The sequence below is a fragment of the Ruditapes philippinarum genome, unplaced genomic scaffold, assembly GCF_026571515.1.
Source record: "Ruditapes philippinarum isolate M1 unplaced genomic scaffold, ASM2657151v2 ctg171_1_1_1_1, whole genome shotgun sequence".
Lineage (NCBI taxonomy): Eukaryota > Metazoa > Mollusca > Bivalvia > Venerida > Veneridae > Ruditapes > Ruditapes philippinarum.
This window is the reverse complement of record NW_026860846.1, coordinates 177054-249142: the sequence shown is the minus strand read 5'-3', so window position 1 is coordinate 249142 and position 72089 is coordinate 177054. Positions and strand designations below refer to the sequence as shown.

The 72089-nt window shown below is 32.5% G+C and overlaps 4 protein-coding genes across 4 annotated transcripts in view; 2 read left to right on the top strand and 2 right to left on the bottom strand.

The window, feature by feature from the left end:
- The window catches only part of LOC132713554 (alpha-2A adrenergic receptor-like), a 9942-nt gene extending 5462 nt beyond the window's left edge, over positions 1–4480 (bottom strand). Inside the window, exon 1 of the mRNA XM_060696193.1 lies at positions 4038–4480. Coding sequence (XP_060552176.1) covers positions 4038–4480 — 443 coding nt within the window. The remainder of the gene's footprint in view (positions 1–4037) is intronic.
- Positions 4481–18886: 14406 nt separating this feature from the next.
- On the bottom strand, positions 18887–21038 carry LOC132713558 (uncharacterized). Its single transcript, XM_060696196.1, has 4 exons — positions 20839–21038; positions 20562–20658; positions 20048–20260; positions 18887–19508 (listed from the first exon to the last, which is right to left on the bottom strand). The coding sequence occupies exons 1-4, from the start codon at positions 21034–21036 to the stop codon at positions 19282–19284; spliced, it is 735 nt and encodes a 244-aa protein (XP_060552179.1). The 5' UTR covers positions 21037–21038; the 3' UTR covers positions 18887–19281.
- A 6017-nt stretch (positions 21039–27055) lies between these two features.
- Positions 27056–45653, top strand: LOC132713557 (interferon-induced protein 44-like). The gene is made up of 5 exons (XM_060696195.1): positions 27056–27113; positions 27800–27976; positions 28507–28647; positions 28903–29077; positions 43229–45653. The coding sequence occupies exons 2-5, from the start codon at positions 27809–27811 to the stop codon at positions 43537–43539; spliced, it is 795 nt and encodes a 264-aa protein (XP_060552178.1). The 5' UTR covers positions 27056–27113; positions 27800–27808; the 3' UTR covers positions 43540–45653.
- An 11494-nt stretch (positions 45654–57147) lies between these two features.
- LOC132713553 (disintegrin and metalloproteinase domain-containing protein 10-like) lies at positions 57148–71004 on the top strand. The gene is made up of 15 exons (XM_060696192.1): positions 57148–57556; positions 57856–57982; positions 58390–58508; positions 58785–59206; positions 60101–60203; positions 60471–60730; positions 61207–61338; positions 61542–61719; positions 62183–62348; positions 62757–62885; positions 63217–63343; positions 68219–68343; positions 68955–69057; positions 69594–69728; positions 70703–71004. The coding sequence occupies exons 1-15, from the start codon at positions 57439–57441 to the stop codon at positions 70820–70822; spliced, it is 2364 nt and encodes a 787-aa protein (XP_060552175.1). The 5' UTR covers positions 57148–57438; the 3' UTR covers positions 70823–71004.
- The last annotated feature ends 1085 nt before the right edge of the window (positions 71005–72089 follow it).

The following is a 72089-nucleotide window of genomic DNA, read 5'->3' as shown; positions in this document are numbered from 1 at the left end:
ATGTAAAAGTGACATTTATTAACATGTTAATGTGACTTTTAATGACATGTTAAAGTGACATTTATTAACATGTTAATGTGACTTTTATCAACATGTGAATGTGACATGTTGAGTGTAACATTTATCAACATGTCAATGTCACATTTATCAACATTTTAATATGACATTTATCATGTATGTCAATGTCAAATTATCAACATGTCAATGTGACAAATATCAACATGTCAATGTAAAATTTATCAACATTTCAATGTGACATTTATTAGCATGACAATGTCTCATTAACAACATTTCAATGTGACATTTATCAACATGGCAATGTCTCATTATTAGCATTTCAATGTGACATTTATCGACATGTCAATGTTAACATGTTAATACAAAAAAACTGTGGTATTCATGCAGTTGTCTGTTTCAATTGAATATTACACAATGGCTGAATATACATGCATACATTTGTTTGTTTATACGGAATTAACAGATTGCCTTCTACATTTCTACCTTATTCTTGCAGAAAATGTATTTTAGACATAAAATAAGTATGGGCTTTCAAAATGTTAAAATCTTAAGTAAAATTATGAAGTATTAGTTTTGTCTGATTTTTATAATTGAGTCTTTGTTCCGACGTCATCAGCTCACAATATCATGCGCTTCTATATAATAAATAATGAAATGCATGCAAATAATTTCCTTTAAGAAGAATATGGCTTTAAAAAATTAGTTCAGCTCTTTGATTTGCCTATGAAAAGTAATCTGCTGATGATTTTTAATTCAAAATGTCTTAATTTTTTTCATGTTTAAGAGTTGAAGACGTTGATGGTAGCTTAAATTTAATAAAATTCATGAACAAAATTGCAGGATTGCCGTATTAGATACATTCTATAAAGTTGTCTCTTTTTTTCTACATGTTTTATTAGAAGTTAAAGTGACACAAGCAAGTAAGCGACATTGCAATCTTTATCAACCTCTAAACCTTTATCATGAATGATTATTTTTTACAAATATCGTCAAACAACATCCTTGAAGGTATTTGTTTTTAAGAACAAAAGATGCATAAATTCTGTTTAAGCAAATCAAACCTGAATTGTATTACGTTTTGAAATTACCGTAAATTAAGCATTTAAATTTGTATGATTTTATAAACGATTTCATGAAAATATATGTAAATGATTTTTCATTTATATCCAACAGTTATCATCGTGAAAATATTTCCATTGATATAATTCCGAGTTTGATAATGTTAATGAAAATAAAACAGAAATCCGTAACTATGGTAGCTGATTTGGTACGCTTTTGTGCGTCGCGTTGGCGCTAGCCACAACACGACAAAACGCCAAACGGCGCACTGTCGTATTGTCGTCCTGTCTCTAGCGCGGTACACCAAACGGCGCGTTGTCGTGCGGCGTGTTGTCGCGATGTGACATTGTCGCTCGGTTCAAATTGAAGGATTGGCTTATAAGCCAAGCGGCAGGACGACATCGCGCCTCACGACAACACGCCGTTTGGCGTGCCGTGCTATAGACAAGACGACAACGCGACAACGCGCCGTTTGGCGCTTTGTCGTGTCGTCGCTAACGACAGGACGACAAGACGAAAGTCCGACAACGCGCCGTTTGGCGCTTTGTGTTGTTGTCGCTAGCGCCAACTAGACGACGCACAAAAGCGTACCAAATCAGCCAACATACATAACTCATACACTCAATATATAGCATCGTATACAGTACAGAAAAGAAAATTGACAATTATAGATTGTCCAAAGAATGTCTCATATCATAACAAAGGGAATCAAATTATCTTTGTAATATTTCATAAATTTCTTCCTAATGTCAATAAATAACGAACGTACCGAGAAGAATATAATGGAAAGTCGCATTTCATAATAGTCTTACATTCGCTTAATGGTCAAGTAATGTTAAAAAAAGCTGTCGTTTTGTATTTTTGAAAAGCTTTTTATTTCTGTCCTGTTACAATTTCCAAAAAAGTTAATCATTGACCATATACCTGAGACATCTTTTGCTTCTCTTACAGTTTGGCAATTGTTGCCATTACAATGCTTTAGTATTTTTGTTTGGAAGTCATAATACTACTTTGTTTACACTTCGCTACCTTTACCACAAATAATTTCTCATTCAACGCTACTTTCGTCAGATATTGGGCATTTCAAATGCTATACGTCCGTTAGTTCAACATAATAAAACACAAGTTTGCCCTTTTCTACAGACATACAAATTGTCTGCAATACTTTAATTAGTTTATTCCGTATTATTACAACAGTAATGGTTTTAGTCTAAAGGCCAAAAAGGGGGAAATTATTGCTTGTTTCAGCCATTGGCTGTTAATATTTTCATGTCGACTTACGGTAAATTTACGAGCCATTCGCCATTGGGCAGGTGAATGCACGAACTAATCACTTTCTCTTTCCAGCTTTAACAATTAGTCCTTGAAATATATTATGAGTTCACAGCTGTCAAACCTATATTGGACGAGGCTAATTCCGAGACTGATAGGTGAGTCCAGTAGAATCAGTATTGTTTTCAACGATGTTAAATGGCCTCTTTATTTAACATTTTTGACATTGGAACAGAGTTTTAATACTTTAAATACAAGAAGGAATTGATAAAATTATTTTACCTTGAAAATTAAAATGAGGCTAGATGGAGAACGATATGCATTTGATATAGATATTTTGGACTCTAAAACTGAAAACGAGGCTAAAAAGGGTGTGATATGCATTAAATATGGATGTTTTGTACTCTAGAAATGAAAACGAAACTGAATTGACAAGATTGGATCCGATAATGACTTCTCTTTGAACATCACGTGGTTCAAACGCTGAAAGTTCATTGGTTATATTTTATAAGGTGTGAAATAAATGTTATTATTGAAAATAACAAAATAATATGATGACTATTGAAAATAGGTAGGTGTTTTGTTTTGTTTTTTTAAATTTGAGTGTAGACAGACGAAGAAATAGAGTGGTACATTTTATTTATTTCATCATGAAAATAGAGACTAATGGATTCCCTAAAGAATGTCCAAAATGGCAAAATTGAAAATGAGTTTTACTGAGACTGTTCATGGACGGTGCCCACGCCCCATAGCCCCGGCTGAAGGAGAATTTAACATTTAAACATGAAAAGGATGAACTTTTGAATTAAGAAACATCCACATTTGTTTATACGAACTAAACAAAATAGAATTTTGAAATGGGAAACCTGTATATCACAGACAAGACGTCAAAAGACAAAATTAAAAGGCAAGCCACATATCTTAAAGATGATTATACAATATTCAATACTAAGTTTATTAATGAAACTTCAGTGAATAAGTGAATATTACAATCTATATGGGGTGAAATGAACCGACCGCCTCATAAGAAGTTTTGGTGCAGTGCCACAAACCATCGCCAAGGAATATGCGAAAATTGTCCAGTAGTGAATAAATCTACCAAAATATTATGAAAAAAATTGGGTCACATCCATGTGACAACGTTCCCAGATTGTAAATAACAGTCAGTTAATAATAACTTAAGGGTACATTTTTTTGCGATTTTGGCTTATAAAGCTATTTCATTTATTGGGTATTTAAATTTGTGTTCCTTTTGAAATCTAATAAATGCAATATCATATCATGTCTCTCAACTGTACTTATTGAAAATTTGAGCATGATCGTACCAAACTTGGCGAATAGATGAGAACATTTATACATGCACACTAATAAGATTTGTTCAGTGTATTTCTGGAGTATTAGAACACGAAATAATATCTAGCAGCTGTTAAAACAAGTTAACCTCGACCGAGTATCTTTTTCACGATCATTTATTTTTCTTTACTTTTTGTTTTACACCTGATTAAATAAAGCAAAATTGTATTCTGATTGCTAATTAATCTGAATCAAATTAGATTAAGAACGGCTCCTTGTCTCATTTCCACAACATTAATTAACTTATGGTAAAAAATCAACAAAATGGTTTCTTAATTCACAAATCGTGGTTAACGAGAATATTCTATAAACTTGGAATCATGTTTGATACTTACCATATTAAACCAATAACGAACGCTGTTTTATTTTTATTATTGTGCATTCTGTAATGAATGGCCCATGTTACGCACCAAAACCTGTCAACTGAAATTGCAACAAGTGTAAATACTGAGGCAAATGTCATTGCAAAGTCAAAATAAATCCAGACCCCGCACATGATTGTCCCGAATGGCCAGTATCCCAACAGCGTATCTAACGTGTAAAACGTCATCGCCGTAATAGCAACGCTAAAATCCGTCACAGCCAAATTCAAAATAAACATATTAAACGGTTGCATCAGATGTTTCTCCATTACAAACGCCAAAAGTACCAAAAGGTTTCCGAAAATTATAAGAATGTCAAGAATCGCAAGAGTTATTGCCAATAAAATATTTGGGACGCTTGCGTCAAATGGCGGAGGTAGCCATTCGGATGTTTCGGTGCTATTTTCAAATTCCATCTTTTCAGTCGTCGCTGTAGCAAAACGCTTCGAAAAGAGTCGAATTATTAAATTAATCTTGACTATGTACAAAGCTCTAAATGTTTCCTTCCGCGCAGATTTTATCTATATTCTCTTAACAAATCAAAAAAGAGTTAATATCAAATACCTAATAACTGATTTGTGTTGATGTTTTTTCCACAACGTTACGCATAAAATAAAATACTTTGAAAGACGTTTTTAAATATTGTCTAAGATACTTAAAACTCAAATTAACATAACATTATTGTTCCATTATCTTTCAATATTTATTCAAGATTTATCATGCCAGTTCTTTAATAGATAATTATACCGATGTCACTTCAGGCAAGGTATTTGTGGAATGACAGAGATTTGTAAGCTGTGTTCGTCATCCTTATTGGAGACACCGTAACGCCTAGTGAAAAATATCGATTATAGAAATGTAGCAATAAACTATGAGAGAAAAGATCATCATACTGAGAAAGCAATATTTACAGAACGTCCCAGCCTCGAACACGCGCACACACGCACGCACGCGCACACACACACACACACACAACACACACACACAAACAAAATAGTGCCACAAAGGCCAAATCGTAGGGCGCAAAAACAGGAATGGGGCAACAGTGGGGGTGGAGAGGGCATTTAAACTAAATTTCGCTTTCCGTGAATAAGTGAATAAGCATAACCTTTATAATTGTCCGATATTGCAATGATACGTCATCTAGATAATCTTGGAGAATAAAACTCGTTAACTAAATAGCCTGTTGGTCCGCTACTGGTTCTTCTAATGCGACCATTGCAGTCCAACACCACGATCAGTCTACACTCATTGCTATTCAGCCTCTACATATTTTGAAACTTTCCCGGAAATTATGAATGGCTAAATGTCCATACTGAAAGATGCGCCACTGGTGAAAAAATATTGCACCTGGTGTTCACTCAGTGAAATATATTTCAATCTTACATGCAAAACAAACAAATATCCTCTATATAATGCCAATTTTCATGGGGTCAAAATTAAGTTGCTCTTTTTTAGGTTTCGAATAGAATATACCTTTTTATTTCCGGAACAGGGATATATTGCTACATGGTAAACTAAAATTGACATACAACGTATGAATCAAAACCTTTAATTTTTTGTATATTGGTTCGAGTTTTAAATCCAAATAAGGCTAGCATTGTTGTTTGTTTGCTGCAGTTTCAATCGGTTTTCATCCGTAGTTTATTCTTCGTCCATCTTATATATTGAATATAGACCAAATTATAGGCCTTATTTTGACAAAGAAATTTGAAGTTAAGAAGTTTCATGAAACATGGTTTTTCAAAAACAATAAATCATACAGCTTTGAAACTTCACACACTTTTTCAGACTGGATATCTTAGCATACGTTCTAAGAAAAACTCTGACTTGCATTTTTATCAAATTATGCTCATTTTTCGACTTTGAATTTGTGGTTAAGAATTTTCATGAAAAATGGTTTCTCAAAAACCTTTAAAACTTAAAACACATATTAATTGTTGACATCTAAGGTCAATGACCAAGTTCCGTATGAGTGGCACACAATTTGACATACCTATGCCCATTTTTTGGAGTTAAAAATGTTTTGACAGAAGGTTTATGCAATATGGTCCCATAAACCAGTTATGATATAATATAGAAACTATACTCGCTTGTCAGTATCAATAACATAGGACACCTGCCAAGTACAAAGTACGTGTAATTTGTATATACACTTTTGTATACAGTTATATATTGGGGGATTTTTAAATTTCATTTTGTATATACAGTTTGTATATTTATGTATTTCATTTCAATTGAGATAAAACATACTTTTAATGTTTTCAATTTTTATTCTAGTAAAGCTACCTGTAGAGCGTACTGTCAAATGATTTCAACTACAAACCAATTGCAAGACCATCAGCAATATATATTTGTCAAATTTTCAGAGCCAGTTTAGAAGACTAAGAGGTTTATTTGCAAAACAGCGTTAAATAGTACAGTTTAGCAAATACAAAATGTCCAAACACTGGTTAATTGGTTATCTTCGTTATTGTCTATGAAAATATTAAGACATTTTGGGAATACGAGTGTTCACCTTTTCACACTTGTTTCAGGCTTAAAGGTTGAGGCGCTCAATTATTTTCATTTTTTAACCCCACCACTTATTGTGGAGGCTTTATTGGAAACACGCAATGTAACGTCCCGATCTCTAATATGGTCGGTAGACAGTCCTTGGTGAGACAGAGAACATTGTGCAAAAATCATAAATTCATAATTCTGGCTTTCATAATTTTCAGTATTTGCCCATCGTAAATTTTCATACTTATATGAAGGGTATCGACATCAAACTTTGCATGTTCATATAGCTTGGCGAGGCAGAGTACAAAAGGAAAGAAACATACTTCTTGCTATTACAAATTTTAGTAAGTCCCCTTTGTTTTTTTTTGTTTGTTTGTTTTGCTTTGAATTTATTTCATACTTAGATTTTGTTAAGCTTTTATCTCAAAAACTGTTGAAGGCATCAACTTAAATTCACTGGCAGATACATCTTACCGAGACAGAGTGCATTGTGTTGTTATCAAAACTTTTGATTATGACATTAAATCGTTCTCCTTAGTTAAACATTTCATTTTTCGACATGCTGTGGGTTGGACGTATGCTCATTACGAAATACTATGAGATTTCCATAACATATAAAATAGGTCATTCTTCGAAAAACAAAAAACTTTTGGACGTTGTTTAATATATACATTATACAATGTATACAATTTCATAACTAGGAAATCTTTGGCTAGAGACTGTTTTTTTTTTTACTTTTGAACATTTAGAAATAAAGAAATAACGCCCTGACAACGATTTTAAATATCTTGACTTCAATAATAATACAGACACTCTAGCGTTGCTAGTTTACCTAATTTATCTTATGTTTTCAACACTCATGGTTTTCTTAGATTTTCATCAGAAACGTATCAACAATGTGTTGTTTTGTAGAAATATTGCATGTTTTCATGTCTTCTGTTACGTAAATACTAGTACTTGAAGCTTTTGTTGATGGCAGTATTTATTCTTAGCTGTTCCTCAGTGTTAGCTTTTAAGTAAGGCATATGTGCTGTTTTAGAAAAAAGAATACTTATCTCTGTATTTCTTATCTCTTTTGTTTTTAAATCTAATCAAAGCAGTTTTTGTTTTACATATCTGATACATTTGTTTTCTTATAAGACAACAATTTTGTTATACGAAATAAAGCACGGTTGTAAATTTTAAAAATGTTTGTTGTTATCTGTTTTAACGCATTTATTCAAAAAATATTATTGATAGCTCTGCCAACCTGTCAAGGTCTAGGCCGTGAGGTAAAAATCTTTGGTCTCTCAGTAGAGGTATATTTAATTAGTCTGTTGAGGGAGTTCGCTGGTTCCACACAGTTTACGTCTATAGTGATTGCTATTCTATTTCTACTTTGCTCATTTAAATCTTTTACATATAATTTTAATGGAACACTATCTCTACATAGATAAAGGAATTCTCTGTAACATTTAAATACTGTTTATTCCGGTAGTAAATTGCAAGTTTATTTTGGTTATAACAAAGTTACAATAACAAAATAATAAATTGTCAACAAATGAGCGCGATGTATTTTTATCATTCTGCACCAGATTCAATATGATAATGTAAATATGTACAAGTTTGAAGTAGAAATCATCAAAAGAGTTTTCAAGTCCTATTTATGTTAAAACCATTTTCTAAATTATATCTCCTTAAATTTAATTTAATGTATTATAATCCCTAACGCGTGTACCACAAGGAAAAAAGCGTACCAGTGAACCGCGACTAAATTCAACAAATAGTTAAATAATCTATTTCAAGATTTAAAAATGTTCACGTGTAATAAAGCTTAAATATATCTAAAAAAAAATAGCCCAAAACTGTTTAATCTGAATAAATAAATCGTTATTTATCAAGAATAGTTTAATTACTTTATCACGTAATGCTGCAGACGGCACTTATAAATGTCCCGAATTAAAACTTCTATACACATGATTTCACATAAACAATTGTTGTGATTCTTCACGTGCAAAATATCAACTATTATACAAACATATGAATGCAATAAATCTAATGCAAAATGAGGCTAGTGGCTAAATGTACAAACATTTTATGACTTCACTATCGGCTGATGTGCTTTTTTGGGTTTGGCGATTGTATCACAAATTTGTTTATTTTGCCTTAATCTAAAGTCAAGTAAAAGTAATGTTTATACCAAGACAAAGAGGAAGCCTGGGAGTAACATTTATTACTTATTAATAATAACTAATATTTATTAATTACATTTTAAAAGTTATAACTTATTAATAAGTATTTATTACTCAATTTTTAATATTTTATAGTTGCGTAATTATTTCCACATGTGTGCTGGGCAGGCATTGCTCCCTCCTGGGTGCCCGTTAGTGTCTTTATTAATACCAAAAGGTGCATTAGTAAAACTGGAAAAACATTTAAAATTCCAACAACGGCAACTTTATTTTAAATTAAACATGACCGTGGTATTGAAATATTGTTTAACGACATGAAGCTTTTAAAACATCAATAACTTTTAATTCAGGTAATGTAGGTCAATGTTTGTTAGGTTTCACGTCTTACCAAAAACTGTCATAGACATATGGCGACTTTCCAGTTTTACTAGTTAGAATGTGCTCCGTATCCCTCCTTAAAGTATATGTGTTCCGTATCATTTGAACCTGATAAACTAATGCTAAAACAGCAGTGCATTAATGTAAACATCAGCAAGAGTAAATCATGAAAAAAATCATATATTTATCTATAAAACAGTGAGAAAAAAAACAGACCCAAGTTTTCTCGTATAAATCAATAAAATATATAAAGAAAAAACACCGTACCATTTAACTTTTTGAAAATATGCTAACCATCACTGCATTCACTAGATATATTGGACTTAGTATTAGCATTCTCTTTTTTTTACGAAACAAGCAGTGTAACACCGCAAAACGTCCGTACCGCAAAACGTACGTATATGGACGTTTTGCGGCGCATATCGTCCACATTTTTCTGACGTACATTTTGCGGCAAAAAGGCATGGTCCTGCCGCATAACGTCCATATTTTAAAGTTTATATAACTGTCGTTATTGTGTGTTAATTTTAGCTCACCTGAGTATGCGCCTATCTGCATGTCTGTCCGTCCAAATTTAGCTAGTTACCACTCTAGCATCCACATACCCTAAGCAATATGTCCAGAGTTATCTCCCTTGAATTACAATATCTGTTATATTTCACATTGTTACCACTCCAACGCTTTCTTTTCTTCTTCAATCTTGACAATTTTCAACAGAATATCTATGACCATAAAATCTCAACAAAGTTAGATTATAGGCTAACTCTAACAAAAAAATAAAAAAATAAAATAAAAAAAATAAATAAAAACCCATTATATTTCACCATGTTAGTGCTTTCGTTTCTTCTCTATTCTTAATTTTTTATACAGAATATGTATAACAATAAGGTCTCGATCAAGTTCATTTATGAGCTAAAATGACTGAATATGTCAAGTCATTGATGAGCTAAAACGACTGAATATGTCAAGAGTTATTTGCCTTTGAATAATAAAAATAAAGACTTATTTTGAAGTCAAATTATTGAATTGTGATAAAACTGCCATTTCTTTGTTATCAATGACCAGATGTCATTCATACATTTATGACAGGACGGACATCTTGAATAGTTAAACTATGATATTGCCCTTGAAATGACCTTGACCTCAAGGTCACTATTGAATTTTGCTTAAATTACCATATCTTTGTCATTTACAGATATTTGAATATTGATGACCATTTCAGACGTAGAATTGAGTACTGATATCAGTTACCCTAATTCTGACATGAAATGTACTTGCTTTTTATTTGTAATATTCAATGCTATCTACCCTTGTCATGTGGAGCCTTTATAGGCAGGTGGGAGATATAAGGCCACCATGACCTTTTTGCTTTGTTCAATTATAAAATTACATTGTTCAATTATAAAATTACATTATGGCATTCAAACAAAACGATAAATGCACTCTTGCTCAAATATGACTAGGCGGCTAAAGCACCTCCCCAATCATAACAATAGCTCTCTCAATCAGATATGACAAGGCGGCTAAAATCTCCCTCACTCGACAAAAGCTCTCTCTCTCAAATATGACTAGGCGGCTAAAAGCACCCCATCCCCGACCCCGACCCCCGCGATAAAAGCCCTCTTGCTCAATTATGACAAGGCGACTTAAAGGCCCCATCTCCATGACAATATAGCTCTCTCGCTCAAATATGACTACGCTGTCAAAAGCCCCCTTCCATCCCCCGTAAAAATGAACGGTAGAACCAAACCTCCATAGTCAACAAGAACACGAAAAATCATTCCCACTTCTTGATGCAATTATATGAAAAGCTATTGTCAAAAGCAAAGATTAATTTTAATATTTTCGTCATTAACTCAGTCCAATCCCCGGTTCGTCCGTCCGTATAGCCGTCCTTTTCTGTATGTCTATAAGATTACATTTATTTCAATATCATCGTTTTTATATCTCTGTTGCTGCTGCTTGGAACAATTCCATAAAAAAATCTATTCGAAAAACATCCTCGGCTTAAGCATATTTCTTTTTTTTAAATAAAAAAAGTCAGAACTATATAGGATCACAAAAATATTGCACATTAATGTTAATTTCGTCATATCTTTACCTGCAACAATATGAAAGAGACAGAACCAAAAAAGTAGCGTTTATAATGAATATATTTAAATACAGAAAATATGGACTATATGCGACGCAAAGACACACTCTCGCCCCAAAACGTACCAAGTACGACATGCACCGCAAAACGTCCACATGTGTACGATATGCGACGTTTTGCGGTGTTACAAAGCAGACGACTAACTAGAAGTGGCTTGTTGTGATAAATGAGTGTGTATCATTTCCCTCGGTCTCGGCTATGAACAAAATGTTCTCGAATGTTCTCTAAAACCATTCAGAGGTTTTCAGAATTTTGATTTACCGTGGGTAGCTTATACACTGTGCTTTATCTGATCAACGTTTCGCACAAGGATGCCTATGGCATTTCTACGCCATTAGGCATCCTTGTGCGAAACGTTGCGGTTTCGTTGCTATTGGCCAATCAAGCGACCCCTTACAAAATATCGAACAGCTGATTTAAAATGGCATAGAAAGGAATCGGAGGATCGTGAAAGGGTTTGAAACTCGAATTTCGCGTGTATTAGATGCTATTGGCGGTTGTGATAGGCCCCATTTAATGTATTTAGTAATATTATTTAGTAAATTCAAGTGATTTTGACCCGTACTCGGCTGACAAACATGCATTAGTCTATGTTTAAGTACCGAATTGTTGTGCCGCAATTCTGTCTACCAAGGATTTTTAGCACGAATTCGCTCGTTTCCTGATAGACATTTCATGAACGGGAAGGGCTAGAAACTTAGGGTCGGTCTCATTTGGAAGCTTAATACAAACGTGAAATAGTGATAAAAGTTTTTTTTTAATTGTCTGGCCAATTGTTTTCACATCGGCCCGGGAAATGAATCCCTTGCTCGTAGACTCAAATCTGGAGTTTCCGGCCTTCTTTTAACTTATAGTATATTTTTAAAGGGGGTCATTATTTACATTTTTTGTTTGTTTTTTGTTTGGACACTTTTAAGATGAACACAGGTTTTTTATCAATCTGGTCATATTTTTTCTTCCCAGGTCCGATACTCGTGTCTGTGGTCATTAAGTGTGTTTAAAATTATTTAAATCTTATCAAAAGTTCTATATTATTAAAATATGAATTAAAGGTGTAATTTTTACAGTTAAGTTGCAAATCTGGGTATACAAAAATTATTTTAAATGCCATCAAGACAAATCTATCTCAACGCTTAAAATTATCTGTTTGAGGTTACATATGCCTAACCGCCCTCTGTCAATGCCGCAACTGGAATCATCCATAAAAATGCGCGAGGCATTTTTGTTAAGCGTTTAGTCATATATTTCGTAAATTGTTGTGGACGTAATAAAAGTTTTTTTCGTCAGGAATCCATTTTAAAGAGTTATAACATTGTGATGTTGACAATATAATTGATGGGCCGTTCTTGAATTATGGATTTGGAACATGCTGAATTATGATGTGTTTCATTTACATATTTCATTTGCTAACCCAGATACAACGAGAATAAAATGTATAACCATATATGACATATGTCTAAATTCTTTTATTTTCGTCGGCTTTAGATAAAAATTGACGAGTCTGAGGCATTAAACTTCGTAATGAAATAACTTAAATATTTCGAATGGAAATTGAAAGACTAGATTTGAGAACAAAAATGTTAAAAACAATATTAATTGTCTACAAGATTGACGTAATACGCATTAAAAATATATTAAGGAAGCTAAATGATCGTGCGATACTACATTTTAGCTGTGGATACGATAACTTTTCGTTACACTAAACATTTAAGGTATGTTATGATGGCCCGTTTTTAGAAATGAGGAACCTTTAAATAATCTGCAATAATATTCTAATGAAAAATGTTTTCCTATTTTTTGTTGGTAAGAAACAAATAGTACCATTCAGCTAACAATCCACATAAGCAAAATTATGGTTTCTACTTAAAATTTATGAAATCTGTATAAAAATGTCACCCCACCCCACCCATTTTACCACGTGTCTGACCATTTTCCTACTTAGGGAGCCTAATTTAAAAAATCCTTAAAATTTACCTAAATGAGTACCTGTTTTCAAAGTTTCTCTAAATTTTTAAAGAAGTATATTGGTTGATCTTGTAAAATATGAAATACTTTTACCCTCTAGTTTTGATTTAATTACACTTTGAAAATATCAGGTACCATATTTATTACTAGATTTAGCATAATTTAGCCAATAAATACCAATATAAATTAAAAAATCAAAATTAAACACCTTTTTTATTTCCAAATGGGACATGAGAGATACATAAATAATGTTAAAAGAAAAAAAAGAAAAAAAAAAGTTGAACCCACGGCCCTCATTTTCAATGTAGATAACAGTAGTTCTAGCCTATTTGAATACTGTTCAAAGCGGAGGTAATGCATAAGGATGGTAATACCTTAAGCTGTTGTGTTTGTAATAAAGTCATACAGATCATTTTATAGCATATTTTCCTTGATTATATCTCACGTTAAGTAATAGTGAAACAAAATGAAATAATAACGAAGAAAAAACTAAACTTGTTACAAAAGGAAATAAAACCCATCTTTTTTACAAGAGAAACACCTGGCTGTGTTTTGTTTAGCTTTTGAACTTTTAAAACAGTGTACAAGTTAAACTTTGTGCTATTTCTCTTACATTCAATAAATGATGTTATTTTCATTACTATAGATAAAGAAAATAGAAGTACAATTAGCTTAAAAATCCCATAGATCCTTAGTTATAGCACATAGCTACACTCCTAATAAGCAGAGGTACGCCCCTGCCTATTATGCAGTTCCTTTTAGACATACATTTAATTTTGATTTATATAATGTTTAATTATAATTTAATTAAAATGTCCTAAAGTTTGTTTATAACAACAATTATGGTGTTGTGAAATGACACAAAAAAGTTATTGTAGAATTCACTTTAAGTTGATATCAAAGTTCATGCTTAGTTCCCTTTAAGAATCACATCATTTTCCAGATATATATCAAATATCATTATATTTTAAAACTTAATGTGAAGAAAGGTCCTATTGATGTTACTTTATATATATTTCGATCATTGAATTTAAATGTTCATATACATTCGATGGATCTGGTTGAAAAAGGAGCCATAAAATGTCCTACCCATTCTGTGTCCTCGTACCATTGACAGACACAGAACGGACCCGTCTAAACACTATGACAGGCAAAAGACCCTCTCATTGCCACATAACGCCTCGGCAAAGAAAGGACCTGTGAAACAGGCGTAAAATTTACTGTATAAATTTATTGTATGCTGACATTTTTTCGATACTTGTTCACCTTCTCCATGATTGGCCAAAAAACACCTTTCGATGATGTTGCACGGGAAGTTCTGTCAAATCATTCAAGTTAATGACCCCATTGAATTTTAAATAAATGTCTTTATTATTGGTAAAATGTTCTTCAATGATTTTCTTCCTTTGAACTGACCCTTTTCAAGTTGAAATACATCGCATTTCTTTAAGATTTTCTTCTTTAAATTTTGGCCCTGCTATGTTTTCATTTGCTAGGACTCTTTGTATAATTGGGAAATTCATATTTATAATATCTTCCGCATGTTCAGTTTCTGTTAATGTACCAAGTATTCTCCCTATACGTTTTACTCTTTCGATTTCCTAATATTGTCTTAAGGTTATTCCATTTCCCAAAGCATTAATGACGAATGTCACAGGAAGTACCTAGTTTATTACTTACAATTATTTCTTTTATATGCAGTGGATACTTCTTGAAATGCGCTGTAGGTTCTATCATAAAATCCGAACCAAGTCTGTCATCTTTAAAACATTCAACACAGACATCTACAACAGCTTCAGTTTGGCCTGGTAATCTCACATCATCCGCAACCACAACTTGATAAAAGCTCTTTTTTCTTTTCCTACTTGAAAATCGGTACATCTACTTCATTTAAGACTAATTTGTTATTAGGCAATAGAATATTTGCAGGCTCCCCGTTACTTCCCCCTCAGAATGTCATACCCAAGCAAAGCATCGTCCTTGATCTCTGCAACTAAGACCTACTCAAGTAACTTCATTGAGCCAAGAGTTAACTCAAACTCTGCTTTACCAATACCTCTAATAAGTGCACCTCCAGCACTAACTATATTTACAGAGTGATCTAACACTGGGCATTTGGCCTCTGGAATTTTATTATACACCCTCTTGGAGATGACCGTCATAGACGCACCGGTATCTGCTGTAAATACCACAACCTTCAAATAAATTCCCTGCGAAAGACCTTTCTTTCCCCTGGTGCTAACCTTATTTGTTTGTTGTGGCTGTTTTTTTGAATTGAAGATTTTTCACGTGCTCAGACGACTGGCCCTCACTGATCACTTGGACCTCTCTTTGGCCTAAAGGGCAGGTCCTTCTTTGTTTAAAGGTGCTGTACTTCGATCTCTGCTGTTCTATTATGACTGCCTATATTATTACCCTCAAGTCTTTTATTTGGGCATTCCATGACATAATGACCCAACTTGTGGCAGTTGTAACATTCGGCATCTTTCTTACTATAAGATTGCTTGTTACTCTGCTGCATTCTTTCTAACTTGTCCATTCTATTTAGCAGCTCCTGTAAAAGCTCATTGGTCAACCTTTCTCCCGATGTACCTTGCTTGCTCTTGTCTGTCTTCATTTGGTTGAACTGCTCTGCGAGTTTGAAAGCGTCCACCTCGTTCCTTTGGTATACCTTTTATCTGCATGTAGTTCACTGCAAAATACACAGCTTCATCAATACTGCTTGGCTCTGTGTTGAATTCAATTTCAAATTTTATATCTTCATCTGCAAGGCCATCTAGAAATTTATGTACAAAGTCTTTGTCTCGTGCTCTTTTACTTCGATAGCTATGTGCCTTATCATATAGCCGTTACAAGTCTGCACCGTAGTCTGCCTGGTTTCTGTGTTCTTCTACTGAACTGCGCAGCATAGTAGCGTGGTGTTTCTATAGTATTACAATATTACTGAATGTTGCGTGCTAAGCTTATATAGAGTCACACAGCAGAAAGAAAATTACATGATAGGATTTTTAAAATCTTTTTTATTTCATTAGAGAGAATTATGAAAGAAGCATCTTCAACAAAAAATTGGTGTAGACCCACGACCTCGTTTACGAGTTCTCTGGAAATGAATTTGAAAAAAGGACAGGAAATTCATTACCGACCTCGAGTTATCTGAACTTGGAATTGAACCGTCTTCTTACTTCAAGGTAGGATATCCAGTGTCAGTAAGGCCGTATCATTTCATGTAGCTACCTTTCGAAATATTGTGTGCAAAATTTATTTATTTATTGCATTCATCTTCTACTTATAGTACAAGAAATTTAATATAAAGTTAATGATAAATTTAGCGCTCCTGAAAAGTAGGTTTTATAAATTGAATCTCATTTGTTATTTCCCTTTTTTAGTAGTACATGAAATTATAATTTGTTACATCTTGAATTACATTTACACACAGCATATCAAGTATACTATTAGTGATTGAATTTGTCAATATAAAGAAGATTTCAGGCATAAGACTTTGATAATTTTTCTTTTTGATAATTATTCTTAATTTATTAAACTATATAAGTTTAATAATAACATGTTGATATATTGGTTGTTTTGAAATAATTATAACTTTAGTATAGTATATAAGGTTACATTTCATTGACATTATTGGTAATGCACGGAGGTTAAATATCAACACTTTTTGCTTCAATATCAACTCTTTAGGGGCATGACTGGTGACATTATCCGGGGTCCGTACTCGACAGCGAAAGCTGCATTTTGTGCCCGTACGGGCGGATGGACCATCATTAAATATAGACTATAGATAGATAGATTGCATCATTGGTAACAACACAAACTTCGATCTGCAGTTTGAACATGAGGTGTATTGTTGTTTTTTTTATGATTGGTTTTAAAGCAATTAAGCAAAAAAGTGTATTGATCTCCCAATAAATCAATAGGTTTATATGTATCACCAATGTCAAATAGCTTTTATATCTTTGACTCGCATAGTGAATTTGCTCATACCTGCTTAAATTCAGGTAACAGTCTTCTATCAGTTTTGAAAGAAACCATTTTTTTTTAATTTGACATGGAAAAAAATGTATGTTATATAACTATTTTATAATATTAGTCCCTTTTGTTACCATTGACAGACTGATATTTTTATCATCTTATGTTACTGACAATAGAAGTGACAAAAACAGAACACAGTGCAGTCATGTCACATAACATTTACAAGTCTTGTAAGTCTTGTTTGTATTCAATGGAATTACTTTCTTTACCAGGTAGGCATCAGTGAAAGCATTTTTGCAAATTGAATATCTGGCCCCTCTTTTTAATTATGGACAGTGCATAAGATAAGTATAATTATGCAAAAAATGGTTTACAAAACATTTGGAAAAACTCTACAATAGTACCTAATCTGAATATAACATGATCTGTGCGTAGGAATAATTTGGTAAGGTATCTGTAATGGGCGGAGCTTCTCAATTGCTGCATTGCAGCAACATTTGAACTTGTATATTACAGGGTTTTGTTGGGTTTATCAAGAATAAAAGTCAATGATATAGAAAAGTGGGCTCCGCTAAATAGTGTATTTAAACGATACATAGAATGATATATATGTTCTATAAATGAAAGTGTTCTGCCACGGAGTGATTGGACGACAATGTTTCCTGGGCCAGCCCTTTGAGCCATATAATTTTTTTGGGGTTGTTTGCAACAAAATTGGGGCCCTGGGTTGGATTTTACGGTTGATTCTTGATGAACTCGTATTTTTAGGACAATATCAACAGTTATGTACAAGTTGCCAAATACTACGTACTTAAAGTAAGAAAAAACAAGATTCTTAGACGAGCGCTATGTACGTTTTTATCATCATACAGAAAAGTCTCCAAACTTTTGCATAGAGAAAACCGCAACGACATTGAGATTGGTAAAGCTTTATGCAAAAAGAACAAATAAACAACATACTCATTTCCATTTCTTGACTTTTTGTAAACAATTATTCAAAAGGTAGCGACATAAAATAATAACTAACATTGATTATCAATTTTATGGCCTTTTTCTAAACCAATACATTAAAATTCAAGTCTAGATAATTACTCATTGCAATATGTACTTTTGAGGTTATGAATTTATTGCAGAAATACTCCGTTTATTTACTTTGTTTAATGCATTGCCAACAACTTAAAGTTATGTTAGAATTTCGATCAATTAATGTGCATACACGGTAAGAAAGATGCATTTTTCGCTATTTGTCTCAATTAACAAGCTTCAATCGGATGGTTCAGCATATTCTGTAAATGAAGAAATATGGCTGTAAACTTTTACCTCATCAAAGGTAAATAACATAATTGATGGAAGGTGGTCGAGCAAATGAATCACTGTTAAAAGCAGGTAGCTTTTTTAAATACTATTTCTTGGAACGTCAATTTCTATAAATCTATTCAGCACTAGTTAACAAAAGTCACCAAGCCAAATCGAACGAGATGCAAATTGGTCCCCGTATTTACTTTTTGATAACATTGTCATACAAACCCCCAAAAAGAAACATTTTCACATCCAGTAATGCCCATGCAAAAAATGTGCAAATTGGTTCCAATGTTTAGTTTTGGACGACCTTTATGATTGAAGTATTTAATCACTTTGCACTTCAATTGAACGTATAAATCTTTAATGAAATACATTAATGACAACGAAACAAAAAATAATATAAAATACTATATTCTAGTTATAATTTCAAGTATACTTGAATACATCATATCAGCTTTGTACAGATATAGTAAAATTTGCATTTGTATATTTAAAGGTCATTTCTAATATGGAAAAGGCAAATAGTTCTTATTTTAAGATATATATTGAGGACGAGTTACTGCTTAATAAGACGACCGTTGTCCAACATATGCATAAAGACGGCGGTTTATCATTCAAATGCATAATTCTTTTGTCTTATATTTATACTAATATTTAATGTAAACTTAATTCAGGACTTGGTAAATCTATCAATCCATTTCTTACCATCTCTAACTGTTAACGCCCCTTACATTAAAGCTCCACCATAATAAACAAATGACAATTAAATATGTATATCACTATTAAGAAACTTCGTCATCGTCGCTATAGCCTCATTATTCATCTTGCAATCATAGAATTTCAAATCATTTGTGTATGCAGTGTCTATAATCCACACCATCCTGAACTTTACGTTATCGCTGAGTATAGCCTGCGATGATGTTGTCGGTAACGCGTGCTCCTCTTTATTATGTATGATTACAACTGCAAGGCGAGCGAAGGAATCAAGTTCTGAAAAAGAAAAATAAGCAACATTTGAGCCGCGTCACGACAAAACCAACATAATGGGTTTGCGACCAGCATGGATCCAGACCAGCCTGTGCAACCGCGCAGTCTGATCAGGATCCATGCTGTTCGCTTACAGACCCTATAACAAGAAGAGAAACTGATAGCGAACATCATGGATCCTGATCAGATTGTCGTGACGCGGCTCATTTAATTATATTAATTTCGAGGCAAAAAGAACAGTAAGATTTTGAATATTAAAAGGGCGTTAAGCATAATTAATGGGCAGATATGAATGAAATCTACGGAATGTAAGCCAAAATTATAAGCCAAAGTTATCACAAAGACAAAGAGTTTTCACGCATACAATCTTTCACTTTGATCTGTGAACATGTAATTAAAATATAAACCTCTCGAAGTTCTTAAAACAATTCATTTAAACAAGAAACACCCGAAACATATTTCACCTATCCTTAAAACAGATCATTAGAAACAACCAGAGAACAATATGGACACCATCTCGAATAATATTAAATCTTATTTACCTCCAAATTGTTCCAGTGCATAATCTATATCTGGTAGCAATCTAGATATTTTCTGACACAGTATTATAAGCGGTTTATTGATGTCAATATTTGACACTTTCTTTATCACATCAGGTATAAATCTTTTGTTTAGCCTTTCTTTAAATGCATATACAAAGTCAGCTGTGTACATGTCTCGTTCGTATACTTGAACTTGTATGGCTGAAGACTCAGCTGTGATAAGAAAGTAAGTCATTACGCTAGCACTTACATTAAAGAATATCTCAGATAAAATCAAAAACGTTAACCAAATAATGTTATTTAAATTAAACATTTGCAACATCATTTAAGTAAAGAAATATTAATGCTTGGTTGGGATTAAAGTGACATTGACACAATTTAGGTTTAACAGGGACTTTCCTCTTTCTTGAGAAAGACCTTGCATGTTCTAAAGAGCGAATCTGAGTTAAGCCATGTATATTCTAATAAGGTGGAATAATTGCAAGAGCCAGTAGAACGAAAACGCATTACTTACCTTCCCTTTTCTCTGATACAGTACATGCATACTGTGATAACTTCTGAACGACCTCTTCTGTTTTACTCTCAAGCATCTGTATACTTTTTATTATATCCTATCACAAATATATATTCATTTGTATATGAAAGATGAAATGCAAAAAGAAATTAAATCGGGTGGTTTAAAACATTGGAAGCAAGAGGTAGTCTTTTATAATTTGAGTGTTAAACTTATTAAATCCTGTGATACTTACAAACTTATTTCGTTAGAAAATGTAAGTAATACAAAACAATACCTGAATGTTGTCCTGAACAATTTTCACTTCCTGCAGTTGGTCTGATTGAGAAGAATCGAAATTTGACGATGCTTCAAGTTGCTTACTGGTCGGCTTTAATGATTTGCTTCTAAAAGGAAGCCAATTCAAAAATCGTTTAGTATAACTTTCATTGCTGAGGCTTTTTTGCTTTAGTTGTGAGATGAAATTGTTGTTCATTTCTGAGTGTCTCTAGAATAAAATATAATAAAATAAAACTTTAATGTTATACTCCATTATAAAATGATATTTTTATGTTTAATGTATGTTTAATTACTTTTAAAGGTATAATACATACATTCTTTAGACCTCAAAATAGTAAAGGATTTCCACTGTGGTCAAAAGGCCTAATGATCACTGCGGTATACCGTAAACCCGGATATTGCTCGATATAATGAGGACTTTCATCCCATTTCGCGACTTTGGACGGGGGATAAAGGTAAGTTCAGTGACGATATTTAGTCATTTTGAATTGGTTTCATATAATTTTTATAGAAAAAACAAATACTTCGATAATTTCTCTAGTTACTGAAAACACATAAATGTTGAGAAATAGCTTTTAAATGTAATTAGGAGGAAAAATTCGTCTCTTCGCTCACGTGATAAATGAGCTCGGATCAGTTGAATTTGATGTTTTTGTGCATATACTTCCTAAAAAGAAAAAAATGACAGCGCATTTTGAGAATAAATACACATGTCAGTGTACCGAGTATTGCGTTGGAGTTGCTTGCCGGTGTCACGAGTATTGCTTTTTAGTGTAACGAGTATTGGTTATTAATATCGAGTAAATGCGAGGAGTAAACACATTCAATCTTAAATATTTCTTATTGTGTATACTTATTGACACTATATGTGCAGAATATGCAGAGTGGAGAACCGAGGTATTTTAATGGAAACAGCTTTTCAGAATATTGCATATCGTACTATAAATAGTAACAAAATTGCATTGAAAGTGCATTAATGCTGCCTCAAGACTGTCAATATTAGACGGTATTGTGCAAGTTTTCCAATATCTGATATCAACCCACTTCCTATTATGTCAAAAATCCATATAAAGGTGACTTTCGGTCATTTTGCACCTGCATTCTAGCAACGGCAGACCGTCTATATATAGATAGTATGCAGTTTCAACATGAGGTGTATTGGTTTTTATTTGTTTGGGTCGTCAGACCAAACAAATAATGGTAGCGAAATTTCAGAGTCTAATGTTGTTAATTGCAAACGCCGAAAGTAGTCCACTTTTTTGAAGCGGTTACTTCCCTTTATATGTACACTAACACCGAAAAATTCAGGGGAGATCACTGCGTAAAGATGGTCAAAGACAGGCGAATTAATTTTCAAGCAAAATAATTCCCGAATGGTCGAAGATTTCTAATATTGTTTTATTGTATTTTCTGATCGAAATTAAGTAAATACAAAGCGGACATTCAACCTCTGACACAGAAGTTTACAACAAACCTAACAACAAGTAGTTCTCAAAACAGCTTAAAACTAGCGATTTAAAAGAAAGAAATATTTTTATTTTGTTACAAGTATCCAACAAATAACAACGCATTCAAAGTTTAAAAATAGCTTTGGCTAATAGAATTGTCAATAAATGCACAATCACAAATTACGCGGATGAATATGATTTTATCAATGAAAATACTATTTTTAGCGCTGTCGATTACCGAATACTACACAAAACCGGAGTAGTGGAATATATAGATTCTACATGTCGGACTGTTTGGGGCGAGAAGATTTTCGCTAAATTATTTACTTCAATTTTTAAACAACAGGTTTATCCTGAACAAAATACCTCGAAATTAATAAGGATAACAAACCCGAAATGCAATGGAAGTTCTAAATCTAGAATGACCTGATGTTATTCAGACATTATTTGTATAACTTCTCCGTGGTGCAGGGGTAACGCGCTCGCTTCAGGAGTGAGAGGTCTGGAGTTCAAATCCAAGTCGAGGAAACTTTTTTTTAAAAAATTCTTTTTTTAAGTGTCTTTGTTAAGGAAGTAGCCATGATATGCAAGGATAAAGTGTGACTGTCGTAAAAAAATAAACATAAATGATTTTTTGATTGCATCTCTAGTTATGCAGAATTCCGTATGTATCAAACTCTGGTGCCTTGCAAAATGAATTATAATACATATAAATAAACTTATACAGGAAAATGCTTACAGATATACAGTACGATTAAGATTGCAAAGATCAGAAAATACCACAGAACTTGCATCCCTTTGATTCTTTATAAATATACATGCTTATAGTAAGCTCCGGGATTATTTACATCTGTGTTAAACAACAGTTAAAGTCGTTACAAGCCCTAATTTAGAATAATATGGTTTTCTTCAGGCCGTTCACATATAAATTCACCGTGGCTGAAGGGTTTTCGCGCTCGCCTATGAAGCGAGAGGTCTGGAGTTCAAATCCTAGTAAAGGCAAACCATTTTTTTTTTCAAATTGTTTAAGTCAAATAAACATTGGATTGCATATCAGTGTTGCAATAAGTCTTATAGCCAATTTACTACAATTAAAACGCTGGAAAGCATTGGTGGCACTATACATATAATCTCACAACCTGCACCTTTCGTACATTCTGAGACCCAAACAAATTCAGCGCCTTCTGTGCTTTGATTTATGAATGGTTTTATTCCCAATAAATCAATTAAGCGCACAACTAGTATAAACAACTGCGATGTAGAATGATTGAATCAATAATAATAAAGTCATTTATAACTTCAATTAAAGCTTGCCGGGTAAAGAGATTAAAACAAATGAAAGCAATGGACACTATGAAGACTTTTTTGAGAATATATTGAGACCCAATTTGTTGTTAATTTATTTATTTCTATTGAAATCTTACTTTTCATGATGATTCAATAAACAGGTAGACAAATACTTTTCTAAAATAAATGTTAATTTCATGATTTTCTGTAGTAAAACCCTCTAATATAAACATAATTGAAGTTAGAAACATATATAGAACATTACTAAAATTATAACAATATACAATTTACTGGAATATATGGCATAAAATATACAGAAAAAAACACTGTGTTTTTCATACAAAGGCTTTTTATAAATTTTAAACAGCAAAAAAAATCCTATATCTTGATACACATGATTATTTCAAATCTTGATAACAAGTTAACAATTGATCAAAGAGCCTTAACGAAAAGATTCCAATGAATTTTCTCTATGGGAATAAAGATGTTCTAATAGAAAAACTTTAAAAAAAGTCACCAAATAATCAGTTCTTGTACAAATTTCAAAAGAATCCAATAACTTTTGCAAATTCTCATCTAGCAATTTGTGTTAATTTTGTTCTATGGAGATTGAATCTATTGAACAATTATTATGTCAATCTTGAACAACATCCAAACATTTTTCTCTCTAAAGGTTATGAAATACCTCTAAGCTTAAGACATGTGTGTTCGGTATACTGGTTAACATAATTCTGTAAATTTCATTTTAATTCTGTTTAAATATTTCATATTTAAAAAGAAACAGAGCAAAAAATACCTCATTTTGATAATGTTAATTTAAAACCTACATACCTGTAGAGCCTCCAAAATGTCCTCATTGTTCTTATTCATTTGTGCAAAACAACTATTTTGTCTGTTAATAAAAGAACAAAGCTTTTCAAATTTTCTGAAAATGAACGTTGTAATTTATGATACAGTTCAAATATTTTTATTAATGATAAGAGATGCGAAAACGTGCAGACAAATATATTCAAACGTAATATCCTTTTATGTGCATGAGAACAGTTACATATTTGAAATGCACTTGAATGGTTCTGTTTTTATACAAAAACAAAATCCAATGAGGCTAGATAAATAAAAAAAACAATCGATATATAATCCCACCATCTGCCTTTTCATTTAAGGAAAAAAAATCATGTTTTGTACTGATGAAGGCATATAGCCAAAACGAATGTAATAAATACTTACTGAATGTACGTGTTTGTGACGCTTGTTTGTATATTTTGTCTTTTAAGGGTAATTCAGAATTTATGTGGTATTTAAGGACATGCATGGCAAAAACTAATCTTTAATAGAAATTACTTATCGTCATGCCGTGTTTCTAATTATATCTTATTTTACACATGCGTATTACAGTTACCGGAAATGCCGACTTGGGCGATACATTATCATAAAGCAAAGAGTCTAAAAACGAAATATGGGGAACTATTTGGGGTTATGGCAAGGTATGTTACATTTCTAATCATTTTTTTAAATAGTGAAACTAGTTTCTATGAATGAATAGACTGAAGTACTTTATTATTAGCAGAGGAACAATAAAAAAACAATCTTTCTTAGATTGATAACGTTTTACTGAGGAAAATTAGGTTTGTCAGTATTTTTTCCATGGCTGTATAAGAACATTAAACATTTCAGCAATTGGAAATACATGTAGTAAAAGATTGACAATTACATGTATATAAATTGTGTTATTATACGACTAAAGCCCATATGGCTGATTTTACTTAGGACAGTCGGAAGTTACTTAGATTGCTTCGGATATCGGAAGCTTAATATGTTTACTCAGATATAATCAATTAAAATTATATTTTGAAAAATAGACAACGTGCAGACAAATGCCAAAACACGAGTAAATCAAGGTGCACACGTGTCTCGCCATAAAGGAAATTATGAAAGCGTAAAAGCACGTTGGCTTGGAAAATAGTGGGAACCATTCATCCCACATTAAAAACATCAAATACAAACCATGGACAAAAAAATAATCTGGCCAAGTACTAATGCTGATAATTGTTTTTTATCTTTAATTTTTAATAATCATTTTTATAGCTAATCAATTTTATTTTTTACTTCGCAATTGTTGTTTGTTTTTTTTTTGGAAAATTAATATTTAAACTGTTATTTGTTTATTTATTTATTTATCATTTTACTGTTCTGAAATATGTTATTATAATTATATAATTTTTTATTATTATTATCATCAGTTTGCTTGTATGTTTTTAAACTAAACTTTAAGATGGAAATAAACTCAAAAACATAACCTTTGAGAAGACACCTGACATATAAAGGGAGATAACTAGTATAAAATATTAACATAATGACATGCCAGGGTTGCCTCCCTTCTAATAAACTGCAGATTTCGTATATAATGATTATTACATACTAATTTATGAAAAAAATTGGTTTGTACACAAAGAAATTCACAATGTGCATCAAACAGTAGAAAAAACATAATGTTGGAAAATATAAAAGCAAGAGAAATAACCATCAAAGTCGTTTGGTTGGTTTGGTTGTTTGTTTTTGTTTTATTCACAGAGACATTCACAAAAATCAAAGCACAGAAGGCGCTGAATTTGTTTGGATCTCAGAATGTCAGAAAGGTGAAGGTTGTGAGATTATAAACCAATTTGTTCTTGTATAGTGCCACCAATGCTTTCCAGCGTTTTAATTGTAGTTAATTGGCTAAAAGACTAATTGCAACACTGATATTTAATCCAATGTTTATTTGACTTAAACAATGTGTAAAAAAAATTAGTTGCCTTAACTGGGATTTGAACTCCAGACCTCTCGCTTCTTAAGCGAGCGCGCAAACCCCTGAGCCACGGTGAATTTATATGTTAACGGCCTGAAGAAAACCATATTATTCTAAATTAGGGTTTGTAACGACACTAACTGTTGTTTAACACCTGTGTAAATATTCATGGCGCTTACTATAAGCATGTATATCTATAAAAAAAAAACAATATTAGAAATCTTCGACCATTCGCGAATTATTTTGCTTGGAAATTAATGCGCCTGTCATTTGACCATCTTTACGCAGTGATCTCCCCTGAATTTTTCGGCGTTAGTGTACATATAAAGGGAAGTAACCGCTTCAAAAAAGTGGACTACTTTCGGCATTTGCAATAACAGCATTAGAGTCTGAAATGTCGCTACCATTATTTGTTTGGTCTGACGACCCAAACAAATAACAATATGACCAGGAAATCCAGTTTCATTTCCATGGCTACTTTCAAATATCTATTTTAAAAGTGTCCGGCATTTTTTACTTCATGGAGAAAAAAACCCACTAAACAACAAACAAACAAATAAACACACGCCATGTCATGTAAGCTGAAAATGTTGTTGTTGTTTGATGTGTTTTTTTTTTCAGAAATCGATATGTTTTTGAAGTGCTAATATACATGTACATGTCAGTTTACATGATTTTTTACCTTCAGTCGAGCCGGAGTATACGCCTGCTCCAAAGTTGACCGAGACTCCATGGAGAAAATCAAACTTTGTAAGCATTTATTAAAATACTCATCATTTTGAATATATTTAGTCTAATTAAGTTGTATTCGTTAATCTATATTCATTTTTAAATTCTAATTCCTTTTATTTCATTACATTCCACGGAGAAAAACAAATTGTGTATGCATTCATTAAATACATATCATTTCAAAAATATCTAGTTCATATAATTTCAATGTTTTTATTATTTCATTCTCTTTTATCTTATTACATCTATGCTGTTAAAGTCACAACGGAACTGGGTGTCGACAGCGATTATACAATAAAACGTCTTTTTTTCCTATAAGTTATCGGAAGTCATTTTCCATAACGGATACGGATACAATAATCCAATCTGCTACGTGAATATCTAGTACTTTTTTGAACTTAGGGAAATATATAGGTTTGATAACAACTACGAATGCTTACGCAGTGAACAGTCTCCATCAAAATATCAGAAATATCATTTGGAGCACATACACACCATTCATATATTTGCAGTGTATGATAAACACGCTACAAGTAATCAACACAACTATCAATTGTGTGTCTTGCCTTACATTATTATATTGATTAATACTCATATGATATATACCAAAGCTGCCTTTTATGTTTTTAGCAGTCTTACTACTTAGACTTGTGATTTTTGTGAATATTTTCTAATTATTAAACATCTTTCTTTCGGCTCAACGAAAGGATACTCTTATGGACGAAATATTAAGAGTGAAGCCCGCATGTCCGGCAAATGTGTTGCTACTTGGTCCAACCGGGGCAGGTAAATCTTCCTTCATAAACTCAATACTTACAATTGCCAAAGGACGCTATGTGAACAAGGCTTACACCGGAAATAAAGAAACAAGTTTTACGACAACTGTGAGTTAGAACACTGATTATACTTTTAACTCTTGTAGATAACACAAGTTTGCTAACAGAAGATAACACGGCAGTATGTAAATAATTCAGAAATCTAGACAACTAGCCTTGCTGTTTGCTTACTTATAATTTTAATATACGTATTTAACTGCAGATATCAATATATGAGCCGCGTCACGACAAAACCAACATGGTGCGTTTGCGACCAGCATGGATCCAGACCAGGCTGCGCATCCGCGCAGTCTGATCAGGATCCATGCTGTTCGCTATCAGTTTCACTACTTGTTATACGGTTTGTAAGCGAACAGCATGGATCCTGATCAGACTGCTCGGATGAGCAGGCTGGTCTGGATCCATGCTGGTCGCAAACCCATTATGTTGGTTTTGTCATGGCACGGCTCATATCAGCCGTAGATTGTGAGTAATTGACATTGTCTAATCAATTGTTTATTACATCATTATTAAAGAAAGTGGTAAAACGGAATGAAAACCAAAACAAAACGTTTATTGCACCATATGCTATATTTTAGTATGACTGTTTTATGGACGATGGTATCATGCAACATTGTTGTCTTTGGGACAGCATGGGTATAGAACACGTGCTGATAGGTGGACTTTTACTCGATGACCTTGAGTATCTACTCAAAGGTCATATAAAAAGGGAATACACGGTAATTGAAACGAAAAAATTGAACATTTTTCCTCTTTTTTCCTTCCTTTTAAAATAATTTTGCCGCTTTAAATTCTACGTCATTATAATTTGTAATTTAGGACGTTTTCATCGGATTATTTTTATCCTATTTCAACACTGTTTCAATAGATTAACCAACCAAATGAAGCTCATATTAGCAATTTTCGTTAAAATCAAAACCATCCATATGATCACAGCTATATTTTGTCTCGATTAAGGAACATTTTTGTTCCAGTTCAATCCACGATCGAAAATATCCGAGAATGACAAGCATTTTCGCCGCCAGCCCCGCATTAGAGACAGGATACATTGTGTTGTGTTTGTCCTTGATGCTGGCATGGTAAACGAAGTCATTGTGAAGCCATACATGTCAAAGATCAAAGCTCTTCAAGATCGAGCACATGCTCAGAGTAAGCTGTTTACTAGTATTTCGTCTTCGTCGTGACGGAGAATTTTAGTAATAAAAATGTCACGGTATCGAACTGTTCAATAATCAGAACCGATAGCTAAGTAGTAAGGCCGCGGTATTCATGTACATGTATCTGCCATGTCTAAATAAACTGATAACAAATGTTGTTTGAACTTATCCATATATACACTTTCGTGTTATGTAACGTTTATGTGTCTGTGTATTTGCAAGGGGCAGGACGTGAAGTGGTTGCACACTTGGTTCAAGCGAGCGAATTGGTTGCAAACTTGACAATATGGCGAACACGGCGTGATTTTTTTTAACGGGTGAACGAATTTTTGCGAGGCAAGTGGGTTTCTTTGTTATTTTGAAGTTCATTAGTATGTCTATTCCATAATGCAATATATATGCCACACTCGGTTAAAGGTCTCAGCATCCTAGATTCTGTTTTGAGAAAGTTATTGAAGATATAAACTGATCATGTAGATATTTTGAAATTTGACATGTGACTGTTCTGGTCGGTTTTTCTCCTAATTTATTCGAATTTGTAAGTTTTGAACTGCAATTAACAATAACAAAATATGTTTCTGTCAATGCTGTACAGATGGTTCAGTTCGCAAGTCCGAAGATAACGTTCAATACATAAAAATATCTTGTTCAAGCACATTTTGGTTGCAGACTTAAACTTCAAGCATTTTTGGTTGCAAACTTATGTGTCAATAATGTGGCATGAATATTTTTAGCGAGGAATAACTAATCATTTTTTTTTTAAATAATTAGCAATGTTAAGGCAATTATACCCGTTCATCTTGTAAGAAATATATATACAAATTGTACATGCGTGCATATATACCCTAACACAGGGTCTTTCAAATAGATCTTAAACACAATATGCTAATTTGAAGTTCAGTTGTGTTTATCTTCATAATTTTTTCTCCTCGATATACTTCTTTTCTTTTTACAAAGTCTTTTGACTTTTTTTGTATCTTGGCATGACTAACTGTAAAGGAAAAAAAGAAAAAATAGCAACAAACAGCTTTCATTAGTGTTCTTTTTTGAGATTTGAAATAAATTTGATTATATAGTAGAAAAAAAACTATATTAACATTGACAAAAGAGCATTATTCACATGTTTCTTTAAATTGTTCCTTATTATTGACCAATCAAAACATCTTCCAAATTCCCTAACTCGAACAATGACTTTAAGTAGTTTTGTCACGTATCAGTCAATGTAAATAACCAATCGTATATCATCTATATATATTATGATCTAATAATCATAATCATTTTTAGAATACCAATTGACATATGATGTACATCAAATCCGAAATATTTTAAACAAGCATGTCATTTTAACTTTTGGTTTGTAAAAATATGTTAAGCACAATTACATACTTTATGTCTAAAGCAACTGTTGATATTTACATACGAAACAAACAAATTAACATTTCTTGTGGTTTTGGAAATTTTGCCGAGTAACATCGTATGTGTGCACATGTCCTTATGTTTATGATGAAAATAATTCACTTACATACAACAGTACTCTCACGTACGTTTGTTTTGTATGTAGTTTTCATTTGCATATTATATATGATGACATATTTTAGAATTGAAATATCAATAAATAGTTTTCTATATGCTATTATTTTGTTTGCAGGCTTTACTGGTGATTATAGTATTGAACTGAGAACCATGTAATTTGAAACATAAAGTGCATAATTGTTGTAAAAGAAGAAAGTATAAATAACATTTATAACAAAAACAAGTAACAGAACATAAATGTTAATAATTGCCATTTAAAATTATTAATAAATATAACCTTCTTCACTCCTTTTGCATAGTTTTACTATGGATTTCTATAGAATAAGAATAAGTTTGCAACCAAAAATGCTTGAAGTTTAAGTCTGCAACCAAAATGTGCTTGAACAAGATATTTTTGTGTATTGAACGTTATCTTCGGACTTGCGAACTAAACCATTTGTACAGCATTGACAGAAACATATTTTGTTATTGTTAAATGCAGTTCAAAACTTTCAAATTCGAATAAATTAGGAGAAAAACCGACCAGAACAGTCACATGTCAAATTTCAAAATATCTACATGATCAGTTTATATCTTCAATAACTTTCTCAAAACAGAATCTAGGATGCTGAGATCTTTAACCGAGTGTGGCATATATATTGCATTATGGAATAGACATACTAATGAACTTCAAAATAACAAAGAAACCCACTTGCCTCGCAAAAATTCGTTCACCCGTTTCAAAACATCACGCCATGTTCGCCATACTGTCAAGTTTGCAACCAATTCGCTCGCTTGAACCAAGTGTGCAACCACTTCACGCCCTGCCCCTTGATTTGTGTAGATATCGACGATGGTGGATAAAAAGCATGGCAAGGCACGAAACCGTTTCTCTTTGTACATGATGTTCTTTCTATATAAGCTAACATGTTCTCATTCATGCAACCAGTTGTATTAAGAAGAAAAATGGAATTCTTCTGTGGAAAGCGATGTCGCTTGCTGTTAACGGCAAAAGTCTTACAACTACAGTATCCATGCATTTGCATAACAATATAGCCCGATGCCAATTAATCACAAAAACGCTTTCAAATATATAATGTAATCAATGTCTTGAAGGCTGTTTCATAAAAACAATCTTTTAAAAAAATGTTTCTATTTACTGTGAACGTATTTCGAGAATATAAACACTACCCTCATTTCAGTCAATTCTCATGCGTAGACTAACATAGCTATTGTAAGAGACTGGGAGATATGGGAGATAATAGGAAAATGCGGGTTCTGCATCACCGATGCTCCAGTATATGTATCATTTCATTACTTTATGAGAATGAGTTGGAATTCCGTATGTACACTTGCAAAACTCTTATATTCAAGACCGTATAAATCTTGATTTTTATGGTGAGTCGCCAAAAGAAAGCACTGGAAAACTAAAACTATCATATGGAAACAATTTTATTTTAATTTCTTTTAACACAGAGCTGTAAAAGCAAACATAAGCATTAATATATGCCTTGTAAACTCATTTATGGTGACTGTGAAAATTTCCAAAACACTCATACATCTCATCGCGATTATGGAAATTTTGACACAAGAAAAACAACGTATCTTAACAGTGAATTGACAACTTACAAAGTCACTGCGGTATACCGTACCCCGGATATTGCTCGATATAATGAGGACTTTCATCCCATTTCGCGACTTTAAAACGGGGAACGAAGGTAAGTTCAGCGACGATATTTTCCAAACTAATGGCTATTTCATTTTTCTCAACAGGGTTTATATATCTAGAGGTATTTTTGTAGCGCCGGAAGACATCAAAGTATTATAGGTACTTGTTAAAATTGATTAAACTACCCCTAAACGATCGGCTGCTCACTAGAAAATACTGATCTCGATACTGTAGAATCGTTAGAAATTATTATATTACCAAGATAAAAAGAAATTGAATCGAGCACTTTTTAAAACCATAATCCAAGTATGCTTAGTCCAAATTTCAGGCAAAAGTGTGAAAGTACAAAAAGATACAGGCCAAAAAAAGATACAAGGCAGTGAACCGAGTATTGATTTTAAGTGTACAGTGTATTGCAAAACAAAATGAGCAAATAAGAATGGAAAATCGATATATTTGTCTATTTGTACGTTTGTTTATCGATGCCATTTTTTTTTTTTTTTGCTTATGATATTTATTCAAATATTTCAGATTCAGCAATGCATTTTCAGTGTTATCACTGTTCTTTTTCTACGGACAAATACAGAGATTTAATTTCCCATTTGATTGAAAATCACACAGTATGGATGAAATAAAGTTTAAGCTGTTAATGAGGATGGCGTTAAAGTGTGTGCTTAAATTCGACAGCAGGGAAGAACCATCAAAATTGACAATAACAATCTTTATTTTAATGTCTCAAGAAACTGTGATCAGGGAGACACATCTCTGAAAAGAAGAATTTTTTTTTAGATGACATTAATTATACGTTTTAACAGGGCAAAGAAACATATCGACACACTAAGTAAAATATTGGCCCGAGGGCTAATACCGTCCAAGTATACCGGTATCGTCTTAAGGAACATAACCTTTATATTTTAATAATCTTATCAAAATCCATTATTCGGTTTGTGTTGTACCCGCTCAACAGTCATAACTCATTGTTAATGACGTAACAAATTTCACATGCAGCCGGTCTGCCGTTGCTAGAATGCAGGTGCAAAATGACCGAAAGTCACCTTTATATGGATTAATGACATAATAGGAAGTGGGTTGATATCAGATATTGGCAAACTTGCACAAAACCGTCTTGAGGCATTAATGCACTTTCAATGCAATTTTGTTACTATTTATAGTAAGTAATAAATTCCGAAAAGCTGGATCATTCGCTAGCAACGAGAACTTTGTAAACACACAATATTGCTGTACGGAGCCTACGGAGCCCCTAAGAAGACATTCTCGACACTTTTCCCCCGGCATTTAATTCGTTTTTACGAAATATTAATTCGTTATTACGAAATAGCAATTCGTTTTTACGAAATATTAATTCGTTTTTACGAAATATTATTTCGTAATTACGAAATATTAATTCGTAAAAACGAAATGTTATTTCGTAATTACGAAATATCAATTCGTTTTTACGAAATATTAATTCGTATTTACGAAATATTAATTTGTTTTTACGAAATGTTATTTCGTAATTACGAAATATTATTTCGTTATTACGAAATATTAATTCGTAAAAACGAAATGTTATTTCGTAATTATGAAATATTAATTCGTTTTTACGAAATATTATTTAAGGTCATTTTGAGCTTGATAAAGAACCTATTAATCTCACAAATGGGTCATTTACATGCCTTGATCAACTTTGCGATTATAAGCCGAATGGTTCTCAAGTTATATATATTTAAGTGAACAGGGTTTTTGAGTGAGAAGTCATTCTCTATCCAAAATGGTCTTTTTTCGCCATTGTCAAAAACATGTTCCTATCAGCAATGTTTTAATGTTTGAGGCAATCTTTTACGACATGTATCTTTAAAACAGAAACATGCTATATTATTTCGTTCTTTTATCATATTCATTAAAAAAACTGGGACGAGAGGGGGGGGGGGTCCAGACTTTCACTAATCTAATCAATTTAAAATGAATATTTCCTCACAATTTATTATTAGAAATGTCCGTGTTTGGATTTGAAGCACAGGACCCCCATTTTAAGTAAATTTTTCTAGCGCGTGTACTATCACGGCTGTGGCTCAACGCTATTGACATGAGATTATTTTAATTTATGTACAATAGTGTAAAGTTAAAAAACTTGGGGAGAACAAAAATCACTATTTATATTGCATTTACATGCCTTATATTAAGTCAGGAACTTAATTTTGAGGCCTTATTTATAACTATTACCAAAACTCTTTGAAACGCTAGAAAAAATTTAATTCGTTTTTACGAAATATTATTTCGTATTTACGAATTATCATTTCGTAATTACGAAATAACATTTCGTTTTTACGAATTATTATTTCGTAATTAAATTATTTCATAATTACGAAATAATATTTCGTAAAAACGAATTAATATTTCGTAATTACGAATTAATATTTCGTAAATACGAAATAATATTTCGTAAAAACGAATTAATATTTCGTAAAAACGAATTAATATTTCGTAAAAACGAATTAATATTTCGTATTTACGAATTAATATTTCGTAAAAACGAATTATTATTTCGTAATTACGAATTATTATTTCGTAAAAACGAATTAAATTCCGTGGAAAAAAGTGTGGAAAATGTCACCTTAGGGGCTCCGTATTGCTGACTTTGTTTGACTGAGTTTTTTCATGAATGAAAATCTCAATGCCTATAGATCACTGCGGTATACCGTACCCCGGATATTGCTCGATATTATGAGGACTTTCATCCCATTTCGCGACTTTGAACGAGGAAAGAAGGTAAGTTCAGTGACGATATTTAGTCATAATTTTGAATTGGTGTGATATAAATTTTATTGAAAAACAAATACTTCGATAATTTCTCTAGTTACTGAAAACCCAAAAATGTTGAGAAATAGCTTTGAAATGAAATTAGGAGGTAAAATTCGTCTCTTTGCTCACGTGATAAATGAGCTCTGATCAGTCAAATTTGATGTTTTTGAGCATATACTTGTTTAAAAGAAAAACTTGAATCGAGTGAAATGTGATAATGATGATAATGTTTATGTTGTAAATGTTCAATCAACAATAGAACCTCAGATGACAGTGCATTTTCAGAATAAATACACATGTCAGTGTACCGAGTATTGTTTTGGAGTTGGCCGCCGGTGTCACGAGTATTGCTTTTAAGTGTAACGAGTATTGGTTATCAATATAGAGTAAATGCAAGTAGTAAATACAGAGCATTTACCACATTTAATCTTGAATATTTCTTATTGTGTATACTAATTTACACTATATGTGCAGAATATGCAGAGTTCAGAGGTACTTTACTGGAAACATATCTGCGAATAATCCAAATTTTCATTCATGTTTATAAATCAGTGTTTACAGTTCTCGTTGCTATCGCAGGATCAACCTATCCAGAATTTGTTAATAATTATTGCATATCTTACTTTAAATAGTAAAACTATGCATCCAAAATGCATTAATGCTGCCTCAAGATTGTCAATATTAGACGGTATTGAGCAAGTGTGCCTTTTATGCCAAAAATCCATATAAAGGTAATTTTCGGTCATTTTGCACCTGCACTCTAGCAACGGCAAATCGTCTGCACGTGAAATTTGTTACGTCATTAGCAATAAGTTACCGTATGACTGCAGAGCGGGTACAGCTAAGAAAAACGAAAAAAAGAATTTTGATAAGATTATGATAAAGGGCAGCAGATGCAATAAAAAGGTTATGTTCCTTATAACCTTTTACCTCATAAAAGTGTGTTTTGAAGGCTTTACACCCCACCCCTTTTGAGGCCTCAAATATTGTAAAACATGCGCTATTTAGGCCCCAAACACTGTTTTTTGTTTGAGAAATATTGTTAAAAAGAGTGATCACTTTTTTGCCCCACCCCAATTAAAAAAGGTACATCAAGGGGGTGCCACAGGGGGGATGTGCCCCCTTCTATTTTGGGTTTGAAGTGGGGCAGTAGCACCTCTAATCGTCGAGAAGATTTTGGGCTTCTGGGGGAGGGGCTAAAATGGCCTCAGGTCGATTAAAAGATACCGTGTAATCAACGCCGAAAAGCCTTAGACTTTATCTCAATCAATTGAGAAGTTGCTGGATCTTGAAATCAGTTTTGATGGGACAAACCAACGCAAAAAGAGATTTTTGGCAATTTTGAGACGCCCACCCGTTGCCATAGTAACTGGAAATTTAAAATTGAGCATGCTACTCTACAGGCTACATTTGTGCCCAGTTTGACCAGTATTGAAGCATTTTTTATAGTTTCATAGCAGTTTGAACTTGTAACAGGAGGCTTACCATTTTTTCGCAATATTACTCATACAGTAAAAGGTTAAGACGATACCGGCATGCTTGGACGGCATAAGCCCTCGGGCCAATATTTTAGTAAGTGTGTCGATATGTTTCTTAAGGCAAAATTGCCCTGTAAAACCCTATTATTAATGTCAGTCATCTAAATATCTTTTTTATTCTTCTTCTTTTCAGAGATAAGTCTCATTGATCACGGTTTCTTGAGACATGTATTTAAAGATTTTTATCGTCAATTTTGATGGTTCTTCCCTGCTCCCGGCCCTGCACACATTTTAACTTTATTTCATCCATAGTGTGATTTTCATTCAAATTGGAAATCAAATCTCTGTATTTGCCCGTAGAAAAAGAACACTGAAAATGCATTGTTGCATCTGAAATATTTGAATAAATATCATATAAACAGTTCATTATCAGCAAATTAAAAAGGAATCGATACAGACGTAAAAATTAGACAAAAATATCGATTTTCCATACTAATGTGCTCATTCTGTTTTGCAATATACTGTACACTAAAGTTGGGCTATCTTGCAATACTCTGTACACTTAAAATCAATACTCGGTACACTATCTTGTATCTTTTTTGGTCTGTATCTTTTTGTACTTTCACACTTTTTGCCTGAAATTTGTACAAATCATACTTGGATTGTGAATAAAAAAAATGCTCGATTCAATTTTGTTTATATTGGTAATATAATTATTTCTAACGATTCTACAGTATCGCGGTCAGTATTTTCTAGTGAGCAGCGGATCGTTTAGGGGTAGTTTAATCGATTTTACAAATACCTGTAATACTTTTATGTCTTTTAGAGCTACAAAAATACCTCTATATATGTAAAACCCGTTGAGAGAAATGAAATAGCCAATAGTTTGGAAAATATCGTCATAGATTATTGGAACCGCATCGCAGATTGTGGCACATATTACCTATCCTGTTCCAGCTTTACATATTGCTTGTTCTACCTTTGCCCATCTTTGATACATTTTGTTTTGCTATATTGTAGGGATGTCATTTGGAGCCGAAACGGCCATCCGGATATCCGAATCAGACATCCGGATACATCCGGATGTTCGGATCGTTATTATATTCTTAGTTGGCTGATATGACGTAACCATTTTTCGCGACCTTTTTCAAAGTGTAGTATTTCCGTTTTACTTCCTTTTTAATTGAATGTTACTTATCAAATTTTTTTCGTTATTGATTTTATTTTTTCTATATAAAATTATTCATATGACTGTTATTGATATATTAAGTGCGTGTATATATACATACGCATTTTTATATACATTGTATATATATTTTCAAATAATCTTCAACGAACCAATGAATATTGTTTTCGCCGTTCCGGGACGGTTGCATATACAATAAATAAGGTTCGACCATATCTACCCGTATAAGGCCGACCCTAAACTTGTCCATACGGACGGACCACATGATAAAAATGGACGACAAGAAAGCTCCAAAAGGGGCACCAACGGGACACGTCATCCGCCATGTTTTTGTCGTGTCACTTATGTATAGAATATATAGAATAGAAATACTGTCTTCATGACCAGTGTGTTAGCAAGTACGGGTCAACATTATAGAGACCACTTCTCTTAAAAAAGAAACAATATCTCTTTTGTTCAGGAAGGAGTCTTTTTCACGAAAACAAAACACATTTTTTCGAATACCCGACTGAACAGCGATTCCTAGCGTTTGGAAATGCTAATACTTATTTTAGCCTCGGACTGAATTACCCCTTCTCCGTCTGTCAGTCTCTCCGTCCGTCTGCAAAAAACTTGACCCCGTGATTACACCAAAAGTTCTGAAAAAATGGATAGATGGCAGTAAGGAGATATATGCACGCCTTTGTGTTTTCTTACTATAACTCAGGTTGCTATGGTATCAAATAATCATAACAATATTTTGTGATAACTCAAATAGTACTTACAATTATGAAACTTGAAATATGGATAGATGGACAGAATATATATGCAGGTCATTTTAGCTGTCCTTCTCACACAGGGCAAGCGACCGCGTTTAGATTTTTGGTCCATGCTTTTACGCAGTAAAATCTCTCTTTTTTTGCTACAACCTCTTTTTTCTAAAGGTGTCTAATCTAATTTTTAAAATATATGTTCCTGATCATCAGACAAGATTCTCAACTCTAAACGCAATATTTTCAGAATTATTTTCTCTTTAAATTCTCCTTCAAAAATCGACTTCTTTATTTCTTAAGGACTCTTTTTGAAATTTCAATTATATGTTCCTTATCATCAACACATCATATATGACAGGATCCATTACTCTAGCATTGATTTTATCAGAACTATCCGCATTGAACTTAAAATTATTGGATTTTTTTTATTCTATATTTTTTTTTATTTCTTAGGGTATCTACTTCAAACTTCAAATACGAGTACATGTTCCTTATTTTCACTCAAAGCATGTGTGAGAAGATTCATAACTTTATCTCAACATTATCTTAACTCTCTCCAGAATTAGATCCCCCTTTGAACTTGGGTATTTTTAGAAATTTTCTTTTACTTTCATGTATTTCTTAAAGGATTTTCTTTAAAGTTCAAAATTCTTGACAAGGTGTATAAATCTATTAACAATATTTCCAGAATTACCCCCCCCCCCAAAAAAAAAAAAAACCTATAAATTTTCCTTATTCACTTTTAAAGTTCGTTATCTCTTCAGGGATTTTATTTCAACCATAACTTACATCATATGTGATTAGATTTATAGGTAAAGTGCCTGGGTTTTATGAATTATTTCTATTTTGAACTTATTTGAAAATTGTTGTATTTTTTGTTTGTTTGCTTTTTAGCTCACCTGAGCATATGCTCAGGGTGAGCTATTAGGATCACTATTCGTCCGTCGTCTGTCGTCCGTCGTCCGTCGTACGTCGTCCGTTGTCCGTTCACACTTTTCAAACGACATCTCCTCTGAAACCATAAGGCAGATCATAATGAAACTTCACAGGGATGTTCCTTGTGTGAAGCCTTAACAAAGTTGTTCAAAGAATTCCATTCCATGCAGAACTCTGGTTGCCATGGCAACCCCAAGAAAAAACTTTAAACATCTTCTTCTAGAAAGCCCAAAGAGCTAGAGCTTAGATATTTGGCATGAAACATCTTCTAGTGAGTGTCTACCAAGATTGTTCAAATAAAAGCCCTGGGGTCAAAATTGGCCCCGCCCCAGGGGGTCATTGATTTTCCCTATATGCATATAGTAAAAACTTTAAAAAAATCTTCTTTTAAAGAACCCAAAGAGCTAGACCTAAGATATTAAGCATGAAACATCTTCTAATGAGTGTCTACCAAGATTGTTCAAATAAAAGCCCTGGGGTCAAAACTGGCCCCGCCCCAGGGGGTCATTGGTTGTCCTTATATGCATATAGTAAAATCTTAAAAAAATCCTCTTCTAAAAAACCCAAAGAGCTAGAGCTAAGATATTTAGCATGAAACATCTTCTAATAAGTGTCTACCAAGATTGTTCAAATAAAAGCCCTGGGGTCAAAATTGGCCCAGCCCCAGGGGTCATTGATTTTCCCTATATGCATATAGTAAAAACTTAAAAAAATCTTCTTTTAAAGAACCCAAAGAGCTAGACCTAAGATATTAAGCATGAAATATCTTCTAATGAGTGTCTACCAAGATTATTCAAATAAAAGCCCTGGGGTCAAAATTGGCCCGCCCCAGGGGGTCATTGATTTTCCCTATATGCATATAGTAAAAACTTAAAAAAATCTTCTTCTAAAAACCCAAAGAGCTAGATCTTAGATATTTGGCATGAAACATGTTCTAATGGATGTCTACCAAGAGTGTTCAAATAAAAGCCCTGGGGTCAAAATTGGCAAAGCCCCAGGGGGTAATTGGTTTCCCTATATGCATATAGTAAAAACTTTAAAAAAATTCTTTTAAAGAACCCAAAGAGCTAGAGCTAAGATATTTAGCATGAAACATCTTCTAATAAGTGTCTACCAAGATTGTTCAAATAAAAGCCCTGGGGTCAAAATTGGCCCAGCCCCAGGGGTCATTGATTTTCCCTATATACATGTAGTAAAAACATGTTCTAATGGATGTTTACCAAGTTTGTTCAAATAAAATCCCTTGGGTCAAAATTGGCCCCGCCCTAGGGGGTCATTGATTTTCCCTATATTGCATATAGTAATTAAAAACTTAAAAATCTTCTTTTAAAGAACCCAACGAGCTAGAGCTAAGATATTTAGCATGAAACATCTTCTAATAAGTGTCTACCAAGATTGTTCAAATAAAAGCCCTGGGGTCAAAATTGGCCCAGCCCCAGGGGTCATTGATTTTCCCTATATGCATATAGTAAAAACTTAAAAAAATCTTCTTTTAAAGAACCCAAAGAGCTAGACCTAAGATATTAAGCATGAAATATCTTCTAATGAGTGTCTACCAAGATTATTCAAATAAAAGCCCTGGGGTCAAAATTGGCCCGCCCCAGGGGGTCATTGATTTTCCCTATATGCATATAGTAAAAAATTAAAAAAATCTTCTTCTAAAAAACCCAAAGAGCTAGATCTTAGATATTTGGCATGAAACATGTTCTAATGGATGTCTACCAAGAGTGTTCAAATAAAAGCCCTGGGGTCAAAATTGGCAAAGCCCCAGGGGGTAATTGATTTCCCTATATGCATATAGTAAAAACTTAAAAAAATTTCTCTTAAAGAACCCAAAGAGCTTAAGCTAAAATATTAAGCATGAAACATCTTCTAATCAGTGTCTACCAAGTTTGTTCAAATAAAAGCCCTGGGGTCAAAATTGGCCCCGCCCCAGTGGGTCATTGATTTTCCCTATATGCATATAGTAAAAACTTTAAAAAAATCTTCTTTTAAAGAACCCAAAGAGCTAGAGCTAAGATATTTAGCATGAAACATCTTCTAATAAGTGTCTACCAAGATTGTTCAAATAAAAGCCCTGGGGTCAAAATTGGCCCAGCCCCAGGGGTCATTGATTTTCCCTATATACATGTAGTAAAAACTTAAAAATCTTCTTTAAAAGAACACAAAGAGCTAGAGCTAAGATATTTAGCATGACACATGTTCTAATGGATGTTTACCAAGTTTGTTCAAATAAAAGCCCTTGGGTCAAAATTGGCCCCGCCCTAGGGGGTCATTGATTTTCCCTATATTGCATATAGTAATTAAAAACTTAAAAATCTTCTTTTAAAGAACCCAACGAGCTAGAGCTAAGATATTTAGCATGAAACATCTTCTAATCAGTGTCTACCAAGTTTGTTCAAATAAAAGCCCTTGGGTTAAAATTGACCCTGCCAGGGGGAGGGGGGGGGAAAGTCATTGTTTTTTATTATTTGTTAAAGTAAAAACTTAACATCATGAAACATCTTCTAATGGGTGTCTTCCAAGTTTGTTCAAATAAAAGCCCTTTGGTTTAAAGTGGCCCCGCCCTGGGGGCCTATGTACAGGTGAGCGACCCCAGGGCCATCATGGCCCTCTTGTTGTTGTTTTTTGCTGTTGGTGTTGTTTTATTATTGTGTGAGTGTTTTCTTTTTTCTTTTTTCTTTGCTATTTTAAAAGGTTTATATTTAAAAAATGTTATATTTTTTACTTTTCATCTTTCTTACTATGAATTGTTTCTACTTTAAACTTTAAGAAAATTGTCTTTTGTCATCAGATACATCATGTTTGACAAAGTTCATTACTCTAGTATCTTTATTTCAAGATTTCTCTCCTCTTCAGGTTAAGAAGTTGCTTCTTATGAGGTTAAAATATTTGTGCTCTTTTTGTCAATCTGTCTGTCTGCCTGTCCCTAAAGACTGTATCCTGGGATACAATTTAAAGTACTTTCCAAACAATTACCTGCGATAGAGCAAAGTTAAAACTTTAGTTGTATATATCCATCCTGAGAAAATTTGGTCTTTTGATTAATGATGTATAAACGTTTTTGTATTAGGCAAACAAAATTTACACATTACAATGATGCAGACAAACTAGGAACTCAAAAATTCATATCGTTCACAATTCAATGTCCATGGCCCTTAATGTTGCTGACATACTTCTTGTTTGGTTATAACCGGTAGGGGACCGTTATTTTGCTTATTGCTTGTTAAATTCAAAAATTGCATACAAATAGTACCTTTAAATTCTTTGTTTTAAAAATTTCCATTTTGCCTTAATTCGCAACTGGTTGCATTCTTTAAGTAGAATGATAAAAAAGTTGAGAAAAGGGTTTTACAACTTGCCATGCCTCTTTATACTACATGTAGTTAACAACACAAAGATTATGATATTGAAATGTATTCATACATTTCTCATTCTAAGTGGCGAAATAGTAAAAGAATTCTTTTCAATCACATTTTCTAAATTGATATTTTTACTGAATTATTTTCTTTAAAGACTAACGTTATGAAATATTTTCAAAGGCAAATCTATCAAATCTATTAAGATTACAATTATAGCTTTTGAAATATCGTGATTGTAGAGGATCATAAATGTAAAGAACATTTATTACGAATCTGTTCAGATTCCATGTATATTTCATCATATTCAATTCCTTTAAAAAGGCCTTTGTATGACCGTAAGGAGCCAAATGAACAAAGTTTATTGATTTTAAAAAGCTACTTATAGATGAATTGAATTAGTAATAAATAGTTTATTTTGAACAAATATTTTTTAATCATTTTATTAGATATACCGTGCATTCTGATTCTGACTAAGATTGATGAACGATGCAAAGAAGTACGTAAACACGTCGGGAATACATTTCTGAGCATTAAAATTCGCGATGCTGTTACTAAGGCGGCAGACATGTTTGGAATTCCGGAGGGAAACATTCATCCGATCAGAAATTGTGAGGTGGCTCCTAAGATTGATGACGCCGCAAGTAAGCTCATCTTAATGGCCTTCAAACAAATCATGTACTATTCTTCTGATAAAATAGAGGAACTGAAGAAAAAAGAACTGAAGAAAAAAGAGGAGAGTGGATGCATTTTATCTTGAACCTTTTTAGAAAGGCAAACATTTTACAAACTATTTCTATATATGACTGATAAAATTATCTTAACAGGAAATGGAGACAACTCTAAAATAAATCATCCGAACAGTAAAAGCGTTAAAAGGATTGAATATGTCAAAACTGTACATTCAGGACCTTTCTGAAGAATCTTCAGGTAACATTATCAACGGATAATAAACATACATTTTTAGCAAAATATTTCAGTGACAAATTCGTGACTTTTTAATGTTTTAAGTTTGATATAGTATTAACATCTACACATTGTTTTTTCAATGTTGCAGTTCCCTTTTCATGTTGTACGCATTGCTAAAGCTGTTGTTATTGCGTTTGAGAAACCATGACACTATTCTATGGGACAGACTGTTGTGTTGTTATTTGATTTTTATTATCAGCATATTCCTATTTTACTTTTATCATTAGAAGTAGAAGTTTTGATTGTTTGTTTCATTTTACGCCTTTTCCCAACAGTATTTCAGTCATATAGGCGGGTAGTTTCCTAACCATCGTTCCTGTACACCTGTTACACCAGTACTAGATTACCTTCCTCCGCGCTAAAGTACCAAAGCATCTCCCGGGGATCGAACCTACGCCAGAGAGGTAACTAGAAGTAGAAGTAATTGTAGAGATATTAAAAGATTGGAAATTTATTGATCATTCTTTTCCTTTTTATTATACTGATTTCCATTTTCATTTTTTCGAAGCAGAAATGAGTTTTGAGCGTTCTTTAGGAACTCTGTTTTTCTCTATTTTAAACATAGTGTGAATGTATTGAATTTTCGGAGGTATATTGTTTCAAATGGATGGAGATTTTGTGTAAGTATTATTGTCAGATTATCCCGCACATTTGGAAACAGGTCATTTGTAAATTTAAAACTATCGCTCTACGTGCCTTTTACAGCTTTCAGATTTTATTGGATATTTCTTGTTATTACTTAGCCAATTTAACAGTGATATTTCCATTTTCTTCTCTGGTTATTATCTAATGCTGAAGGTACGAAAAATGCTGAAAAAAGTATTTGATCGAAACTTGTTTACACACTCTTTCTCATTTGGAAAAACAAATCAAAAAGTTTAAACCTCACAAGGAATGTACTTTTACTAGTAACGTAACATAAAGCTTTAAATTTAGCATGCAAGAAAATGGTGTGAATGAATGGGGAAATTCAAAACATGTTTGCTGTGAAAACGTTTAATGGGGGTCTATTTATTTTTCAAAGAAATTATGAGAGAAAATGATGATACACATGTATATTTAAATATGAAACGAGGAAATATTGCATCAATGGTTTATCAACTAGAATTAATGATAGAAAGAAAGCAAAGAAACTTAACAGATTTAACTCGTCGGAAAACACCTCTCTCTAAAAGACAAGACGTAAAGTAAAAAGGAACGTATTGAACTCTAAGAGCAAAAGGGGGAAATATATAAGAAATAATCTAACATTAGGACTGTGAGAAACCACAAAGTATTTCTTAACAAAATATGTGATGTCTTGATTTCTATCCAACTATTTCTTTTTGATACATGACATATTTATGTCATCATCACTGACTGTATGATGCTTGCATTTGATTTGTAACCCTTTACAAATGGGAAACCTACTAGTCACAGGATCCTCAGCTATATCAAAATCTACCGCTGGGGATGTTTCTTATATGTGTGACAACCCAGTGACAATTTTTTTAAATGCCTTGTACCTAATGCACAAAATGTTGGGTATATGGGACGGAAACAATATTGACATTAACCAAACATTATACATGTTAACAAGAAACAAATGTCTGGCAGCATTGGTGGCAGGATTGCAATTTGTATGTTTGTAAAGGTTTAATATTTTATAGATAAAAATGTTATTTGTTTGTTGGTTAGTTTTTTCTTTGTACAATTTAGGTTACTGTATCAAAAATAAAACCTGAATACCCTGCTTATATTTGAAATTTTATATTATTTTGTCAATAACTATGTCCAAATGTCCAGGTTATAACGTATTTTCAATCTTTAACAATTAATAATGTCAATGGACAAAAAGAACTTCAAGCGTCCCATCTACGTTATTAAAGATTTACCTAAGGTCAATGTTGAAGCACGTAAAAATTGGATTTAGATTATTTTGAAGGGATAAAATAAAAAATTGTAAAATATTTACTATTTCGTTAAATTTATTGACCATGTCGCATAACATATTGACTCACCCTCGTATATATGTATAAGAAGCTCCAGGTTTGGTTTGTCCCTTATTTCGTTTAAATAAGATATCATTGTTTTTACCTACTTTGAACGGAAAATTCAGTTCGAGGAAGTGAAGAATTGAACATCGATAATTCGTAGGATATTTGACAACATGACTGAATGATATATACTTATTTTGCTTCTTTGGAAGCGACATCTTTTAAATGTCTATGTATTACATTCCTTAAAATAGTAATTGTTATCTTTCTCAACATGCATTATTTACTATGTCCTTGCAATAACGTAAAATAACCAAGGAATCAAAAGTGTAAATTATTCGATAGGTCGTCATCCGAAACACGATGCACACATAAAAGTTAAAACAGTGAGATTAATTGTACAAAGTTCTTAAGACGCGTATGGTGTGTGTAAATCATTAATTTATCTTTTTGGTATACATGGAAAAAAATTCCTTGTCATCAAAAATAAAAAAGGATTAAATACAAAAACACAATTATATTGCTCTTGTTAAAAGTAATGTTAAAATTAGACGCAGATCGTAGCTCAACATAAAAAAGGAAAGCAATTGGGCTTTTACGACAAGAACATGGTTCATTGTATGAACAGAATTATCAGATTGAAATTGAAATTCCTTTCTCAGTGATAAAACAGAGATTCATAATTAATATTTTTGTACAAATATTAACAATTCATATCGACTATAATTTGAATTCGAAGAATATTTGACATTATTTACAAATAACAGTTGTTATGTCAATATTTAGAACTTCACCACCTTATTTTTCTAGAATCTCATAGATAAAATGATACTCCACGAGAACAGATATTCTGCAAATCATGTTAAATGAAAACCGTCGAAAACGAATACCATTTTTGTAAGTACAATGTTTGTCAGTTTTAACACGATTTAAGAATTAATTTTAGATAATATTACTTTTGCTGTATCATTAAAATCGTAAATTTATTGTCGCCAAACTATAATTCTGGTCTATATAGTTTGGTAAAGTATATATTTTGCAATGAAAACTCGCGTCTCTTAATTTATTCACTATGTCTGAAACATGATTCGAACACGTTCCTATTTTCATTCATACTCGTAGCTAGAGCTTTGTTTCTATATTTGTATAAAAATTGTATTTTATTTAGGTTGTTTAATTGTGAGAATTGTTTATATTATTTGACCGACTGTCCTTGAGCTATATAACATTCGGATGACTGTCATTGAATATCTTTGTTTGTATTGGCTATTAACATATGCTGAATAGATGTTTGTATTTGTAAATAAGTAATTAAAAGATCCTGTATGTTTAGTTTGCATCTTAACTTTATTCCCATCTTCTGCAAGTTAAACTTTTTACACGGAATAAACAGTTTCAATAAACGCTAGTAAGCAACCTACATAAATTAAACTGTTTAAAGAACTTATTTTAGATTTTCTTGTTTGTGAAATATTGTATTTCCACTTTTTATATTATTTGATGAAATAAGTCATAAGTAGTTTTTAATAAGAATGGTTTTGAAATATGATTCAAATTTCCTCAAAGGCATATTAAGCCTCATAAACAGATATATCTTTCACTCTTTAGAAAAAAGAAAATTAGTTTAAACATATTTATTTCCCGAATATTTACAATATTTACATGATATACATAATACAATACAATCAGAATACAAATATATAATATATTCAAAGAAAAGGATGAGAACGAAAGACTAAGTCTTATAAAATTCTTCTCCTTTTAGTGTAACTTTATAATGAGTCGATTTTATAATATTTTGTACAATTATCAAAAAAGTGGAATGTAAATATTTGTGACGAAGTAAACGTTATATTTATAAGTAATCATCGGGAAAAGAATTAGAAATTATAATAACGAAAAAAGAAGAGAGGAAAACAAATAATACAATAGGAAGAAAAAGAAAGAAAGAGAAAAGAAAGATTGCTTCACTGTTTCACTTTAAGTTCAGAGAAATCGCTTTGATTCTGAGATAAAAGTATGAACATGTTTAAAGATATTGGCATTATCAGTATCTGAGATGTCCGGGTTGCCAAAAAGTAGGGTGTTGAGGATAATATCGAAATTATTTAGATTTCCCAATAATTTTTCTCTACATGTACGAAAGCGATTGCATTCAAAGAAGTAATGAAAGTTAGTTTCCATTTGACCACACTCACATAATGGCGATGGTGATATATTTTTAAGAAACAAATGATAATTTAGGGAGCTACATTTTGTGCGTAACCTGGTGTGAAGAATTTGAAGTTTTCTATTACCAAAATAAAAGTATTTTGGTGTAGCTTGCTTATCATAGATAATTTTTAAACATTGAAAGGGTTGGTAAATTCCTTGTGTTAAGGGGCAAGTTGTTCCATTCACGAATTGAAGATGGGAAAAAAGAATTAAAGTATAAAGATGTCCTTGCTGAAATACCAATAGTGTCGTTCGAATTTCTAAGGTTGTAACGAATGTTTGTTTGATACGGTATTGGCTCTGACAAGTATTCTGGTGCAATGCCATGTTTGATTTTATAGAATAATGTTAATCTATGTTTATAACGTCTTTGTTCTAATGTTTCCCAATTTACTTCATTTTTTAAGTTTTCAATTGAAACTAGTCTTGTTGCACCAGACACTATTCTAGCACATTCATTTTGTATTTTCTCTATGAGGTCAAGTTCATACTGAAATGCGTTTCCCCATACCACATCCGCGTCGGATAAACGATATATAAATAATTTCAAGAGATTTACGGTCTAACATGAATTTCAGTTTTCTCATTATGTTCACCCGTTTCCATGCTTTTTCATTTATATATTCTATATGTGAATGCCACAGGCAATTGTGAGACAAAAATAATCCTAAGTGTTTATGATCTTTTACTTCAGGTATAGTTTGATTAAGCCGTTGAAGTGGTTGGTGATATGAATTTCTTTTTCTAGAGACAACAAGGGATTCTGATTTAGACGGATTGAAAGTGACAAGCCATTTTTCTGCCCATGCAGCTATTATTTCAATATCTGATTGTAATTGTTGTGCTGCAGTTTGTGGGTTTTCAATAACAAGATAGAGACTGGTATCATCAGCAAAAAGATTAACATTGGATTGAAGATCTTGGACTATGTCATTTATGTAGATGAGAAAAAGTAAAGGACCAAGGATCGAACCTTGTGGAACACCAGCTGAGAGAACACCCCAAGAAGATTTGGCATTTCTTAGAACAACACACTGGCGTCTGCAGCTTAAATAATCCTGAAACCATTCAAAGATTTTTCCAGATACACCATAATATTTTAATTTACAGAGAATGCCTTTGTGCCAGACTTTATCGAAAATGCCTTGCTTATGTCGAAGAATATAACTCGAGCTTCGAGACCGTCATCAAGTGATTTGCAAAGTATGTCATAAATATAAACAAGTTGATTTACAGTTGAATCCCCGGGTATAAACCCAGATTGCACAGGCGTAAGAATTCTATTCGCGTTCAAATGATTAAATAAATGCTTAAAGATCAGTCGTTCAAAAACTTTTTCCATAGTGCTGAGCAGTGAAATTGGTCTATAATTAGAAGGCAGAGATGCATCACCTTTTTTAAAGATAGCAGTAACATGGGCTTCCTTCCAAGAGGCTGGTACTTTACAGCAACATAGAGACTGATTAAACAGATTAGTTAAAGGAATAGAGAGTTCTTTTGCGGCTTCACGCACAATTTTATTACTAATAGACATTTGCGACATAATGTCGGGAACGATTATCGAGGAACAGTTACGTTAATATTGAGGGGTCATCTCAACACATATTATGAACACTTGAAATAAGGCCAGGATATCTTACTGTGTTTCTTTCCTTACATCTTAATTTTCATTTTAGTAATTGCAAGACGAACTGAAGCTAAATAAATTCGGAACTTTTCTCATAAGCTCAGCCAATGGTCGTTTGCGTTGACGGTTGTTTTGTCTAGTGCACTGACGTGCATCAATAGTTTCGTCCTTTGATGATGTCAAAACGTTTGGCAGCTTGAGCACGGATATCTTGACGTCTTGACTACGGCCTCGATTGTGCAGTTCACGTGGGACTGGTCCGGGTTCGAGTTGTCTCGGGACTAGGCCCGAGCGAAGCTGCTGGTCAGCTGTCCATGTTGGCCCTCATTTGTACATCTGTTAAGATTTATCGGAGCTTGACCTAGCAATGACTGATGCATGTGAGCCGCTTAAGCTTGCCCTTGGTTTAGATGCCCGGTCTTTCCATAGGGACTGCACCTAAATGTGTTTTGTTTCGGCACTAAATCCTTAACTCAAAAGACGTCTTTCAAGACGTTGTACGGCCTAAAGCGCTGGCAATATTTTGAAAATATTGAAATGTGAAATTGAAATGAAGTGAGTTACTGAATCGGAGTTATACATTAAAGCAGCAGGTGTCAAATGCCGTGTGGCAGCCGTAAAAAAGGTGCCCGTACTTCACTTCAATGTTGCTATATTTTTCTGCTCTTTTAAGATAATTGACTGCAGCACTTTTAAGTGTTGAGATTTGAGTTCCTCTTAACCCTTTCACTGCCATAGGGCAGTTATTTTTGGCAGTTATTTTCGGCGTATTTGCCATATGGACGGCTTTAGCCGTTTCTACAATAATAATGATAATAATAATAAATTATTAATGATAATAATAATAATAATAATAAAAAATAATAATAAATATAAAGAAAATTATACCATCGACAATAATTATTATTATACTAACATATTTGGAAACATATATAATTATTATAATACTAATAACAAATAATTATAATTATATTAATTAATAATATAGTAATTTCTTAGAAAACCCTCTGGCAAATAGGTGATCAATAAAACAATAACCCTCTGGCAGCGAAAGGGTTAAGCCGGTGCTAGGGGAGTAAGGGTTGTTGCACTTTTTATTATCCATCAACTCAATCAATCCGAGTCTTCGTTTTCATGATTTCTTTTGCTGTTTTTAATGCTTCCGAATGATCACTTTTTTCAGATATTTCAACACGTTTTTAGTCATATACTGATAGTGCGTCTATTGTAGGATCTAAACAGGTTCTCTTAACAGTGTGCAATCTTATTTCCCACATCAAATTCGATATCTTAAACATTATTCACTGCTGTTTCAATTCTGAGCGCCAAACCAGGAGCTGTCAGTACCATTTTTCATGTATTTGGTATCACGTGGCTTGAACTTATAACCTTCTTCAGTCGAAGAAGACTGTCTATTAAAAGGCCTATGGGAGATATAAATTATATAGATATTCAAAATACATCAGCATAATGCGTCAGTAAAATAGACAATGATGAATTTTATTGCAATTTACCAAGGGATTAAAAGCTATTTTTTACACGATGTCAAAATATAGTAAGAATGGTGCAGATTTAGGGTAACTGATTTATGATGTAAGTACTTATGTAGTTTCATCGTTTCTCCTAATCATACTTACTAAATAATTATCTGGTTCATTTTTTTCGGTAGGAATTTTTGCTTGCTTAAAATCCCACCACGATTTTCATTGAAGTGGCAAAAATGTATTTCAAATGCACACATAGATACAAGTTCTTCGAGTTACGTTAAAGTATAAGTGTATCGTCAGTGAAAGACGTGATCCGGGCTTTAATTCCATGTTTTTATTTGAAATACTCTTTAAACAAATGCGAGTAAATATGGCGGTCAGTGCTATTGATGGAAGTAGAGCCACAGTGAATAATATTATTCAGGACAATATCACGTAATACCAACACAAATTATCGTTTACAATGCTGATGTTATCCGTTAATTAGAAACCGCGTTTATTATAAAATGTAAGATTATTTTGAGATTATCCCTTTATATAACTTGTCCTCGATCCTCAATCCCCGTTCCTCAGTATAAGCCGCAAATGTCTAATACCATCTGGTCCAGATGCTTTGTCGACTTTAAGAGATTTAAGAATATCTTCAGTTTCAGATGCAGTTAGTAAAAGATCGTTAATAACAGTGGACGTTGTTTGTGGACCTAGGTCAGGAACATTTGAGTCAGAATTATCAATATAAGTTTGATGTAAGAAATACTCGTTCAATAGGTTTGCCTTTTGGTCTTCAGAGAATACAATTTCCTGGGTGTTTTGATTTTGTAATGGGGGAATTGACGTTGTCTGTGTAGGTGAAATAAAAGATTTTAATATTTTCCACCAGTCTTTTGAAGATAACGATTCCTGTTTTAGTTTGTCCGATAATTTAGAGTAATAAATAGCTTTCGCCTCTTTAATCTGAGATACTATTTGATTTCTTAATTGTTTAAATTTCACCCAGTGCATATTGGATTGAGTTAATTTAGCTTTTTTGTACAATCGTTTACGTCTACGAATATTTGACCTGATAGTATTTGTTATCCATGGGGCATCTAGAGGTCTTACATATATATCCTTATTTGGTATATTAAATTTAGAGATTATTAAAATTTGATTTGAAACGTTGTCTGCGTATTTACTGATATTGAAATCGAAACATTCTTCCCATTGGAAACTGTTAAAATCATTTCGAAGCTTGACGTAATCACCACGATTGTATTCCCATATAGTGCGTTGAAAGCATTGTTGTTTTGGTTTGCGGAATTTAAAAAGACAAAAAACTGGAACATGGTAACGCTGTAAAAGAAAACTGAGTTTAATAACATATCAAATTATGTTGTTAGGGCATGTTAGCAGTGCTTATTATCACTTGGCGAAATAAGCGCTAAATGTGGCATTATGTGTCAAACAGTAGCAAAATGTATACGTAGTATTTTGACTTACAATCTAAATACTTAATCACTATAAATGTACTTATTGCCAAAAAAACAACCAGAACAATACAGCTAACAGAAAGTTCAAGTATTTGTCCAATAAGAATCTTTTTGGAAACTATAACAAGACACCAAAAATAAAAATCAATTGAAAATAAGAATAAAATGATTTTTGAGGCATAATTGGTCTTTAACATTTTCACAGCCTATGGTTATTTCTCAGTTAGAACAAGTTGTTTATGTTTACCACACAAAACGGAAAAAAAGATAATGAAATTTTAATCTTTATTACTTAAACTGATATTTTCATTTTTTGACAACGGTGAAATGATTTATTGTTTTTTCACTTCGTTATATTTGGTCTATTTTCAATATTTTTATTGAGTGTTATTTCAATATTTTTATTGAGTATAACAAATAAAATCTAGAGCATCTATTGTATTGTTTTACTTTTCATTTGGTGATTTTTTTTTTGCCTCATATATATAACGCCAGTTGGTAAAGACACCGTGTTTAGTTTAAAAGACTTATACATGTAAATTTTACAATGCAATGTCGGTAGAACAGTTTATGAAAACAGAATGTTTCTTAATGCTAGGTTCAATTTTAGTTTTATACTTCGTTTGTAGCCATATGTCAATAAACGTTTAAATCAGGATTTGTCTGAATGTTAAGCATCGGTCTGTAGTGAGATTTCTTAAAAATTTTGTTTTTTGAGTCTGTTTAGTGACATTTTCTTCATTCACACTGCATGTTTTGGACACACCAGAACCCACGACGGAAAGAATATCTCGATGAAGACTGCATAGAAATCCAAAACAAAAATGGGTAATAATATAGAGGAGAGTCAGGAGGGTAGAATCACATTTTAATTTTCTTTAAAAAAAAAGGATTAAATTTTAAATAAATGCATTTGATATGAATTTAATAGACCCAGGAAATGAACACGAGACTTGAAAGATTGAATGCTTTAATGATTGCTATAATAATTGGTTATATTTAATAAGGTATTAGATAAAGGCCTATACTGTATAGATCATTTATTTTTTTATCTTATTCGTCATTAATTTTAAATGAAACAAAATAAACAGATTATATACACGTAGTGTAAATAAAACGGATGTAATATAGATATTCAACTGAAGGAAATAAATCTTTGAAAGAACACTTGAGTAATTTCCAAACTGTATATACCAAAAAAAACACACAGACCCTTCTTTGTTTAATATCTTCTTTACACAATATCGTGAAGTTCCTGACCATGGTAATGAAGAATACAAGTATTACAAATTATTTCACATATTTCTTGTATATCATTACATTTACTTTAATTCCTTATTACACCAATTGACATACAATATCTATACTTTTATTACTATATGCACAGCTGATGTAAATTAATGAAGTTATTTTCATTTCTTCTCAAATAAAGCAATTGTGATGTAATAAAGTTCTCCTTATTTAAACAAGTTTTTTACACATTTTATGGCACAGTTTATAAACAGCAATAAAACTCTATAATAGTGTACAGTAAAGTACGTTCTATGGAAATTGTAAAAAAAATTAACATTAAATAACTATTTCTGACTTATTTCCTAAATTATGAAATTATGAAATGTTAACCTCGGAAACAAAATTTCTCTCGGTTAGTTCAAACTTTATTTATTCAATAAATTGTACATAAAATGAGATTTACAAACATTTTACAAGAATGTAATTCGGAGTGGATTGGAAAACAAGTAAGACAATACAGATCAATTCCTCCCAACATATTTCACAAACATAAATGGGCCGCGTCACGACAAAACCAACATAATGCGTTTGCCACCAGCATGGATCAAGACCAGCCTGCGCATCCGCGCAGTCTGATCAGGATCCATACTGTTCGCTATCAGTTCATCTACTTGTAATAGAGTTGGTAAGCGAACAGCATGGATCCTGATCAGACTGCGCGGATGCGCAGGCTGGTCTAGATCCATGCTGGTCGCAAACCCATTATGTTGGTTAAGTCGTGACGCGGCTCAAATGAACATTTTCTCTCTGTTGCTAAACAATTTCACTGGACATATATAAGTTCAAAAATCAATTTTTTATACATTTAAACATATATTTTAGAAAAAAGTATTAATTGATCTAGTATTTTGTTTTCATTTAGCTAGACATTTATTACCAAATATTAACATACATTCAACGTGTTAAGCACCTCACATAAAAAAAAATCCATTTTACAACATTATAAAACACATGAGTGTCCTTTCTAGAAAGAAAAAAACAAATCATTTTTGGGGCATAATATGACTTTGAATAGTCAAAATGGAATTTAAAACATTGCTCTTAATTCAATCAACACAGTCAAGATATGTATAAGAAGTCAAGAAATGCACCAGAAAGCAAGTTATTCCTGCAATAAAGTATTAAGCAGATTCAGTAATCTATGTAATGTGAATATCACGCTTCACTTCTGGTGTCAAGTATCCATCCAAACAAATCCAATAAAGGAAGTTACAAAAACAATGAAGGCAATCAATTATGCATGGAAATCTCTTGTAGGGTATATATACCTGAAAAATCAATAAAATCACTGATGGTTATTAGTGACTCTAAGTTGTTTACGTTGACACAATTAGCAGCAATTTATACGACGGTAGACGCCATTTTTCTGGAATTGTGATATTATACAGTATTTCGTTTTGGAGATGAGATATGACAAGTAGCTGCATGGTGAGTCAATTTTCTTAAATTAGCGTTATCGTAAATACAGAAGTAACAATAAACATGTATAGAAAATGCAGCAATTAATTTTCAATTTTTGTAACAATAACTACGCTAAATATCTTAAATGAACTTTTTTATCTTTCAATCTGGACACAAAAAAATTATTCATCATATTAGAAGAAATTTCAAAATGTTATACTGGCTGAATAGCTGGCAGTGCAGTGGTCAGACGACATGAATCTGTCGGCTGAAATTGGTTTGCACTAGTTGTATGTGTACATCTTGTTTGATCGAAACTTTTACATACATTATAATAAAAGGTTGTTGCTCAAAAAAAGATTATGGAACAAACATTTAACTGTTTGCAAATTATTCTGATCATTACCGTATTTCTATAGATTTTTTTTCCATTTAATATGATTTAACTTACATATACAGTAGCCTGTACGTTCATATCGAATATCGTTAACTTGGAAAATACTTAATGATGCTGACAATCTGGTTAAGCATCAACAATTAATGACATGACAAAAGGAATATCCGACATACCGATCAATATAACCAATTTCCAACGCTTATATAATCAAAGTGTTATTTATTACAGTACAGTTATTAATTAAGCTCGATTCTGGTAAGCAGGTTATGGCTTAAAGCAGCATGCTTCCAGATTCATGCTATTTTCATGAAAAGTTTGACACTGTATAAGAAAGTAAAATATTGTAACGTAACCAGAAGAAAGCAATTAACACATTACAAAGAGCACTCACAACTAATGAAAATTACCAAATTGAGGTCAAAATATTCAAAATAACATTAACTGCGTCAGTAACACTGTAGAAATATGGTTATGAATACTGATAAAGCAATAATTAATCGCACATAACATGTAAAGTATTACGTAGATCTTCGAGTACCTGTACTATCATTTAATGTTTTTGAATATGTAAAAAAGTTACATATCCTTTTACATATTGAAAATATAAACAGTTTTATTTGCCACAAATATCTTAATACTTGCTAATTATAATTATTTAGTCATGCCAGGAATATATTCATATTCCACGTCCAGAAATCGAGCCTTTCAAATGTTTAAAATCAATATTTTTATTTCATCTCTAGATTGTTTAATGCGAGCAAATTCATTTAATATTAATATAAGTTTGTGCATTTAAATTCCATGTATTAATTCAAAAACAAAAATAATAACACTGGGTACTGATATTATATTAAAATATTTGAGCCGCGTCACGAAAAAAACCAACATAATGTGTTTGCGACCAGCATGGATCGCATCCGCGCAGTCTGATCAGGATCCATGCTGTTCGCTTACCAACCCTATTACAAGTAGAGAAACTGATAGCGAACAGCATGGATCCTGATCAGACTGCACGGATGCGCAGGCTGGTCTGGATCCATGCTGGTCGCAAATGCACTATGTTGGTTTTGTCGTGACGCGGCTCATTTATAAATGTTTGTGCTGAATTAATAAAAACATTGCGAAAGCGTCACATTTGGCGAGTTTATGAGATATTATATTTGAGCAAGTATAGTGACCAATGGTCATTTGCAATAAACTTATCATGACAGATTGTGTCTAATGTACTATATTCATAAGACTAGTGGATCAAGTTGGATTAACGATCTAACTTGTCTGTCCATATTAATTAAGTATGAGCACATCTGTGGATCTTGTAAACCTTTTAATTTGTTTTTCTTTCTTTTTTTATTTGTTGATTTCTGCTGAAGCCGATGCAAGGCGGTGGGGTTCAATTTTCTGTACGATCATTTGAGTGTGTATAACTATTTCATTACAGCAGTCATAGTTGCCACGTGTTTACAGTTTCATTTAAATGGGCCTGATTGGCTTGATCTAGCATTGAAAGCATCCGATTTGTATTATGGGGTCGGTAGTTCGATGATCGGGTGAGGCTTTCTCCTCGGACAAATGAGTCTGATGGTCAGTTGTTTTTACCATTGATTCAGAAATCATGTGGGCTGAGTAGTCTGTCACATGCGAAGAAATTGTTAATTACTGGTTAGTTATCTAGATAAGCCGGTTAGGTTGATTTACCACCAATATATGACCAAAAATGTGTTATAATTGTCGTAAAAGCAAACAAAATAATATAAATGACTAAGGTACATATTTAATGTCTTTTAAAATAAACATGTATTTATAGTCTTTTCAGTGAGTATGGCGTAATGGTAGCAAAACAACGAAAAATGGAAATCACAAAATGGCCGTATTGCCCTGTGTCAGCATCAGGAACCTTAAAAATTGCAATATTTGTTCTCCTAGAAATAGTACTATGCAAAACAGGTATGTTGCTTTTTCGTGTAACAAATTTATACCACGTGACCTGACGTACTGTATGTTTCTTTGTTACGATTATCTTTAATAGTATTTCTTTATAGTACTAATACTAATTTCCTAAGTGCTTTACCAGTACATGCAATATTGCACTTAGAATCGTGACTTTTTTTAGCAACATTTAATCATATAATTTTCTGATTACAAATATAATATATAGTTATTCCCGGAAACATAACACATACTTTTTGTTAATTAAAAAGTTATGCTACTTGTATATAATAAAAAGGTAATGATCTCCACTTCAGAATCTCAGCACATTCCATTCATTCGGCATTATGAAAGAGTATTTTACGACCACGTGACAATAAGAGACCACCACGTGATCAGACGCTCAGCAGACGACTTGACGTTTCAGTTCTGGGCGTTTGGAAGGTAAATGAACAAGTTTAGGAAAGTTATATCACAACCAAACTTGAATATTACATATAAGCATGATGTACCATTTAAATACAGCAAAAAGTACATACATTTTATTCAAGCAAGAAATGAGGTCAAATCTTAATCAAACACGCTATTTCTTTTTCATATATTATAAACCTTCTTAAATTAGGAGCAATTTTCATTTATACAAATGTAGTTTCAAAATATTTAAGTAATATTATTGTTGATTATTTTGTAACGTAAAGATGTGCGTGGTAAAGTAATTTTCGAAATGTTTAAAACCGCTGCCACCAACAGTACAATTATAGTTGAGGCCATTGCTTTTTAGCTTACAATATATTTGGGGTTATTGTAATTGACAATTATTAAAAGTTAATGTGTATGGCAAAATATTTCAGATCATTTACTCCGGTCCTTCGGCAAGATGATAGGCATCTTCATCAAAACCTTGTCATTGAAACTAGTAAAGGAATTAAGACTGAAAACAGACCTTTACCCTACTCCGGATATATTAAAGGTAAGATTCAAATCCAGTAGGTGTGTACATGTAAAATGCCTATAAAGACATTTCTGTTCTTGTTGTTGATGTTTGTTAACGATAAAAATTGCTTAAGCCTTGGCAATAATTTGCTTTAAGACTTTTGTACCTCAGTAGAACTTTAATTGTTTATTAATTTATAAATAATTATAAATGGCTTTATCTCATTGCCTTTGGAATTTTCAAAGTGAATAACCATCAATATTAATTTTACGCATTTGTGATTCCATTTCCTTCTTGTCATTAATATTTCAGAGGATCATTCAAGCATTAAGGGAGTATTGACTAAAGGAGGGCACTTTGAAGGGAAAATTATTACGCACAATGAAACGTATTTTATGGAAAGAACAATTCACCATTTTCAACACGCCGATGAATTCCATACATTAGTTTATAGAATTTCTGACGTCACGTTTAATTCGTCACATTCTTCCTGTGCGCATGCGCGTTTGAAAGAGAGGCAGAGACAATTGACAGGAAGTCGTTATTCAAGCACTGCAAATGTAAAAAAATACGAAACTGGCAAAACGATAGATACAGTTACATCTGCGGGTGATAAGACAAGAAATTATTCACGAGAATTAAATATAGAGAATCTGGAAAATGAAAAGGTTCAGAACAAAAGGGTGAAAAGAGAGCTAGATCCGACGAAAAGAATCTGTGAACTTTACATGCAGGTTTGAAATGTCATTATATAATTATCATATAACACTTCTATAATCTTAGCATGTTAGTTACAAATATAAAAAATATATGTTGTAGATAAAAGCATAACATTGTGTATAATCTATGGTCACATTGCGCAAAACATTCAGTGCTAAAGGAACTAATCTTTTGAGAGTTCGAGGAAAATAAATTCTAACTCAAGACCTTGAATTGAGTTGATATATTTATTCAAATGACAAAAAAAAAGATTTGCTGCTTAAATAACTTTTTTTTTTTTTTTTTTTGGGGGGGGGGGGGACTTTCAATGGCTTTGAGTGAGAATAGTTTTGGTAGCTTTGTTTTCAGAAAGACGCCATACATAAGATTATATTGACTTGACTAAGTTGACTAAACTTTGAACGTAGGGTCTTGAATACTGGTCTATGTACTAAATTAAAACATTTTATTTCAAATCTTGAAAATCGTATCGTTTCTGCTATGTCAAGATATCAAATACTGATAGTGAAGGTATGTCTATCTCCCATTATTGTTTTTAAAAACATTTTTTAATAATTAAATAATATTATCAGTTAAATTCAAAACAAAATTGAAAACTTATTTCAAGAGTATTTTAATGACCATTTTGATTAATACATGTGTATGTTAAATTCTAAGGACTATCCGTGTCATAAACAGGAAGAAAAAAAATAAGTAAAACCTTTGCATAAAAATCGACTCGGTCACTTTACTTAAGCTTTCATTTTAGAGAAGCTTGACTGATATATTTCCACTTGGAATTTAACTAATACATACATTAAAAGTACAATCAGCCCAACACATATAAATAAAATAAAACGAATGTCGACAAAGTAAACTGCTTTTTTTTGTTATTTTACAATTAGAATTATTTCATGTACTGACTTCAGGCAGACCACAAATTTTATGAGAAATACGGAAGTAACGTCGATACCGTAGTTGAGAAATTAACACAGCACGTACAGGCTGCTGATGGAATGTACAGGAATATAAGTGAGTATTCTTTATAATATTTAAATAATATGTCTCTATTTTATTAATTTAGTTGACTTTTACCTCGCAAATGATACTTTGATATATTTAGAATTTATATAAATGTGCATCCCTTTAAAAATGTTTCGGAAATGGTAAAGAAGAACTATTTTATTGTATTCCGTTGTTTACATCCCTTAAAAGATATAACTTCAAACCAATCTGCGTTGTTTCTCAACTCATTGTCCTTGGATAATTTTGCAATTTTCTGACACATACTTTGTTCAGATTTTGACGGAAACGGCGGAGCCGACAGTATTGGCTTCATCATTAAAAGAATGAAGATATGGGATGACCCGGGAGTGGAGGCATATAAGTACGATGGCAATTTCGACGTGGACTACTTTCTTGACCTACATTCACGGGACAATTATGACGCATTTTGTTTGTCATATATGTTCACGTATCAAGACTTTTCCGACGGCGTTCTCGGTCTAGCATGGGTTGGTCATCCAACGTCGGCCGGCGGCATCTGTGAAACGTACAAGGTGATTACATATGCCAATTTTCATTTGCTGTTAGCCATTTTGAAAATAGTTCGTTTATTTATATCAATGCAGCGAATTTGATTGGTTGCTGCACTTACTTTTGAAACAAAATGGCGGACTTCCGTCATTTTATCAACATATTTTATAATAAATCGCATTTCGTAATGTTATGTAAAAGAAATGTTCATATACAGTAACGTTGCAAAATATAAGAGTAACCACAATCGACAAACACTTTACTTTTTTAAAATATGCAGGTTGTTTGATGAACTATATATGCGTGTTTAATTCAGCCATTAAATATGCATAATGGATATAACTTTAATTAAAAAAAAACACACACAAAAATTTTAAAGATATATTAAAACTGTATTAGCATGAATATGAAATAATTAATACTCGATTGAAATATATTACAAAACTAAACATATTTTTATAAAACAAAACAACAGTTTATAAAAGTTTACATATTTCAGACATACAAGGGAGGTGAAAGTATGGGCCTCAATACTGGTATTGTGACACTGTTGAACTACGGATCACACGTACCGTTTGCTGTCTCCCAAGTGACGTTTGCACATGAAATTGGTCATAACTTCGGATCTGATGTAAGAATTCGCAAAGCTGAGTTATTGAATAAAAATTGTTTGTAGTTTATTAGTCTGAAATCAACCATTTTCACATTTAAAAATGAATCATTAATCAACAAGTTTTACAATTACCAAGCGTCTTGTTAATTTTGTCTCTCTATTTATATTTATAATGCGCTTTGAACGACTTGTATTGTAGATTTGCATCTTTTTTCCCATAGCATGACCCGGAATCCGATCAGGAATGCACGCCAGGCGAAACGGCCGGAAATTATATAATGTATGCGCGCGCAACATCCGGGAAGCAAGAAAACAATTTTAAACTTTCAAAATGCAGTGTTGAGCAAATATATCCTGTTCTTGATGTTAAAGCAAGTGGAACTGATGGTTGTTTCGTGGGTAAGGTTCGTTTGATTAAGGTTTAATATATTTTGACCGACAGTTTGTTCATGATGCAGTTCATTGACCAAATTCATTTTTTTAATTAATCAAAAATTGGCGATAATAAAGGAAAGCCCTAGTGCAGAATGGTGTGTCCGAAGTAGTGAATCATTTCTTAGTAAAATACAGACATATATTTGGCGTTCTTCGAAAAAAGTCATCTACACTAAATAAACTACCCTAGAAGTTGTGGAGTTCCCATAGTCTCGGAGTTTCACAGTATTTTGAAAGAAAATACATGACATAACTCAAACGGCTGTCTTAAATGGTTAAAGTCAATTAAAAATGACAGTAGTTGAACTTAAACATCATTCTGCAAACATTTTAGATACATTAAATACATAATATGGCATTATTGTCTCCCAATTTTATATATAAAAAGAAGTAGATGTTATGTTTAATAATGGTTACTGATTTACAGCTGACACGGGTGAGTTATGTGGTAACATGGTCGTGGAAAGCTCTGAGGAGTGTGACTGTGGCTGGGAGGACCAGTGCACTGAAAGTTGCTGTAACCCGATGGTGGACGATCCGGACGCACCTGGTGTAGAAACACCATGTATAAGAAAATCATCGGCTGTTTGTAGGTATGGGTATTGGTTACATCGGTTTCGTTGCATATGATATATATTTAAATTACATTTGTGGTCTTCCATATATTTATGATTGTGTGTCTTACTTTTACTATTAAATAATGTCCAAAATATTTGATATATAAAATAACAATACTGCCACTTAACAGAAAATGGTTACATAAAGCTATATTATTGTCGCGAAAAAAAACATTGCTTCCTTTTGCCCTGTTAGAGCATTTTTTTTTCATAACAACATTGCACATTTTTGTAAGATCACGTAATTAGACTTTGCTTGTTTGTACATTGTATGATATTTTAGTCGTGTTGTTTGCCCAGGCATATAGCGCTCTATCAAAATTGCCATGCCATGGGTTCCTATATTTAGATTTTTTTGTCTTTACATTGACATTTTGTATTCAGTCCAAGTGAAGGTATTTGTTGTGATGCCAGTTGTCAGTATAAAAACGACAGTGTAGCTTGCAGACCGGAATCTGATTGTTTAGACGAAGCTATTTGTACATATCCTTTTATTGCTGTTTGCGCATTAAAGTTTTGACACTAACATTTAATCATTTGTTTCTTAATAAATGCAATAACCCCAACTTTGATATAAACCTGCATATAATACACGCGTATTCTTCAGTCAAATCATTCATACATAGCGTTCTTTTACCATACAATGGTTTCCAAAATTTTAAAAGACTCCCGAGTCCATTTATTCAAAAATATAGAATAATAAAAATATAAAATAATAGGAATATAGAATAAAGAAAACATAAACTATAAATATATAAGATAATTAAAATTAGAATAATAGATATATAGAATAATGAAAATATAAATAATTAAAATAATTAAGATATAGAATAATAATTTATAGAATAACAAAAGCACCACTCCTTAACATGCTTCTCACCGGGACATCAGCAGGTTGCCCGGCATCTAGTCACAAACCGAACGCAACAACATGTGACAACAGTGACGATCTTCTTGTTTGTTACAATGGCGTAAGTAAACAATCACTTTATCACATAAATCAGGCAGTCTTCGGCACTTTCCGTATTAAATAAAACCTTTTGGGACAATATTGTTTTCCTCCTGTTTATATTTCAACATTTGACCTCCATCGGACACGGACGGTGGCAAAAATTGCCGAATTTACACGATATATTGGTTGGTGATATGTCTCTTTAGGAGTCTTAGTTTGTTACACGATACTCTGTGTCGCCGTTATATGTCGCAACGACGCTAAGTGTCGCACTTGCCGCTAAATGTCGCACTATTGCCGCCAAATATCACAACCACCGCTAAATGTCTCAAAAGATTTTGCCGTTTAATGTCGCAATGATGAGTTAACGTAATCTTCTTACAACTCTACAGTTTAATGTCGCAATATTTAAATTAAGGATTAACAACTGGTATTATGTCAATATTAACTTTATGTAGGTGATCTCTATAAGATAGGAAAGGAATTGAAATTGAAGTCATCTTAATATGGCATAATTATATGTATTTTGATGATGTCATTATATTCAATTTTTAATGTTACAAATCCATGTATGTTGAATGCATTCTTATTCATAGATTTGTTTACTGTCATGTGAATATTTCAAAATCTGTGTATACTCTGCTTCGTTTTATATTGCTGCTTATTTAACAGAACTAAAACACTGCAAATGCGAATACATGATATTGCTTTATTGCACATTTCTATAAATTCAACAGAATCATTATTCAATTGCATGTGTGCTATTGCTAGATTGCATGTTGCTTCTCACTTAACAGAATTTCTGAAATAGAAAAACAAAAACAGAATATTCATATAGGGACAAAAAAATAACGACTTAAAAACAACATACAAACATAAAGATCAACACACATGGATTGTAACATTTAGACATTACATGTTATCAAGTTACATATAATTCTGGCGGACATTTCCCTCCATAGTACTCATCACTCCTTTGAGCTGCATGCCTCTTTAATAAAACCTAACCACCTTCAAATTGTCAAGTTGTTCTGCCGGGAACCGTGAAGCAGTTAAGTTTTCCACGTCACAGACGAAATCTGCGGTGTATTTAAGACAGTTTGTAATATTATAATTTTTAAAAGTTTAGTGGCATGCGTCATTTTTAAAGCTAGCACCACATCAACAAGCAAAGTATTTAAATAACGGCGAATGGAAAGGGCTAGATGATAGAACTGAATAGTGTAAACATTCATGTTAAAATATAATTTGTGGTTAAAATGCAAATTTGTTTATGAAAAAGTTAAGTCTGTTCTAACATAACAGCATAAAATAAAGCACATTCAGGGGGCCTTTAAATAACATTACTGCAGACATTTGCAATTAAATATGACCCAGTGACATGTCGCATTCTTTTATTTGCTTAATTTGTGTTATAATAGCCTAAGTTAAACCGTCGCATTCAGTGCTTTCAGCGCTTTGATCTATATTGCATTAAGTGTTAATGATCATATCATTTTCTTTTATCATCCAATTGAATTCAATGACAAGTTTCTCATTTAACTTCAAACGTTTCATAATGCAAAATAGCTCGTTGATTTGCTTTAAATGTTTGAAATCGGGAGAATTGTACGTGTGCTTGGGTTACCATAGCAGCTCATGAAAGTTTCGGAATTCAGTCTCGGTTTTAGGAAAATTCTACAAGAAGATTATCACACCATGTGATATACTTAAGAATTCCGGATACCCTCCACTGAATTTCAATTGTATTTTAAAGTAACAGCAAAGTTATCTTTGAAAATATTACTTAAATCTAGTGACGATGTATAAAAAGTCACATGGGTTGGCTACCTAAGTAGATGTGTAAAAATTTAACTGCAATACTTTTTTGTTTGTCATTGAAGTAATAATGTATATAGGACTTTCAAAAACAGTATCAGAGCGGGCGCTATGGTGCAATGGTAACACTGTCTGCCTACCAATCAAGGGGTCGTGAGGTCGATCCCCCGCTTCTCCAATGAAATGAATAACAGACTGACTGAACATAGAACTCTATAGACTTATCGAATAGAACATACAACATAGACTAAAAGATTAAAAAACATATGCAAATTTGTTTATGAAAAAGTTAAGTCTGTTCTAACATAACAGCATAAAATAAACCACATTCAGGGGGCCTTTAAATAACATTACTGCAGACATTTGCAATTAAATATGACCCAATGACATGTCGCATTCTTTTATTTGCTTAATTTGTGTTATAATAGCCTAAGTTAAACCGTCGCATTCAGTGCTTTCAGCGCTTTGATCTATATTGCATTAAGTGTTAATGATCATATCATTTTCTTTTATCATCCAATTGAATTCAATGACAAGTTTCTCATTTAACTTCAAACGTTTTATAATGCAAAATAGCTCGTTGATTTGCTTTAAATGTTTGAAATCGGGAGAATTGTACGTGTGCTTGGGTTACCATAGCAGCTCATGAAAGTTTCGGAATTCAGTCTCGGTTTTAGGAAAATTCTACAAGAAGATTATCATACCATGTGATAAACTTAAGAATTCCGGATACCCTCCACTGAATTTCAACTGTATTTTAAAGTAACAGCAAAGTTATCTTTGAAAATATTACGTAAATCTAGTGACGATGTAAAAAAAGTCACGTGGGTTGGCAACTAAGTAGATGTGTAAAAATTTAATTGCAATACTTTTTTGTTTGTCATTGAAGTAATAATGTATATAGGACTTTTAAAAACAGTATCAGAGCGGGCGCTATGGTGCAATGGTAACACTGTTTGCCTACCAATCAAGGGGTCGTGAGTTCGATCCCCCGCTTCTCCAATGAAATGAATAACAGACTCTACAGACTTATGTAATAGGACATACAAACATAGACTAAAAGGTTTAAAAACATAAAGATACAAACTAAACTAACCATAATACAATTCGAAAGACTTAACGGAAAAGAAGAAAAGAGACAGAATAAGACTAATAAGAATAATGGAACTATACAGGAACAGCAAACAAACACTGATAACAGAACAGAAGAATTAATGGAATACGAAAAAGACCTCCTCCAACCAGGAGGCGTATCATCCAAGGGAAACTTCAAGGGTTCGGATAAACATGAGGACAAGCTCACATCTGGTAAAAGGTCAGGGAAAAGTGGAAGAAACTTGTTGTTTGGCAAGAAGAGGATAACAAAGTAACGGAATACGCAAAAACGGAATATGTTAACAACTACAGACAGCAAAAGCATTAAAAGAAATAAGACATAAGAACCGAACAATAGTCCACAATTACAAAACTACAGAGATGTGCAAGACACGTCTTACAGACAACAACAGACAAGACAAAAATAATAGAACATAAACCAAAGCGGAAATCAAAGCACAGAAGGCGCTGAATTTGTTTGGGTCTCAGAATGCCAGAAAGGTGAAGGTTGTGTGATTATAAACCAATTTGTTTTTGTATAGTGCCACCAATGCTTTCCAGTGTTTTAACTGTAGTAAATTTGTAGTAATTTGACTTAAACAATTTAAAAAAATGAGTTGACCTTAACTCCAGACCTCTCGATTCATAAGCGAGCGTGCAAACCCCTCGGCCACGGTGAATATATATGTAAACGGCCTGAAGAAAACCATACTATTCTAAATTAGGGTTTGTAACTCTTATTATTTCGACGCTAAACCTGTTGTTTAACACAGATGTAAATAATCATGGAGCTTACTATAAGCATGTAAATCTATAAAGAATAAAACAATATTAGAAATCTTCGACCATTCGGGAACTATTTTGCTTGAAAATTAATGCACCTGTCATATAATAATCTTTACGCATTGATCTCCCTGAATTTTTCGGCGTAAGTGTACATATAAAGGGAAGTAACCGCTTTAAAAAAGCGGACTACTTTCGGCATTTGCAATTAACAGCATCAGAGTCTGAAATTTCACTACCATTATTTGTTTGGTCTGACGACCCAAACAAATAAAAACAACAATGTAAATGACAATAAGAGACATAACAATATATACCGGAGAGGACAGATAAACGTCTGCCTACAAAACCTCTACTCCACTAGAATCACTAAGACGGATAAAAGGGATAGAATGGAACAGATACAGGACAAGAAAAATACTAAGACAATAAGACAAAAACACATGAGTAAAAATAAAACAGAACGAGAATAACAAAAATAATCAATTGCAAAATAACTTCACGTCCGGCCGAACAGAACATAAAATGGAACAAAACATAGAATAACAAAACAACAAATTAAACGGAAAAAGACTTAACTTAAAAAAAAATTGACACTAGAAATTTTACCGACCATATCAATATTTTTGTCAGCATTTCTTTAAAATGCACCCATTCTAGACCAATTCACCGGGTCGGCAGATGGACAGATGTCCAAAAACTACTAGATATGTGTAGACATTTACTCACTATTTTTTGTAATTTAATACCATTAGCTTACTAATTTTATCATGAATCTTACGACATAAAACGGTCGTGTTGCGACATTTAACGACAAAGGAAAATCATGCGCCATTTAACGTAACCATTGCGAGATTTAACGGCAGAAGATTTTACAACAAATTAGCAGCCGTAACGACATTTGCGTGCGACATTTAACAGTACCACGTGCACGATAATCTGAATGCATAGATTTGTCTTAGAATTACAGTCACCACACACTGTGTACGTGTTCTATTCCTCATAAATTAGAATACATGTAACAGTAATGTACCGGTTATATTCGTCATAAAATATAATTCATATGTTACAGGAATGTACGGGTTCTATTCCTCATAGATTACAGGAATGTACGGGTTTTATTCCTCATAAAATAAAATTCACATGTTACAGAAATGTACTGGTTCTGCTTTATATAAATAAAAATCACATGTTACAGGAATGTACGGGATCAATTTGTCTGGTTTATGGGCGGGAATCGTGTCAATGTTCACCAGACTCCCCTAGTAACTGGAAAGACGAGAAGTTATGCCAGGTGTGTTGTATGGATGGAAACACCTGCAAGTAAGTAGACCATATTAATAATTATTATCATATTGTCTGATACAATTTGTGACAACATTTGCAGTAAATTATTTAACTTAACTTAAAGGCACATTAAGCAGAATTTTTTTTTCCTTTTGTAGAAAGCACAAACATGTGCTTTATAATGTAATAATATTTAGAACATCTAAAGGAATGAATAACGTTGAAATGTGAAATAATTTGTAATAAAAGGAGCAAAATGATAACAAACTGGAACATGTATTTTGACTTACTTTACTTATTGCCAAAACGCAAAAGAAGCCACAAATGGTTCAGGTATATGGTTACTGAATATCAAACCTTCTATAAACTTAATCCTTGGTCAAAAACAAAAGCTTTTGAAAAATAATAAATAAAGTGTTTTATGCCTAGTGGGTATTTTTGAAGTATAACAATCATATATGAACGGTCGCCCTTGGGGGGAAAAGACAATTAAAACATATCTAAAGAAATTGTTTTTATTTGCTGTAATTTTTACTCTTTGTAATATACGAATCCTTATTTTGCCATGCCTTTATACACAATGCACAATAAGCACGAATTTACCCATGATTATTTGAAATCTAAGATTTTTTATATTAAAATATCAGATCATCATATGAGTTAGATGACGTACCAGACGCCAAGTCGTTGGCGGGACAGCCATGTAATGATTATCAAGGATATTGTGACGTCTTTAAAATTTGTAGACAGGTAGGTATTGTTTCTGCATGAGATGTAATAATATAGCAATTACTCATTGTCTTGTCCTGTATTTGATTTCATTGGGTTTCAGTATCATATTGAAATGTAAATTAATAGCTAGTAGGGCGTCGTCTTTTTTTTTTGGACGTTCAAACAGGCACTCTTAACTGTGACACGGGCACTTTTTCTTCTTGAAATTATTGACGCTCGTACTCATGACAATTCTTTTGAGTTGTCAGGAAGCATAAATACGGTACTTCTCATAGATAGACAATGTTTTTTTTTAGGTAAATTACTTTTATTGCAGAATTTTATTGAAGTCTAGGAAATTCAAACTGAACATTTTAACTGGAATAAGAGAGTGCACTAACCATGTTTGGGAAGCTGTATTGTTAAGTTAATTTGATCCTTTCTCAGAAAATTTTTACCTATATCATATAGACTTTAAAACGTAACATATCTTCTCTGTGTGTACTCAAAAAATGTTATTTTACATTAGAATAAAAAATGTATTTTAAAATATTCTTCGTCGTTATCATATAAAGGTTAGCCCTGAAGGTCCACTGAGTAATCTAAAAGCGTTGCTGTTCTCTGGAGACGCGATAAATGCCGTCAAAGATTTCTTGGTTAAACACTGGTACATCGGTCTAATATTCGGATTTGTGTTTATCGTCACAATCGTAAGTATTGACGTTGTCATTCTAGTTAACAATTGCATGCAATAATATATCAATGTAATAATATCATTATTAATAATAATACAATGAATGTATGCAACATATTTACAGAATATATTTGCCAAAGTTTGCAGATCAATTTAAAAGTATAAGAACCCTTTGTTGCTTAGAGAACTTATTTTCAAAATAAATGAAAGATAGCATATATATGGCAAATCTTGAGCTTAATATGATATAAGGATGACTGCCAATATCCGATTATACCAACAGTTCCTGAATAAACTTTATTATTACATAACCTATATTTTTATATTATCATTATTTCTGTATAATATTACAGATAATGAGATTTGGCAATATATTATTATATAAATTTACCATTGCACAGTTAAAAATGTATAATTAAAGTATCATACTTTTAAACCGGAAAAATCAGATGTGATTTAAGAGGATTCAATATCAAAAATGTTTTAAATTAAGAAGCCAACCAAGACTTTGACAATGTGCAGGAAAGCTGACCTCGGCTGCGTTTTATAGAAAGTCGGTGACCAAAACTGGGATTCTCCTATGTTATGATTGTTTCAATTTCTGAAAACAGATTGTACAATAAACACTTTGCGAATAAAACGATTTTTCATTGTATTTTTGATGTTTCTCAAGAAAGTTAATTAATTTTCTACAGTCTTTGTCTGAAGGGTAAAAACATTTTTTGAAATGGTCTTAAGTTAATTTCATGTCCCAGAACTTAGAATACACTGAATATTTTCTATTTAACGCAGGACTGGTACATGCATAATAGTTGTGGATTAGGTACGCCATTGTGGCCGTCATGGCTGCAAACATTTAAAAGGTTTAACTAATATTTGCACTCACTTTCAAATATATATGTACTATGATATTTTCACTTATTAATACTAATGTAAGTACATTTATATTGTTTTATCATATGCACACTTATATATTCATATATTTCACAGGTGCTGGTTGTAAAATTTTGTTCAAAGTCCCATAAACCTGTAGATCGGGATAATGGCAGACATTCGAACAATACGAGAGCACCAAAACCTAATCAAGTCTATCCAGACAGCTATATGTAGAGCGAACATTATTTTTACATTCTTTTGGCACAAATTTTCAAATTCTACAATGTGCCTACGACAGTTACTTTCAATTGTAAAACAATTCAATTATAACACAATTTACGTACCCAAAGTACAGATAGGTTTGTGTCTCAGACTGATGCAGTACGCACAATACGTAGGTTAAAATGTATCCAACGGATGCAATGTGATTCAACGTACATGTATGCAGTAAAAGGCAGTGAAATACTAATGATAGAACAAGGAGCAAAAACATAGAAGAACAGATACTGATTTTGTATTTAGAAGGTGCCTTTCAATTTCCCAAGATATTGTTGATTTTTGACTGATATTGATGTATGCTAAATAATTGTTATTTATATTTTTATACTTTCTTAAATTGTTTGCAATATTTCCTAAATGAAGACTGTGATATGATGTTTATGTTGTTAGACTGTATTGATATAAAATCACTTTTTACAATTAGAATTAACCAACTCGAGTGTTTTACACAATGTCAGATTCTAAGAAAATCTTTACAAATTGTTTATTTCATTTCCTAAGCAAGACTTGATAAATGTCTAAAATAAAAAAAAACAACATTAAGTCCAATTGGTTGTTTCACATAATTAAAGTTTCACTTATAAGTGTAAACTATTTAATTTTTTATACATGTATTTAGAACAACCGTAATTGTAACATAAGATGAAAATGAAATGTTTGTGTTTTATTTGTTTGTACTTTTTTAAGATTGATGTTTATACTTCTATTGTATTAAATTTCAGGAAAAATAAAATGATTTCTAAATATTTATTACTTCTTTTCATCAAGGTCATCTTAAGGATTCTATCACGTAAAGGTATAGTTTGCAAATCCAAGCACCAAGATTTAATAAAAGACGGCGAGAAACTTGATGACGAAAACGATTCACCAAATACTATTTTTGCAACTGACTTGTCAAGACAAAATGGCCGCAGTTCCTTTCACAACAGTTCGTCAAATTTCGCATCGAGGCAAGATACGCAAAGTCCGGCAATGTTTGGAGGATCCCATATATCAGCGGTTGCAAGACATGGAATGCAAAGCGACGCTATACGACAATATATATCAAAGCAAGGAACGCAAAGCAAAGAAACACCAGGGTTATATACACGAGACATTCTGAACAGGGCCATACGGGAAAGTACATCTCGGCAAAATGCACAAGGCAAGGCAACGCCAGCACAGTTTGCACGTGAAGAAGATATTAGAAGAGAGGCGAGTGAAAGGCTTTCGTCTATGTATA

Excerpts from the sequence above, each read along its gene's own strand:
- LOC132713558 (XM_060696196.1), bottom strand. The coding sequence starts at position 21,036 with ATGAACAACAATTTCATCTCACAACTAAAGCAAAAAAGCCTCAGCAAT. Across the intron at positions 20,659-20,838 it reads TTGTTCAGGACAACATTCAG|GATATAATAAAAAGTATACA; the intron begins GTATTGTTTTGT and ends TATTTGTGATAG. Across the intron at positions 19,509-20,047 it reads TGCACTGGAACAATTTGGAG|AACTTGATTCCTTCGCTCGC; the intron begins GTAAATAAGATT and ends TTTCTTTTTCAG.
- LOC132713553 (XM_060696192.1), top strand. The coding sequence starts at position 57,439 with ATGGTAGCAAAACAACGAAAAATGGAAATCACAAAATGGCCGTATTGC. Across the intron at positions 59,207-60,100 it reads TCTGTGAACTTTACATGCAG|GCAGACCACAAATTTTATGA; the intron begins GTTTGAAATGTC and ends TACTGACTTCAG. Across the intron at positions 61,339-61,541 it reads GTCATAACTTCGGATCTGAT|CATGACCCGGAATCCGATCA; the intron begins GTAAGAATTCGC and ends TTTTTCCCATAG.
- LOC132713557 (XM_060696195.1), top strand. The coding sequence starts at position 27,809 with ATGGACGAAATATTAAGAGTGAAGCCCGCATGTCCGGCAAATGTGTTG. Across the intron at positions 27,977-28,506 it reads AAACAAGTTTTACGACAACT|TATGACTGTTTTATGGACGA; the intron begins GTGAGTTAGAAC and ends GCTATATTTTAG. Across the intron at positions 28,648-28,902 it reads ATATAAAAAGGGAATACACG|TTCAATCCACGATCGAAAAT; the intron begins GTAATTGAAACG and ends TTTTTGTTCCAG.